This window comes from Halichoeres trimaculatus, unplaced genomic scaffold (genome assembly GCF_033239565.1).
Source record: "Halichoeres trimaculatus isolate MK-OKI-2021-1 unplaced genomic scaffold, fHalTri1.1 fHalTri1_scaffold_12, whole genome shotgun sequence".
Taxonomy (NCBI): Eukaryota; Metazoa; Chordata; class Actinopteri; order Labriformes; family Labridae; genus Halichoeres; species Halichoeres trimaculatus.
In genome coordinates, this window is record NW_027437190.1 from 16476621 (window position 1) to 16548132 (window position 71512).

The 71512-nt window shown below is 40.2% G+C and overlaps 4 protein-coding genes and 1 long non-coding RNA gene across 9 annotated transcripts in view; 3 read left to right on the forward strand and 2 right to left on the reverse strand.

The window, feature by feature from the left end:
- The window catches only part of sp8b (sp8 transcription factor b), a 5520-nt gene extending 1611 nt beyond the window's left edge, over nucleotides 1–3909 (forward strand). Inside the window, exons 1-2 of one of the 3 annotated variants that reach the window (XM_074683720.1) lie at nucleotides 720–832; nucleotides 1290–3908. In XM_074683720.1, coding sequence (XP_074539821.1) covers nucleotides 812–832; nucleotides 1290–2630 — 1362 coding nt within the window. In that variant the 5' untranslated portion in view covers nucleotides 720–811 and the 3' untranslated portion in view covers nucleotides 2631–3908. Of the gene's footprint in view, nucleotides 1–719; nucleotides 833–1000; nucleotides 1094–1289 lie in introns of those variants that run through there. The other 2 variants (XM_074683721.1, XM_074683722.1) reach the window with 2 other exon arrangements.
- Nucleotides 3910–9222: 5313 nt separating this feature from the next.
- Nucleotides 9223–14827, forward strand: macc1 (MET transcriptional regulator MACC1). Its single transcript, XM_074683765.1, has 5 exons — nucleotides 9223–9339; nucleotides 10899–11020; nucleotides 11112–13150; nucleotides 13561–13749; nucleotides 13831–14827. Exons 2-5 carry the CDS (start codon nucleotides 10906–10908, stop codon nucleotides 14032–14034), a joined length of 2547 nt encoding a protein of 848 aa, XP_074539866.1. The 5' UTR covers nucleotides 9223–9339; nucleotides 10899–10905; the 3' UTR covers nucleotides 14035–14827.
- Nucleotides 14828–33356: 18529 nt separating this feature from the next.
- Nucleotides 33357–34620, forward strand: twist1b (twist family bHLH transcription factor 1b). The gene is made up of 2 exons (XM_074683887.1): nucleotides 33357–34076; nucleotides 34236–34620. The coding sequence occupies exon 1, from the start codon at nucleotides 33544–33546 to the stop codon at nucleotides 34048–34050; it is 507 nt and encodes a 168-aa protein (XP_074539988.1). The 5' UTR covers nucleotides 33357–33543; the 3' UTR covers nucleotides 34051–34076; nucleotides 34236–34620.
- Nucleotides 34621–38215: 3595 nt separating this feature from the next.
- On the reverse strand, nucleotides 38216–53308 carry LOC141801140 (uncharacterized). Its single transcript, XR_012599376.1, has 4 exons — nucleotides 53153–53308; nucleotides 50935–51047; nucleotides 41815–41947; nucleotides 38216–39405 (listed from the first exon to the last, which is right to left on the reverse strand). It is a non-coding gene; the product is annotated as an uncharacterized LOC141801140 (long non-coding RNA).
- A 5674-nt stretch (nucleotides 53309–58982) lies between these two features.
- Nucleotides 58983–71512, reverse strand: part of hdac9b (histone deacetylase 9b) — a 21883-nt gene continuing 9353 nt past the window's right edge. The window contains exons 4-11 of one of the 3 annotated variants that reach the window (XM_074683795.1): nucleotides 71196–71319; nucleotides 70940–71061; nucleotides 66204–66335; nucleotides 65735–65850; nucleotides 64038–64160; nucleotides 63281–63458; nucleotides 62958–63172; nucleotides 58983–60883 (exon numbers count right to left, since the gene is read on the reverse strand). In XM_074683795.1, the coding sequence (XP_074539896.1) occupies nucleotides 60545–60883; nucleotides 62958–63172; nucleotides 63281–63458; nucleotides 64038–64160; nucleotides 65735–65850; nucleotides 66204–66335; nucleotides 70940–71061; nucleotides 71196–71319 (1349 nt within the window). In that variant the 3' untranslated portion in view covers nucleotides 58983–60544. Of the gene's footprint in view, nucleotides 60884–62957; nucleotides 63173–63280; nucleotides 63459–64037; nucleotides 64161–65734; nucleotides 65851–66203; nucleotides 66336–70939; nucleotides 71062–71195; nucleotides 71327–71512 lie in introns of all 3 variants that reach the window. The other 2 variants (XM_074683794.1, XM_074683796.1) reach the window with 2 other exon arrangements.

Genomic DNA, 71512 nt, shown 5'->3' on the forward strand with positions numbered 1-71512 from the left:
AAAAGGGAAAAAACACACGCGGGGGAATTCATGCCAGGGCCAGTGTGGGTTTGAAAAACCAGTAAGACAAAAAAAAAAGTCTTAAAATGACTGATAAAACGTCAAGTAGAAGCAGAACAGAATACCTTAACAGCTTTAAGTGTCATGCCAAAAATGTGAAATTGGGCTACAAAGAGTTGACCCACTTTAACATTTAAACAAGTTTATTTGTAGCCCATTATAAAAGTTTACCTCCAACTTTTCAGGGCGTAAAAACTAGCAGTAATCATTCAAAATAATTAAACATAAATTTACTTTGACTCAGTGGTACATACAGTGGCGTAATCTGCCTTTTTCTTTAGTCAATGTTGGTGACTTTTTCTTTTCTTTTTTTTGTGTGGCCAACTTCACCACAATCTAAAGACGTAAAGTACCCCAGCTCATAGTCTTGCTTCCTTCAGATTTATGGAACGTGATGTTCTGTAAAATTTCAATAAGTGGCCCCCTAATTCCTCCTTCCTAATTCACTCTCATTTAACTTTACCTTCCTTCCGCTGTCTTTTCTTATGGAGGGGGCGGTGGGGGTGGAGGAGGGTGGAGAGCTGTCTGAGGGCTCTCTATTGATGACCTCACGGTGGTTTGTGTGGCAGTGCGACGGGACGAGGCCGCTGATTGGTCGCCCGTGTCACAGCGGCACTTCAAAGCCCGGAGAGGAGCCTACAATTGTGGAAGAATGGGCGGAACACATCATTGTATTGCACACCTCTAAAAAAACAGTGCTCTGATTCATAAATATAAAAAGATCCTCTGAGGAGGGCACTGTTTTTGTGTGATGGCAACTTCACTTCTAGGGGTGAGTCGAAAGGACTTTCTTGCTGGTTTAATTAGTTCTTGTCATTGTCCGGCGGAGGGGGATTAAACTTACAGCAGGCAGCAGAGGCAGTGCGTTGGTTATATTTTGAAGAGGCGCTTGTGAGAAAGCTCAGGCTGTGTACGGGATAGAAGTTTGTGCTGGTGCTCGAAACAAATGCCTGTTTTTTGTGCTGTCCTGTTTGGCATGCATTTGTGAGCGCTGCTGTTTCGCGTTTCAGTTGTCTACTTTCTGTTCGTCCAGGTAGGAGGTTATCAGAAACATGGGTCATGTTTTTCAAACTTTTTTTAAACTACAGTCTTATCCATAATGCATTTGTAAACAATTTTCTTACTTATCTGTCTTGTTTGAGTGGAAATCCAGCGAGACATGTGTGCATGAACCTGTCTGACTTGTTAGACTGACCACTCAACTCACTCATCTTTTCTGTTCCCCTCAGGAGGAGCCGAGGTTAGGATCGACTCCTTTAGCCATGTTAGCAGCAACATGCAACAAAATAGGGAGTCCGAGCCCTTCACCGTCCACTCTTTCGGATAATTCTTCATCTTTTGGAAAAGGCTTCCACCCATGGAAGAGAGCAGCCGCCGCGAGCAGCTGCAGCCTCGGATCCGGCCTGTCCGGCTTCGGGGTGTCCCGTAACGGATCCGGCATCTCGGACTCTTTCGGCACCAACAGCTCTAATGGATCCAGCGCTTTTTCCCTCACGTCCGGGACCTCGACTGGTTCTCATTTTGGAAACGATTATTCAGTTTTCCAAGCGTCTGTTTCAAGCAGCTCTCAGGAGCCCAGCCACCAGCCGGTCTTCATCTCTAAGGTGCACACCTCAGTGGACAGTCTGCAGGGCATCTATCCGAGGATGAGCGTGGCGCATCCGTATGAATCCTGGTTCAAATCGTCTCATCCCGGGATCCCAACAGGAGAGGTCGGAACCACCGGTGCGTCCGCGTGGTGGGACGTGGGAGCGGGGTGGATTGACGTTCAGAACCCTAACGGAGCAGCACTACAGTCGTCCTTACACTCCGGTGGGCTACAGACCTCCCTGCACTCTCCTCTGGGCGGATATAATTCAGATTACTCCAGTTTAAGTCACTCTGCGTTCAGCACGAGCCCCTCTCCACACCTGTTGACAACCGGCCAGCACCTGATGGACGGTTTCAAACCGGTGTTATCCTCTTATCCGGACACGAGTCCCTCTCCGCTAGCCGGGGCAGGGGGGACTATGCTCTCTGGGGCCCCACCTGCGTCTTTGGCTGGGTCTCCGAGGTCATCTGCTCGGCGGTATTCGGGCAGAGCCACGTGCGACTGCCCGAACTGCCAAGAGGCTGAGAGACTTGGACCGGCGGGAGCAAGCCTCCGGAGGAAAGGTCTCCACAGCTGTCACATCCCGGGCTGTGGGAAGGTTTACGGTAAAACGTCGCATCTCAAGGCGCATTTGAGGTGGCACACCGGGGAGAGGCCGTTTGTGTGTAACTGGCTGTTTTGCGGGAAGAGGTTCACGCGCTCCGACGAGCTTCAGCGACATTTACGCACGCACACCGGCGAGAAAAGGTTCGCCTGTCCAGTGTGCAACAAGAGATTTATGCGGAGCGATCACCTGAGTAAACACGTAAAGACTCACAGCGCCGGAGGCTCCGCCGGCTCTGGCTCCGGGGGCAGTGGAGGAAAGAGGGGGAGTGATACCGACAGCGAGCACAGCGCACCGGGCAGCCCTCCGTGCCATTCTCCCGACCTGTTGCACCCACCTGAGTCCACCCAAGGAGTGGGCATGAACGGCCTCTGAAAGTCCCCTCTGTCAAGTGAAGAAACTGTACAACAACAAAATGTTGTGGTGACCTGAAAGTGGACATACTTTACTGTATGCAAAGTGTTTGAAGTCAGTCAGAACAGCCAATACTTCTGTCTTTTTCCCAAGAGTTTCAGACACATAACAGCAAAATTTCATAGCTGTACTATCACAAACTTCTCATAAAAACATCTAGAGGAGTAATCAACTTTTGTAGGCACACTGGGACAGGGCACAACTTCTGTGTTTTTGCAGTCTGATTTGATTTGGTCTTTTTATCTCCTCAAACACGCAAAACTAAAACACTGCTGTGGGGGAACACATAGGCCTGCAATGTAAGTTGTGCTACTGCTACCATACATAATGTTCCAAACCAAACTGTGGCACTTTATTATCGAGCAAGAGATATTGTTCATTTTTGACGGGCTGCTCGGTAGGAACAAACACCTGTAAGGTTGGGAGATTTGGGATGTGACTGGTTCGTTTATCTGTTGCTGTAAGTTTGGATAACATATTAATACTCACTCCACGACCTACAGTATGTGCGCAGTCTGAAAGTAACCAGCTGAGGTTACTTTGCTGCAAAATGTGTTGTATATACTGAGAAATGTAGGTTAGAATAATTACAGCCCCATGTAAAGGTAAGTAATGTATTTGTCCAGGAGACGATGATTTTGTATAGGTATTTCTAGTTGTATATGAACTCTAGTAAATATTTGAAATATACGAGAAAATGTACTTTGATTTTTTTGACATGATATGAAATGTATTGTGGGGAGTTCTATTTAACCACCTTTTTTCTTGTATTTAGGGGTCTATCATTAGGCGCACTTTGAATTTATTTGTAAAAGATTTTGAAATCATTTCTTGTTTACCCACCTGTTTAATTTAAGCAAGCATGTTGTAAAGTGATTTTAATTTTTCGATGATAATTTTTGTTTCTCCTCCGAGAATGGCTTTTTATGTGAGCCACTCAATAAAGTCAGTATGAATTCAGATCAGCCCATCGACTCAATTTGTCTCATTGTTGAGTCGATTAAATCTATTTTTATCTCTGAAATTATGAGATGGCCTGAAGTGTGTTTAAGAATTTAACAGAACAAGTTAATTAATGCGGAGAAAATAAAACAGGTGTTGTGTCCAGGACCTCCGCGCGCAGATCATGTTTTTAGGACCAGGGAGGGAAAAGGCCTGAAGGGGGAAAAAGGCCTTTCTTGGCAAAGCAATTACATTTCAATATCAAAATAAAACACGAAGCACAGTTTAACGAGCGGGAGTTAGGAAGCACCATAGTATATCGATTATTATTTTTTGTTTTTGTTTTTTTTTCAGGTTTATCTGTGTAATTCTGTTGAGCGTAAAAATGGCACTTCAAACTATCAAAGTCGCAGAGGTCACGCACGCTTCACAGTGTCAACCCACTTAACCAACATTTAAAATTAGTGTGATAAATGTCAAACTAATTAAGAATATTTCCATTTTAAACGGCGCAATTTATTTTTGGTGTTAATATTTTTTATGTATTTTCTCTCAAAATTTAGCGAATTACTTTTCAGATTTTTTTTTCTACCATGTGATTGAACCTTGATAGTAAACGGACCTCTTCCACAATTACGCACCTCATTTTCCTACAAAGATTTTGTGAATAAATGCGCATCTTTTAAAACATCACACTAAAATAAATTTATATATAAGAAGTGTTTTTTTTTTCTCGTTCAAATAGTGGGGGACATTTTTTAAAAATGCAATGTGACAAGTTTTTGTCCTCGTGAAGTTTTGCTTGACTTTGGGGTCAATTCTGACAAAACATTCTTAAAAAAAAAAAAAATCAGACCGTATAAAAACGCTTGGAGAAATTGTACAACTTGTTTTTCGTTATAACGGAGGAAATTATCTTTATTTTAAATTTATCTAATCTCTGGTAATAACGAAAAAAAAAACATGAACACTTGTAGACTTCTATTCCCTCTCAGTTACAGTTTGTGAACGAAAAAATTCTGGTTGTGTCATGAATATATATATATATTTAGCTATTTTATCATTCTTTTGTTCAATGTTACAAGTTTCTATTGAAGCATCACTTGTATAAAATTGTAGTCCTCGTGTTGCCTGCACACACATCTTGAAGATCTTGTTCTTAATTCAACGAATGAAAATGAAACGATCTTTTAGTTATTTACACTTTGTTGAGCTGCTTTTTTGTATCTTTGGCTGGCCGTGAGGTAAAACTAAGCCAGTGTCTAAAACTTCTCCTGTACTCTATATGCACAGCTTAATAGCACCATCTAGCGCCTCCACGTCAAATAGCATGTACTCTGAGCCCAAGTCTGAGGCTACAGCAGATTCCGGCGTTATTTTGTTTTGCTGCCTGAAACAGCTTTTTACACTTTAAATGTTTTTGCAAAACTCTGAGATGAAACCTCAAGGCTTTGATTTTAACTATAACATCCAACACTGTAGTGTTTCTATCATGGATTTCCTCATTGTGAGACGTAAACAGAGATATACACATATAAACAGAGAACCAACAGCCAGCTTCACAAACTATTTCTCAATACATACACCATCTGAAGACAGATGTGTCACTAAATATCTCTGTTTGTTTAATACAAAGGATGACCATTAGTGAAAGTGATGTTTGCTGAATTTTTCTGTTGTAAATCCTGGTATAAAATCCTTCAGCGTTGCAGTGAGGCTACAGGGAAAATGGTTACAGTTAAAACTGAGACTAATTTTTTTTTAACCTGTACATACTGTTTTCTTCACAGCATAGCTTCCCATGACAGTGTTAAAGCTTGAAATCTGTGTGCATTTTTATGGGAAAGTTTGTGCAGTTTCTATGGATACCCTAAAGCAACTCTTTTCCTTGTAAGGTTTACAGGAGAAAAAAACAACAAGCAGACAGGCTTTCAAGAACTTTTCCTTTGTTACATAATTTAAAAGCTTTTGCAGTTGGGTTTAAATAAACACTAAACAATACTAACGTAATGATTCAAGGTAGAAATTAAGCTAAAAGATATTCATAGTTGTTCAGTCAAGAAAGTAAACACACCTACATGACGATGCAATGTGGAAAGCTTTTCTCTGCTGCAAATGGTTCAACATAATAACAGGTTTACATATTTAAAAATAAACTAATCTAAATGTCTAAAGCCGGTGAAATCACACTTTCAACAGAGTAGCTGGTTGTGACAAATGTATAAATTAGTAATTTATAATTTTATTGTTTAAATTCTTATTAAGAAAGTTAAAGATGGGTACATTTATCGACGAGTCAAAGGATGACTTACAGATAAGTGAAAAATGTTTCTTTATAAATAAAAGCCAAATGTCATGTTTGCCTTTGGTCTCAGAATATTTAGCTCTGTGTTGTCATGGTCATAACACCTGCAGCATCACCTGGTCCCCACAGCAATGTCGTGAGGCTGCCTCAGAGAGGAAGTGCACACATGCCAGCATGAAGAGGATATGCTGCCAACTGTGAACGAAGCCACATTAACATCTATGGTTCCAAGCTCACAGCGTGTTGGCAGCCAAACCAGGTCTGAGATGGTCACCTAATCAACACGACACCAAAAAAAATTAAAAACTGACATTTCTCTCAATACCATTAAGGTTTGATGGAAACACAATCTGTTACTAATATAATTAGGCACATAATGAAATCTACTCTGGGTTTTTATACCCTACCAGCCAATCACAGATCTTGTGGTGACATCTCTCACCCATTATGCCTGTGGACAATTTTGTGGTTAAAACCAGTAACCACACTGTCATTGTCATCAAACCGAACAGGCTCCCAGCAAAGACAATTTGACGAGGTGAGTCAAACACTTACAGTAATTGCTGTGGCACTGACAGGGCCATTTTTACACAACGATTTCAGTGATTTGGATTCACTTATGTCACACTGGTGGTGTTTTACCTGTGTAGGACATCTGTTGACTGAATGTGGTAGAGAGAAGATTCGGTTAGTTTTTTAAAAATATCTAATAAATAACTCAATTGTTTTGTTATTATTAATTCACTTCAGGACCACGGTGCAGATTTTTGTACCTAAAAAAAACTCCTGAGGTAACAAACAGACTGATGTCAAAACATGTATTTTCTTTTGTCACTTGTTAGTGTTAAAACCTGACATGATCCTTTTATTACTCACTTCTGACAAACAAGATTTTGCTGTGCTACACTGAAGTTTCTGCAGGAGGTAATGCTGCAGCCAGAATATTTTGCTGCTTATTCTGCTTCCTTGATGCAGAAATAAAGGCGCCATAATACTAGTAATAGCTTCAAATTAAATCAGACTAGAGTGTCTTTTAAGAATCGTATGACTGACTAAAAATCTGCAGATAAATCAATAGTGTCAAATCTTCAGTTGCAGGTAAAAAAAAAAACATGTAAGAGTTGCTCTGTGACAATATTGCTGCATAATAAAAATAAAGTAGACTTATTAGGATGTGTTTTAGGGTATGATCAGTTATGTGCTGCTTTAAAATTCCTAGTATTTGCCAGCATACTTCTCCACACTTGCTGAATTGTGTCTGAACAAACAAACAATGGATAAATGGCTCCACCAAGTGGCAAAAACTGTGTAGCTTTTCAAAGTTCTCAAACATGAGTTTAGTTTCTGGGAAGTTTGAGATTGGCTGGCTTTGGTAAAATCAGATATTCAAAAATCATTGTTATCGTCACTGTCAGTGTTTTGTGTCACAAAATGGGTAATTTACAGGTTTTTTTTAATATTTGAAATATAAAAAAGAGCTCCACTTCTCTGAAAAATTACATGGCAATGGAGTAAGCTGCAGAAAAAGATAAAAATGTCATCACATAAGTTAAATGTGAGTAGCACTGTAAAAGAAAAATAACAGTTTCTTCTCACAATGCTTAAAAATGTATTAATGCTTTATCAGCCATGGGGTAGTGGAATTCAAGTTTTGCTATTGTTGCATCTATTTTACACATATAGTAATTTGAGAATGTGTTGATGTCAAATTGTATGAACAATGATGCATGATGATGGTGAAGTATCAAAAGCTATAAACTTGTCATAAGTGCAATATTTTTTGTCTTGGTTTCTATTATTTGGCTTTGATTTTTACATGGAATACAAAGGTATTGGGAAACAAACAATGAAGGTTATAAAGTTGATAGTACTTCAAGCTGAAAAAAAAGGTTAAACTGCTGCTCTCAATGTGGTCTTACATTAAATTTGTGATTCCCTCTATTACTCAGCCCTTCATTTATCTTTTGCAATGTGAACTACAGTCACAAAAAAAAACACTGGCATTAATCCTGAGATTATAAAGGATTAAACATGACAGATAATGGCAGTGTTAAGACTTTACTGATCATTAAATGCTTTTAGGACATTTTGCCAACAAAAGAAAAAGTATTCTAATCTACAATTTTTGACTTCTATTTTTAATAAAGACTCGGTTACTTCCTTAACGGCCTAAGGAATGTTGTGCGTTAAAGTCATTTTTGAAGAGAATTAATCCTTTCAGATCTGGGGAATGAGCAGCTCTCACAGACAGTGTTTGTTCTTGGAATTGATTTATTATTTTAAGGGATCTGCTGATCCAAATTGGAAATAAATAATAAAAAACAAACGTTTTAACAAGTGGCATTTTGATGTTCTCAAAATCGCCACTAGAGAGCAGGATTTGTTCACAAGCCTGTCCTCTCTATCTGACAGAGTGCTGAATTTATATTGGATACATTCAGTTGTAAGAAGGAGATACTTGGTTTTTCATGGGCACAATCATGACCTAAAATGAGTTATTAGACAAAAAAAAATACGTATGTCTTTAACACATCACGTTTCTTCTGTTGTTTGAGACTTTAATTGTTATTTTTTATTGTTTGTCATTATTATAAAGTCAAGGCGAGTGCATGTGGCTATATAAAGATTAAGATCCCTGATTTTTTTTCGTGCTTGATTAGCAAAGATATCAGCATTAACTCCAAGCTTCTACCAAATATTTCAGACACAAAGTTTATGTGGTGACTTCCGTAACATATTTAGAAACAGGTAGACAGTACTCATTTGGGGTTATGTGTCATATCTTTAAAGATCAAAAGGAATGCAACTATCTCAGATATCGATTTATTAAGGCGCTTAGCCTCCTACATATGATAACACGACTTTTTTTCTTGATGAGATCAGCTCCGTTCGCCTTTCAGTCCATTAAGCCTTTGATCTACGGTGATTCAAATCAGCTGAGAAGATGACACCGAATAACAGGCGGAGAAAAAAAAATAACATATAATCACCTCTTGTTGTCTGAATTTTACTTATGGTCTGACTGCACGTGTTTTTTTTATGTGACGTTTGATTTCGTGTTTTAATCTGTGTTGTTGGTGACAAAAAAAAAAGTAACCCTGCAGTCAGGGCGACAGCCTGCTTCGCCCGTCAGACTCCTGTCGATACTACAAGTGTCGTTCAGTTTCAGGTGTTGTAAGTCTCGTGCGTACACAGAGCGGTGCATTCTAGGTATTGTAGTTCCTAACTACAGGAAGCCACTCCTCCGCCGGGCTACCTCCACTAGTGTGAAACTCTCAGTCCCAAAATGCTCCGTGCTCGGGCGCAAACAGAGTAGAGCGCTGAAATGAGAGGAGCAGGTACGCCCTGGAAAACAAGTGTAAGTGATAGTGGAGTTTTCCTGCCAGCTCGCTCAGGTAAACATACAACCAGCTCGGGCGGACGGTAAGATCAAACTTTGATTACTTTTCTCGCACTGGGTGGATTTTGGTGTCGTGTTTACACAGACGGGAGTGTTAAAATGCCTCATTCCCTTTTTAAATGTGTAACGAGTCCATTGCTCACCTGTTAAGCAGCTATAGTTTCCGCTGTGCTCCGAGATTAGAGTGCTGAGATTTTTTTTGTACAATTTTTTTTTTAATTCTATTTACAGATGATATCTATTAATGTACGTTTTTTTTATTCGAGGTTGAAAGAAAAAAAAGAAGGCGTCACAGTTGAATTTGATTTGAATAAAAAAATGGTTGCAGTCGTAAAATATGGGAATTAAACTTACAGTGCCTAGTAATAAGCCTGTAATGCGGCATTTAATCAGAACCTATTTACTTTTCGCACTACAGTGGCACTGCACTTTGATCATAGCAAGACGCTCCGAGAGAAGTGACTAGTGTGTCATAGGCTTGACAAGACCAACCTGTTTTTGTGCACTGGTGTAGGAAACTACATTATTAATGACTGACTCACTGTGACAAGTCATGAATGGGTAGTGTCCTTTTACGCAAACAAGTGACAAGCTGAAGAGTTCAGGCTTTATTTTCTGTTTTGGAACTGTTTCCTGTGACAGACAGAAAGCCTGGGGCCCACAGTGCTAAAGAAACATAGTTGAGACTCAACAATGTTTTACTCTTGTGTCTTTTGTTGACTGGGTGTTGGATGTGGCCATGTGTCATAGCATTATGAAATATAACTGAGCTCAATAAGATGTTTATCTACCTATTAGCTTTGTATAATCTATGTTTTTTTATTCCATGTTAAATCTGTACAGACAATACTAAAAAAATAGAAGTAGAATCTCTGGTAAGGCCACACTCAAAAAGTGTGTCCGTTAAATCAAAAATGTTCATACTGTCAGTTCGCTACTACTGTCGTAGAAGGACATATTAATTAGGCATTAAATAATGTTAGATGTCTCATTACTACTATTGTGATAACAATATAAAGTGTGATAACCAGACATAACTCAAAAATGTATTAGCTTAAAAATACTTTGTCTCATTCATTGCAATAAATTCCTTTCCATGTGTTATTGTACCGGTAAATGCTTTTAAAAAAAATACTGAGATTTCTTTTCTAACGTTAAAATTTTATAACAGGGGTGTGTTCAATGCTAAAGGCTTCTAAAGTATGTAATCTATCTTTAGCCACATTACTTAACTCCACCATAACAATGTAAAGTAGAGCAGGAAGTAGTAAGCACATGCTGCTAGTGTTACTCAAAGATTTAAGCTTTAAAATCAGCTAACTGTATCGCTGTACTCAAAATGTCACTAAATAACACATTGCTTTGAATTTTGCTTAAAAGTCTGAGATTTAGTCTGGTTATGTCAAATTAATGAACATTTTGAAAAGAGTATTGTGTAGACTGGCACTTTGTGTAAAACATCTTGAGAAAAGATTGTGATAAATAAAGTAATGCTAATTTATGCCATAATTTAGACCCGGGGTCCTAAAACACTTAAAAGTTACAGGTTAAAGGAAAAACAATGACGTTTTTGTGTTTACAGATGAAACATGGCAGCTGGAAAAGCAAAGTCCATCCTACGTGTTGGGAGTCTGATGCGGAGTAAATCTGAAGGGACGCTGATTGATCTGAATGACATTACCTCATTTAGTAACAACCTGAATGGTAAACGCTCACTATTAACACAAGCATCCTTCTTTACAATTCTTTGATAATGCTCAAAGACACGCTAACCAAATCGTAATGTTTTTATCAGGTGGGTATGTGACACAGCTCCAAAAAAACCCAGAGTGGCCACCTTTACAGCCAGAAGTTGCACTTTCATCACAGACGAAAAACCCCTTTTGGAACAAACTGTCTGGATCAAATCCTTTCTTGGATGATATTGTACACAGCAGTGCCGACAAACAGACAGCCAACACGTCAATTGTAGAACAAGGCCCTGCAAAACAAGTAGACACAAATAATGATGATGCCATCAGCACATCTTCAGATGAAGGGAACGTGGGAAACTTTTTGGAGAACAAACACAAAGCAAGCAACAGATCTGGGAGATGGAGAAGCGCTTCAGACATCCTGGATGATCTGGAGAGAAAAGTGCCAAAACAAGAAAACTGCTTCACACCGCCTGGGCCGGTACTGAATCCAGATTTTGAGTGGCTAAAGAATGACAGAGAGGCATATAAGATGGCCTGGCTGAGCCACAGACAGCTCACCCGCTCATGTTTGGACTTAAGTCTGAGCCCAGGGTGGGCTCAAACCCAGGCATCAAACTTCCAGGTCATCTCCAAAATCAGCCATGCTGGAGGTACAGTGCAGTTACCAGACTCTGAAATCAGGATCCACATTCCAGAGGGCCATGTTCCTCCTGGAGAAATACAGGAAGTGACACTAAAAGCGATGCTAGATCCTCCACCAGGACTCAACAACAACTACGTGACCACCATGAGTCCACTTCTGGAGGTGGTGCTCAGCAATGTCAACACAAAGAGGTGCATCACTCTGGATATCAAAATGTCTGGAGAGGTCAAGAGTGATCCGCTAAGTCAAGTGATGACGACTGTAGTTGGGCTGGTGTCCAATAAAAGAGAGGGACCGTATCTTAAGGTGAACGACTGTTACATTCACAAGAACAAGATGCAGATGAAGCTGCAGGATTTGAAGACACATTTTTATGTGATTGCTGTGGCAGAGGCCTCGGCAATCCAAGCCCCTGCTACGTCAGTTTGGGATTACCTTGACCGACAAATCACAGTCGCAGTTTATGGCCCGAGGTACATCCATCCTTCATTCAAGGTTGTCGTTGTGGTTTGCTGTCATGAGGATGTTCCCCCCAAGCTCCCATTTTCAGCAATGAGCAGAGGGAACAAAAACCTCCCCCCACTAATCCTGCAGCTCTGGGGAAAGCACAGTTTTAAACCAGACAAACTGAACAACCTGAGTGTAGAAATCAGCCTCACAGACTCCATGTTTAAAATCCAACCTGAGGACAAACTGAAAGAAGTGAGACAAAGTCAGCTCAAAATAGGCACAGTCCTGCATCTGCCAGTGGCATTATCATGTTCCAGTAATACAGAAATGACTCCTTTCAAACTGGATCTAGAGGTGAAGGATTCCAGTGGGGCCACTGTTGCACATTTTCCAGTGCCTTCCCCTCCGGCAGCCCCCATCAGATCAGAAAAGCGAGTTCATAGACAGTCAGGCAAGCGGATTGAATTGGCAAAAACTGCACCTATTCCTGAGGAAAGTGTTCCAGATTTACCCAAATTTACAGACAGACCTGTGCATCTACAGTGGTATGGTGTTGCTCTGAAGTCAGTTCTCCGTCAGCCTCGTGTAGAGTACCTTCTGGAGTATTTCAAGGGGGACACAGTGGCTCTTTTGTCAAGAGAGACAGTCAGGTCTGTAGGTAACTCAAAAGTCAAGGAATGGTACATTGGTTTCCTCCGAGGCAGGACTGGTTTGGTGCACTGCAAAAATGTCAAGCTCATAACCAGAGACCAAGTGATTGACTTCACTGGGATCCAAATCACCACAGAGGTTCTCCTGGACAACATGACACTGCCCTTCAAGAAGCTTACGTACATGTACTCTGCCATCCAGACGCTGGTCACTGAACACATCCGCAGCTGGAGAGGATTTGCTGACGCAATGGGTTACAGAAATCTGTCTTTGGACTCCATAATGCGGAGATGTGCTGAGACCGAGGCTGATAAAGTGGCTTGTGTACTGGAAAGGCTGAAGGAAGACTGCCACGCTGAGAGGACCAGGAAGTTTCTGCATGAGCTCATGGTGGTAAGTCAAAGTGTTGTGGTGTCCACTTTTTGGCCAAAAAGTAAAGACCACTTGTATTTCTGGAGAAATTAGCTAGTAGGAAAACAGTCTGTGTGGAGAGCAGGATAAGAAGAAGGCAGTGATCATAAAGTAATACCCAAATCCACTGGAGGTCAACTGAGAACAATCAATCAGGCATTTTAGTGACAGATAGGCATTTGGATTTAACTACAGCCAACAATGTGGCCATAAATCTTGTCACTTGATCCTGGAATTTTTTTATTCCTGAACTGAGAGATCATTGGCTACACTGAAGCCCTGAAAAAATTATTCAAGTCAAAAACCACAGGGTTCCAAATTTGCAGCATTTCCTCCACAGCCCACATGTTAAGACATCTTTGTTGACAGTTTCTCTGTGTCCACCAAACCAGGGTCTTCTGAGGATGGATTCGGTTAATCTGGCAGCTGAGCTGATTCAAAACACTGTCATTCTGTCCACGGCTGTGGAGCTGGGAATTCGATGGCGGGAACTTGCTGAGAAGATGGGAAAACTGTCCAGTGCTCAGATAGCTGGCTATGAAGCACCGCACAGGGGCAAGAGTGGAGACGTCGGTTCTCAGGTCAGTGTAACGGCATACATTAAAACAGACAGTCATGGGCACAGCTTGCTATACTAATTTTCATTTCATGGTCTGTTTCAGTCAATGTGGAAGCCTGCCTATGACTTCCTGTATTCCTGGAGTCTACGCTATGGAAACAGTTACAGGGACATGATCCAGGATCTGCACCTGGTCCTAGACAAAATGAAAAACCCTGCCACAAGGCAGTGGAGGCAGCTGACTGGTGCCCTCATCACAGTAAACTGTCTTGATATCTTTAGAACGTCTGCATACCCAAATTCCTAAACCGTAATGTAAAGGCACTCCAGAGAGAACATCAGTATCCACACACTTGAGTCAAAAAGACAGATAGCTTTTGTTTATAGACTACACATAAGACGTGGATGTCTAGATCTTGGTATGGAATTTAAGCAAATGAGGAAGCAACTTGAAGCAAGAATGGAGAAACTGCACTGATCTCAGTTAAGGTTTTAGATTCATCACTGCAGTAGACATTTTCCTATCAAGTTTCTTGCCTCTTAAGTCTGGCTGTGGGAGCATCACTAATTATTCAGGGCTTTGATGTAGCTACGTAAACATAAAAGGAAATCCAAGGCCAAGTCACTCTTTATTTTCTATGCTGCTTATTGTCACTCCCCACCTAGAATCTTGAGAAAGGAGAATGGAGTCTGAGTTAGCAGACAACATCTATGGTCAGATTGTCAGCTGCACTTGTGAAAAGTCTGGATCCAGGATGGTTTTGGGGCTAATGTGCTGTGCTTGTTGACCACTGTCTTGCAAATACCGCCAATGCCAGGGGAGAAAAAACTTTTGTTACAGTAACAATGTTGCCAATAAGAATACAATTTGTAATAAAGCAGGATGCCTCTTGAGGCAGTGGCTACAGTGCTAATCTTCAGCCCCGACAGAGTCCGAAGCGTAACAAAACCGGAAATGTAACAAAGATCCAAAATTTAATTTAAAAAAAATCTATTAAAACACAAAATGTAATAACTGACCCAAATGTAACCAAAGTGCTGAGCCTAAAATTCATTAAAAATATGTTGTAAAACCCAAAATGTAACAACTTTTAGCAAAAAAAAATGTAACAACTTGTTACATATTGGGAGAGTTATTACATTTTGGGTTTGATAACATTTTATTTATTACATTTCAGGCTCAGCACTTTTGTTACATTAACGGCCAATTGTTACATTTCAGGTTTTATATACGTTTTTTTTATTGCATTATGGGTCATTGTTATGTTTTGGGCTTGTACAAGCCCCAAAAATATGAGTTTGTGAACCTGTGGGTGACATTAAAGTGGGTACATCCAATTTTGTATTCAGTCAATGGTTTGTTACACATAAATAATGTTTTAATGTTGCATGTAATGTCTCTTGACTCTTTGTGTTATTAAGTTTTTCTTGCTTTGATTTATACTCCTCTATACTCCAAGCACAAGAGGCAACCTAACTGAAATTCACCTGGTACTTGCACTATACTTTTGGATCCCACTTGGTGAGTTTGAAATATGTTGACACAAATTTTGAGCTGTGAAGAATTTGTTTTGTTTCGGGAACAGAAAAACACTGAAGTGTAGTTTTACACTTTATTTTATATACATATATATGAGCAAATGTGATGAAGTGTTGAAGAACAATATAACTTTGGTGCATTACTTACAGTCAAGCGGGGAACAGTCAGCTATTCAGCCTTTACTGTCGATGGTCTTTTGATAGCTTAGCCAATTAATTCACTGCACTACAAATCTACAGTACGTTGAATATAGGTTTTAAAATTATTATATTAATATGCTTCTAAAGCTGCATTGCCTAAATCATCAGTATCGGGCCAACATGTTAGGTCAGAAACCAATAAATGTGAACGCTTGCCAGCACTGTTGATGATTGCAGTACCAATCTTGATCTTAAGTAAGGTTTGTGAGAATGTTTTACCAAAGTGAAAGTTTCTCGATGCCAGTAATGAAACGGTGGAGATTCTGCTGTATAAGTGTCATAACCTTTTGTTGTCTTAATTATTGTATTTTATATTTTTGTCCCAAACTGTCGTGTCATAGATGTGTATGAAGCAGATTTATACATATATATCACTCAGTGTAAGTTACCATTTAACTGTGTTGACATGTGTTTGATGTTTTTTATGACCATAATGAAATCTCGTTATGTAAAGTTGTGCCACATGCAGTGCACAGTGTCTTCAGGAGCTGAGGTTGACACAATATTTTTATAACTGAACGCAGATGTGTTGCTGAAGATTCAAAGAATAAATATTAACCACAGAAAACTACACCATTGGTTTACCTGTTGTTACATTTAATAGACTTGATTAGGAGAATACTTTAATGCTTAATGACATCTGTTACTTTTTCAGCTCTTCAGCTGAATGACAGAAAAAAAATCACAGACTTCCCCTGAAGTGTTTTTCACAGATTTTCTGTTTGCTTTTCTTCACACTGTTTGTTTAAGCTAGTTTCAGCAGAGGGCATTGTGTGTTAGTTCTCTGTCGATCAGAGAGTGCAGCATGACAAACTCAGACACACAGCAGGAAAAAACAATCAATAAACTGTATCAGGCAGCAGACTGAACTGATTCAAGCCAAAACAACGAAAAGGACTTGGACTTTTTTTTTTGTTCAACTGTTAGCTTTTTGGGGGAGAGGACTGATGATCGGTGGTCCCTTTTTCTGTTTTCTACCATTTAGAAAAAAAACTGGATGTCTGTTAGCTCTTGCCACTGGCTAAGAAATGATTGGAGCATTATTTCTGTATTTTTTTACTCAGGAGTAATAAAATAATAATCTTTATTAATCCAATCCATGATTAAGTCGTACCCCCCATAACATATTTACATCTCCTTTCCCTCATGTCAGCCAGAATTATTTCACTCCTCAAAAGAAAGATCTGTAAACAAAGTCAGAGAACACACCTCATCGTTTCATAATTATCTTAATGCTTTTGTAATTTTCTGATCATGGCAGAAACTCTCAGACTGAGTTAACATTTCCCCTGAGACAAAAATGTGTCTTACAGTTACTGTAGTGCAGAGTTGCTAATCTAACTCTTCCAGTGCGTACAAAGCATAACATATTTAGGTCAAATTCAACACACATCCAAACATGAGTCATGAAAAGAGACTGATGTGCTCAAGTTTGAAAACCATCTGCAAATTTAATCTCGATGTTTTTTTGTGGAGTCCCTCTGGTAGTGACACACTGTGGTCTGTGAGCCCGGCTCTCACTGCATCCTTTATGAGGGAGGACAATGGTCCACTGTTGGGAAGAGAGCTGACCTTGAGTGAGGGCCAGATCAGAGCAAAGATTCTCTGTCTGTTTATCTACCTGACAGTCTACTCAAACATTAGACTCATCAGTGATAAGCAGTTAACAATGAGTAATAGAGCCAAACTGTAATGATTAGTTATAAACACTGATCATTGTTGCTGTTGCTTTGAAAATCTAAGTTTTTTGTACAAATCAGTGTATCAGGAGTGAGTAAAATGTGAGGGAGCTTTGGTTTCTTAATAAATAAATAAACAGTATACTGCAAACATTTGAGTGCAGAGTTTACTTGTGCGTGATAATGTGCAAATAAAGCTCCAGCTTACTTTTATCTACAGTCATTGTTGTGGTACTGTGGAATAGTAACGTGTTCAAATATGCTTATAATGTTAAGGACAGAGCCACAAGGCAGAGGCTGGGGCACTGATTCTGTGGCTGGGAATAAAAAGAGACAAATGAAAAACACTTGAAGCTTCCCATTTTTAGGATGCAGTGAGGCGTTAAACTTTGTGACTAATGAAATGTGACCACCTTTGTTTTGGGAGCTTTTAATAGCTGCAGTCTGAGTGCAGAAAACAGCTTATTAGGGTGAATGAAACTGTCTGTACAAGGAATCAAATGTGTGCAAAACAGACAGTATTTCACTTAGCTGATTTGAGAAACAAATAATGTGAATAAGTGTATCACTATAAAACAATGAGCATGAAAACTGATTACAACTGATTACACTGTGTGTTTTCAAAAAGGAGCCGTACATTTATATATGTTGTCCAATATAGCAGAAAAACAGCCAATATCTAAATAGGACATGAAAGTTGATGCATTTAAGCTATGAAGGAGTTTTCAGTCTTTTGGCAACGCAGATATACCTATTTTGCTGAAGAGTAATTTATTAATCATTTATGGATGTATTTTTATTTTAAGGATTTTAAGGTTAGATGTAAATTACTTAATTCTAAAATCACATTCTTTCTCCTGGTATTTCAGTAGAGTGTGTCTTCTGCTTGCGTCAAGACAACCAAATATCACTGAGTTATTCAGATTTAAGATCATACAATGATAGACAAAGTATGGAAATACATGTCAACATAAAAACCTCTGTAAATGTTTTCAGTGAATTTTTAAACAAACAAGCAAGCGAGTCAAGTCTGGGTTGAATGTCACGATGATTGCAGTTTGACCTTAAAGTTGGCTGATTAGTAGTGTAATTATAATTAACTGAGGTATGAGTACAGATCTTTTCCACTCAAAGTGAAAAACTGTCAAACAAATATTTTGAATAACACCAATAGTGTAAAACCAAACTTTGATTAAAATCAAAATGCTTCATATGATTATGATGGAATAAATTACTAAAGGAAAACATTTCTGTCATTTAAGAGTATTAAAATGTAAATGTGTATGCTGAGCATGTTCATGAAATCTAACACCTTTTTTATACTAACAGTTTTCAGAGTGAGCAAACTCTTATCTCATTCAACTTTATGAATCTTTCTAGATTTGACCATTCAAATTTAAAACTGGTTAATCAGATGTAACGTGTGACTATCAGTAAGCTGACATTTAAATCAAGACCATAAGACAAGTAATAGTGTCCTGTGCTGGCAGCATATATTGACACAGATCATTTTGAAGTACCGCCCTCTTGTGGCCATTTAAACAACAGCAGCTTTTGCCAAACTGATTTATTCATGTACTTCTGCTCTTTTACTGTGTCTCTTTGGCCTTGTTAAATCTCATCTGACTTTTTGTTCTTACTCTCAAACTGACCCGTTGGAATGCAGAAAATCAGCCTACTTTGACTTCTTGGTTTTTGTTTTATTTATTTATTTTTTTTTCAAGTCAAGTGCATTTGAAATTAACAAGCTCACTTAAAACAACTTCTTCTGCTTCAAAAATAGCTTTTGTCATACATCTTTAAAGAAGCACCAAGGCCTTTGTTCGTTGCAGCTAAGGGCATAATTATTCTGAATGACTCATTTCCTTTGAGAAGAAGGCTATTTTTGGTTCTCTTTTAGTTTTCTGGCTTTCACACAGTCGGTCCAGGAAAATAAAGTTGACTGCAGCAGAGAGACCGCAAAACTTTAACTTAAGCAACTGCTTTTTTTGACACACCACACTGACTCAACTTCTTGTGGAGTAGGCTGCAGTTAGACTCATCTTTTATGCACTTCAATGACCACTGTCTGTCTTATTTTCAAAGTTTCTCTCAAAAAATACCATTTTAACTATTATAAGAGATGACAATATTGTCTGGTTAAACTTTGCTTTATGACTTAAAACTACAATTTAGATATTCCATTCATCACAGACTGTGTGTCTGTGTCTTCAGCTTCTCCAGAGCTGCTCACCACACATGAGAACATTAACATATCCTTATTACTGTCACTCTTCTTGACTTCTAGCATGACTATTTCACTGTTTTAAAGAGATTACAATCAGAAATATATTTGGTTGCCTGTAAATTATTTGGAGAAAAATATGTTCCGAATATTCTTACTTCACAATATGAAGAGCATCCTGCAGCGGTGAAATTTTAGAAATGTGCTGAGTTATAGGTACACATTAAAGACACTCAGGTTTTCTCTGGCATTTTAAAACAGGTCTTGTTTTGTATGTTCCAGTTTCTTCTTGCTGGGCAAATTTTAACCACAGATCACATTTTAAGATCATAATCTTAAAAGGGACAGTTGGCACGGTGAAACGCTACAGTAGAGCCCGTTTCTGCTGCTTGATCCAAGAGGAGTTAGGGAGAGATTGGCCGGATTTCTTTTCTTTAGGAGAAAAAGTGCTGACATTGCTGTTTGGCCTGGCTTTTATCCAGGCTAACAGCCAAGAAACACTTATTATACCATACATTTATTACAGTGAAATATGGATGTTGTACCAAACAATGTTATGTAGACGTTTTTCATACTATGGTGATACCAACTGTGGGATCAGTCTTCTTGAAATGTTTAATGACATAAACAAAGATAAACTTTTAAAGTTAACTTGTTTGGTTACCTAGTCATCATTTTGGCTTTATTCATTTTTAAATTAATTTCGAAGTAATACTGGTAAGTATCAAAGATAATCATTACTACACACAATGCTTTAAAATGTTTTAAAGGCAATACATCAAAAAACTTTTAAAAGCAGAAGAGCTAGTTCCAATCCAGTGGATGGCGCTATTGTATTGATGTTGAGTGAGTTTAAGTGCTTGCCACAGTTTTGAGTTCAGCCTTGTGCGCTTTTGTTAACATTATATTAAAATGTACAATAATGAAAAAAAAAAAGTAAAGATCAAGTGCTTGATAAAAGAAGGGATTGCTTTTATGGAGATTTTCTGAACTTTTTAGCAGAATGACAAATAAAATTAATACAAAACGAATTGGAGACATCCCTAGTTGCTTTATAATACTTTTAGAAAACTGTAGGAAAAAGATACAGTTGAGACAAAGGGGTTTGTTTATCTTTTACATGTTTTAAAATGAGAACTGAGAGAGAGATGTTTTATTTCAGGCTTTTTGAGGGGTTTGTATTATCCTAGTCATCTCCTTTTTATGTACTTCTACATTCACACACGTACATGGATGAGAACAGTCTGAGTCCAAACAGTTTAGCTGTGATTCCTGCAGCCAGCAGCCAGGGGAGCAATCCACAAATCACTGTTATGAACAGAAGCATTCCTCTGTCCTCTGGGGTATATAAGGCTTCATTTGGTTTGCCTCCATGATATATGTTGAGGGCAAGAAGTCATTTAGCTTTCAATTTATTAGCCTGGTGATTTATGCACACTGCAAAGGTGCTGCTGGTGTCTCCTACACCCACCCACCAACCCACCCTCCCTCCACCTTTTTTCTCATTGCACCTTAATAATGTGGTAATAAATGATGTGAAAGCCGAGAAAGTTCAGCAATTAGAACAGTCAGAAAAAAAGGTTTACAGTTTCTCTGGCTCATCCATCTTTGGTGCTTTATTCACTCAGTAGAATATCCACTTGCTTTCTTCACTAAAACAGCTTCATAAAATGGGAAATTTTAATGGAAGTTTTTGCAAACACAAACACGTAATGTTCCTGCAAAGTGTTAAAAGGATGCCAAACCAGAGGTTTTGTTTGTTCGTGCGGCAAAGAGTCAGACTCTGTTGTAGTTTTATGGATTTGGTAGTAGATTCTGTCTTTCCATTTTTAGCAGAAAATGTTTGTGGTGTTTGTTACAAGGTGTCGATTGTTGCCCAGAGTTCGATGCCTTTGTGCTGACTAACAGCCTGCTTGGAGCCTCCTCTCATGACCACCGCTGGGAAGGAGGAAGCTCTGTTACTAAATGACTCACAGAGAGAAAGAAAAAAAAACAACAACCTGGAGTGTTTGGCAGCGCTCACTGTGACTTTGTAAGTAATCATCATCCACATCCTCACTGTGCTCTCACTCTCACTTTTTCCATCAACCAACCAACCACAGACAGGCAGACAGACAGGCAAACAGACAGACAGAGGAGGGTTTTGTCATTACAAGAAAATCAAGATAAAGATTGACGACACCAAGGAGATGCTAACAAGCTTGGAAACAGTCCAGGTAAACATCCGAGAAAGCATCTCCACCTTAACTTGGTCTGGTGGGCTTGCTTTTCAGGCAGTGGGGTGATAGCAAAGTCCTTCCTATGCTATTAGCAGAAGGTTTATTTGTGTTAATGTGATCACTTCCTATGTTGCAGTAAGGGGTTTTGTCAGGTGTACCATGATGGTGTGGGGGAGCTGTTCAGAGGGTGTTTGCTGACAGGTCTGATGTACCAAGCGTGACATTCCCAGTCTGTCAATAATCTAAAAAACAGATGTTAGAGGGCTGGGAATCAGAGTGGGGAATGTTAAGGATTTCAGCACGTTGTGATAATGAGCTCCTCACTATGGGGTTAATCATTTCTTCTTACCCATTCACAGATTCTGTCCCATCTTCGAACCTTTGGTCTGTTTACCATGAGAATACAGATAAAAGCTGAAGGCCTCTGTTTAAAGTGTGACTCTGGACACTGTCAGGAGCCTCTTACAGAAGCTTTCTTGCTGTCCTCTCCAAAAACTTCAAAGCTGGTCCTTTACGCATGTCCCTCATAGCATGACGTTTTCCCAGATGGACAAGGGGAGCAGTGGGCTGGATGAGTCTCTGGAGACAGGACACGACATCTGAAGGACACTGTGAGAGCCACAATATAATGTTTACATGATGGCCAACGATGCAACAAACTCTCACACGATTATAACAGTGCAGACATCCTGATACATGTCCCTCTTTGGGGTTCCACTGGATAAATGTCATCATCCACACCTGCTTGATCACTTTCCCAAGAATTATCTGCTCACACCAGCTTGCCTCAACTTCACACAAAAGTTTTCTCCAGCAACACTGAGATTAAAATCGAAGATGGCATCCCCTGCATCAACAGCAACAAAAACTGTACTTTTAATCGTGTTTATTTGCAAATAAGTTTTGTCCTGTGAAATCAAATCAAGTTCTAACTGTGGATATGCTGTTGTGTTGCTCTCATCCACAAATGATCACGTAGTTTATTTTATTTATTTAACCTTTATTTAGTCAGGTTGGTCCCATTGAGATCAAAAAACTTTTTCAAGAGAGACCTGGCCAAAACAGGCAGCAGTAAAAACACAAAGTTAGGGCGCGGTCACACTGGCCCTCTCTGGCCCACCTCTCCGAAGCGTGCCAAGGCAGAGAAGTGAATTGTGCTCAAGCACTGCACGGTTGGGGTCACACTGGCCATTCGAAACGTGCGTTAGGGCTAAAGTGTGCTTAGGCACGGCACGGTTTGCCAGTGTGACCACGTCCTTACAGACAGGAAGCACAAAGAGACAAAGCACAGACAACAAAACACAATATTATGGATTAAAATCACGTTCTAGGAATCAATTGTTCAAACAACTGAGCTAAAACACTGACATCTTTTAGAACCTGCCTCCGTGTCTTTCATTTTAAAACATTTGAAGACACCAGCTCCTTGAGCTTTAAGTCGTTCTGCAACTGCTTCCAAGCTGTGGATGCAGAGGGCTCAAATGCCCCCTTCACAATTTCTGTCCAAAGGTTTGGGACTGAGAGAGTAATGAGGTCTTGAAAAAGCAGAGTACCATCCGGTACTTTTCTGCGTGATAGAAACACATGAATGGTGGCCGAGGCCAGGAACTGCCTTATAGATGAAAGTAGGGATGTCCCGATCACGTTTTTTTTGCTCCCGATCCGATTACGATTTTTTTATTTTGAGTATCTGCCGATCCCGATATTTCACGATCCGATCTTTCAGCAATGCATTAAGAAAAAAGGAAAGAAAAAAAACTCCTACAAGTTGTCCTTCTAGTTTTTTTTATTTTATTTAAATGAAGGTATCATTCTCGCCAACATGGATATAGCTTTTTTCTCCACTTAGTGCGGTATTAAATCAATAAAATAAAATAAAGCTTCTCAGTGGTGCACCACAAGATTACCTTATATGTGTGTAACAATAAGGTTGCAATTTCTGTGCGCGATTCCGTTGTACTTGTTATAATGACAAATAAAGTTCTATTCTAAAATGAATGATGATGAGCTATTATACACATTTTAATTAAAAACATGAACTAATTCTGATTCCCTCTCCCCCGATTATAAAAAAATGCCCCAATCAGCCCCGATTCCGATCACGTGATCGGATCGGGACATCCCTAGATGAAAGTGTACCAATGTGTGAGCCTCCAGTCGCCAAAGCAGGCCATCAAACTTGTGAGTACAACTCACAATGATGAGTCAGAACTTTACAGTTTGTTATGCTAGGCAGTATAAACCATATAGAGACACTGCGCAGAGGCATGCATGCATAAAAGTATGTTGTCATTGGCTGGAATTGGCAAACAACAACTGGAGCTAATGGCTGAGCAACATTCTGGGTTGTTTCAGAGGGTTACTGGAATGCAGTCCAGTCAGATCTGACGAGTTTGCTGCTCTGACATCTGACTCCTCTGCTAAATGGAACAGGTCATTACAACAGAGCTTGCAGGAAAAAAAATCACAGCTGTTAGTATTCACACATGCAGCTCATCACTTAAATTTCTGAAAGTTTTGTGCATGTGTGAATACAGCTACAATGATAGTGCTGGTTAAAGCATGTTGCATTCAGCTTCGATACCAGATAAAAGAACTAAGACAAAAAAAGTCTTTATGTTTCAAGCTGTGTAATGGCCAGATCTATCAAGAACACAGTATATAGGTGTATTTTAATCTACATCCTGTCACTGCTGTTGAATATATGCCTACGGGGACTTAAATAATATTATGAGTTTGGATTACTCACACATTATCTCTAGATAAATCTTTAAATTTAATCTTTAGTCATGTTATCAATATAGTGCAGCTTTAAATTGGAGAATATTCTTTTAATCTATAGGCAAAAAAGGGATAAAAGTAACTTTATTTGGTTTCCCTAACCTGAGAGTACCAAAAGTAAGAGTTCAAATCACTGCAGCCTCTTTGTGAAGTCTAAAATTCTCTGTTACCTGCACTTACTTAAAGAATGTCCAGCAGATGGTGAGAATAGCTGTAAGCTGCAGGTGTCTTCACTTCAGAGCAAAGAGTAATGTCTTTGACAGATGAGTCCACAGAAACTGAATCAAGTCCAGAAAATTCACCTTCACTCTGTACAGGTGGCATCAGAGGTCGCCCTGGCATAAAAAATTATGTTGATGAAAGAAAGAGATCGCTAACTGTGAAACTCAAAGAAAAGCTCAACTTCAGTTCATGGTTAGAGGAAATATGACATCTTGAGGAGATTCCCAGCTGGGATGGGATAATCACCCAATGTCCACATTGATGAGTCAAAGTAAACAAACTATGAGCAAACGAAAAAAAGAGCACTACACTCAGCTGTGAGTGATGAGATAAATCCCTCACACTAGAGTGTCTTTTGGGCTAATTTCTGTCAACCCAAAGAGGGGAGAACAAGCAGGACTGAAGGGTTCCCATTCCAAAAACAACAGAGCTGGAGAGGTAGCCTATTGTGTCCTGACAGATCACTCTGACTGAAGGCGGAGGAGGAGGTCGCCTCTGACTGACACACAGGGAGGAGCAGAGGTGAGTAGAAATCTGGGGGAGACGGGAACACAGCTGCAGTTCAGAAGAGAGTTAGTGCCGTTACTTCACATTATTTAGGACTGCTTGCTAAGGTTGTGTGAGTGTCTTTGAATTTATGTGCTGCAAATGTTTAGGGCTGGAAGTTACTTAAATAGACTCTGAGGGGGGATATGGAATTTATCTATCTAGCCAACTTTTAGCTAGCTAGCTACTCAGTTAGCTACATTTGAATCACTTTCTTTCCAGAGACATTTTTATCTTTTAAGGTTTATTTTTGTTTATTTTGACAGCTACTCCTTTACTTACATTTATTTCCATCTACTGTACATAACAAACTCCTAAATCCCTTATCTGTCAGCATTATTCACTTAGAGCACAAAAAGTATCCTCTATGAATACAAAAATAAGGTACACAAAAAACTAAAAACAAGCAGGTACTTGGAAAAAAAAAAACTAATAAAAATGACTTAGAAATTCATCCCATAATGTAGTTATCAAACTATCTTAAAAAACAGTGGTTACACAAGAGAGTTGTATCATAAACACAAGTGGGCCTGGGTTTGAGGGAAAATGTAATACTGCAACCTATCCATCAATCAACTAACCCATCCATCTATCCATCCATATGTCTATTTATCTGCACGGATGATCTTTCACGTTCTTCTTGTTTTTGACAGATGACAGCAAACCCTTCCTCTGTTCTCTAATAACTTCCCTGGTCTGCGTCGACCCCTCCCCCCACACACCTCTGCCCATCATTCCCCTGTACACTCTTCATCCTCTTGCAGCTGGAGCACTCTGTTTGACCTCCCCCTCTCCTCACAGAGCCCTTATTAACTGGAACTGTGGCAGAAGTCCTGCAGCACTTGCGGTCTAAAATGAAGAATCACATGGGACCACTGACATTATGCAGCTCATCACTAACATAAGTCAATGTGACAAGCACGTTGCGTAGTTTTCCAACTGGGCAATAAGCCACAGCTAGAGACGCTGCTGTTAAATTCCTGAAAGTTACTCCTCATTTTATTATTTCATATCTGAAGCATGCGAGAGGACATTCCAGCCTGGTGGTCTTTGCCAAGTCAAGAACACTGGATAGATGACACAATGAAATAAAAGCTAGATCATCGGAGCGTAACAGCAGTATATAAAAGTAATTTATTTACCTGCAACATATTTCACCTGGAGATCTTTTTTGCATGTGGGCATGCAATTACAAAAAGCCTTTCTGTCCCAAACGATTGTTTAATTTGTTGTCAGATTTTTGCACTGCACTACTTACAGTTGTTTTTTGGATGCTTTTGCTGCAGTGTGACTGTTATACTGTTTCCCCTTCACATATTTAATTTAAAGGTCAGTTCATCCTCTGTACAGTGCAGTCATAAAGAACAGGGACACATTTATTGCTGTGTTGGCTCACTTATGTGGCATGTTTGATCTGTGATGGAAGGATTTTTACCATGAGGTCAGAGAGCTGAAATTCAGCTTTAACTTGTGGGCATTGAAGTTCACTTCAGATGGACTGTGTAGGATTAGGGAGTCACTGGAGATTTTTTTCTGAAAAATGTCACGGAAACCACACAAATACATCATGAAAAAAAATTCTATTCATAAAATAAGTGGTAAGATGGCTGAGTGAATAAAGTAAATAAATACTCTGCCATAAATGTTTTGTTTATCCGTATAGACTGTGCGTTGTGTGAATACATGCTGCAGTTCTTACAAAAAGCCAATTCAACTTTTGCTTGTCAATTTTGTCAGAGAGACTCTGCTAGGACACACAGCATAAGATAAATCAATGGCTACCACCAAACATAGCCAACATTAAGCATTTAAGGTTTTATATAAAATGATGCTGGTGAGACACAACAAAAAATATGTAAAACACCAATTCAAATATATCAATGCCCAATTTAAAAAAAGTTGCTCAGCGCCGCCCTGTTGGCTATGGCTGCCTTTTGCAGCAGCTCTCTTTTCTTTGTCCGTTTCTTGTATTTTTTTTCGTCTCTTTTTCGTAATCTTTGTATTGGGAGTGGATCATTACTTTATATGGCTCATATGTTGGTCATGGACACCAAACATTTTGTTGCTTCAGTGATATTTTTACTACTTTTTCTCCTGTGTTTGTCTGGAGATCCTACATGTTAACCATGGCTGCATTGTTCACATGTTAACTCAGCTGTTAGCAGCCTGTAGCATGTCAATGCTAAATGGTGAAAGGCCTGATGTCTTCCCACAAGGTGAGGAGAAGGAGGTGAGGATGACGTGCTGGTTCTCAGGTGTGAGCTAATAAGTGATGACATCGACCATCCATCTCTCGTTATTGGGATTTTAAGATCTATCTCCAATAAGATGGACGAGCTAGCTGTGCTAACCCAGCAACAGAGGGAATACCAGAGGGCAGAGTAGCATCATGCTATTCACAAACATGACTAACGGGGCTAACACCAGGCACCAACGCCACATTGGAAGAGCTTCACCTGCTGTGAGCAGACAGGATCCAGGAGACAGAGATGGAGCATGACTGAAGAAGCTCAGTCCTGGACCCTGTGGAGGTGGAGGCTGGCTGAACTGGAGAATGATGGACAAGCTGTCATCTTCTATTTTTTTATGGACCTTTTTGCACTTTCTATACACTTTCTTACTTTTGTTTTCTTGATTGCTGCTGTGACTTCAATTTCGTTGTACTTGTTACAATGACAATAAACTTCTATTCTAAAAGCAGCTTTAAAGCATAAATAAATGTGTTTACATCCTAACTAAGCTCGCCTGTCTGTTTATACACACTGCCCAGAAAGTGAATTTTATATGATTATGAGATTTGAAAAATAAGGCATATTTAGAGTAACTTGACTAACACAAAGGCACATTTTATCAAGGTTAGGGTTAGCTATCTCCTGTTTACTACTGCATAGTGTTGTTAGCAGGCTAACAGAAGATATAGCAAATGTGTTAGCAACTTTATAAAATTCAAGGCTAGCTAATGAAAATGTTAGAACAGAACATGAAGTAGAATTCTGCCAGGACATTGGGTCATAAATTTTGTGAAAACAAAATTTTAATTAATCATTCGCTAATGAGAATGTTTGCTAGCTAAATGTAATAGTAGCAAGGATTTGCATTAATTCTAGCATTAGCCATGATAGCGTACCTTTCTTTCTTCATATTTATTGTTTTAAGCCAAGTTTTGCCTCACACTTGTTTTTAAGGGTTATGGATAAGGGTTAACTTTGTATTAGACTCTACCATTTCAGCTAGCTGTTTTAAAGAAAAGAGAGAAAAAGAAATGAAAAAAACACCAAAACCATTATCAAACAAGAATATTCAAAACAACCCTGTTTTTTATGAGAAACACAGCATCTTTAAACCCCTAGTCACATCTGTAGCAGTCGTATCGTCTAGCCAAAGTATGGTTAACCTACTGTAACGCTATGAGCAGATATTTGCACTGTACGGGTCAGTGCACTGGTCTCAGTGCTGCAGACAAGGTGAAAGAGTGTGTGGTCCATGGGTGGAAGCTGCCTTAAAGACAGCAAAAGGCATGACTACAAAGTAGTGAGGCGTGAGTTTTAGATGCAGTAAGGGGAAAGAAAGTAAAAGAACTGATGTTCATTTTGCAGCCCGCATGGTGAGGCAGTGAGGGTCACATACAGAATTCAGTGGTGTTTTTAATCTTGCTTCACAGTATTGTGGTGTTGTTGTTTTGTGAGTGAAGTTGGACTAGTGAAAGGTTTTCTCAATCCCTTGGAGGAAGCCCTGTGTTTATTTTGTGTGTGTGTGTGTGTGTGTGTGTGTGTGTGTGTGTGTGTGTGTGTGTGTGTGTGTGTGTGTGTGTGTGCGTGTGTGCGTGTGTGTGTGTGTGTGTGTGTATGTGTGTGTGTGTGTGTGTGTGTGTGTGTGTGTGTGTGTGTGTGTGTGTGTGTGTGTGTTTAAAACAGAGATTATACTACTGGGATGCCAGGTCTTCCACAAACCCCACATCACCCTGTGCTTCCAAGCTGTGAAAACATGCTGGAGGTTTGTTGCCTCTTTGTGGCTAATAAGGTGTCATTGTGCAGTAGAGCTTACTGATATCCCACAGAGTCATTAGGAGGACATGAACAGATTTAACAGAACACCCATCACACAAAACTGCACATGTGCGTCTCTTGCTCCAAAAAAAACTCATTTTTTTCTACAAATATTCAGTTTTTTTAAGAGATAAGGTTCCAGGAATGGGCTGGCTTTACTCTCAGACAAAGTCAAATTGTGCTCTGCTTCAGGAATACTGACGTGAAACCACGATTAGAACCTGCAACTTCAAAGCGCTCTGCTTTCAAAGGCTTTCTTTTACAGCTAGCTTCAGGAGCCCTGGCTCCTATGTGTCCAGACAGCTTATAAAGGGGCTGTTTTCATCCTCACCTCCCAATTCAACACCCCAGATCTGCGCTCCCCACCACTCCACTGCTATTATCAAAAATCCCCTGATATGGAGTCTGGATTTCTCCACAGAACAGGACATTTTGAGATGAGGGAAAAAGTGCTGTCATCTGCCTCTGCTGTTTGACCTTGTTAGTCCTCAGGGTTGATTAGGGGCTATCTGGGACTTCTCTTTGAAGAACACACTCCCTGTCTTTTCTCATCCCAAGCAGTTGATCCATCTTGGCGAGCTGGCACTGCGCTCATTGCGGTTCAACTTTTAATGGAGTGAACATGAATATCACTGTCAAATGTGGGAGCCTCATACATGTGGAGGACTGCGGTTTGTTATTTCAATAGATATGAGTAGGCTGATAGAGAAACACTGCCTTGCAGGGCTCAAGCAGAGAAAATAGACAGGTCTCTGTGGATCTGGATCTGGCCCAGGACTTAGTAAGTGAGAGCCTGAGTTGTGTCTGCCTTGATGTGACCTCGGGGAGGGTTTTGTTAATGACGCTCTGGGGTCACTTATGACTGGTGTGTCAAGTTGCATGAGTCAGTAATGTACACTTGACTTTATCACAACACCTACTCACTGCTCATCGATAAGCACAAAAGCTTTCTCTATCAGTTGTAAACTGAGCAGACACAAGTGTACGGTGAATGAAGCACACTCAGAAACAAGCAGGCAACAATCTGTTTATCTCCTCTGCTTGTTCTCGTGATTGTTAGGCCATGACAGCCTGAAAGTGACTGATGAAGGTTTCGTCTTTATTAAAGATCAACACTAGAGGAGTTGTCCTGTGATGACATCATATTCCCGAGAAGCAGCTGTGTTTTCTCAGAGTCACTTCAGCAGCAAAGAGCTGAACTCTGCAAGAGCAATCTGCCAAGAAATGTAAATGTAGAGTGGGTGTCAGTACGAGCTTTAGCATTAATATTTTTCTAAAATAGGGGACTAAGGAGTGTCCTTATTGCCTATAGGGTGGTTACAGAGAATCCCAAGATCCCTGCTACTAAAACAAGTTTTGTTGTTCTAATTTGCTTAATTAAAATGTAATGAATAAGATCTCTGCTGATATGAGCAGAAGAGGAAGAAACCCTAAAGTATCAAAACTAACTTCCAAAAAGTGGGATCTTTAAAGTCAGTACCCATGAAAGAAACAAAAAATAAAAAAAACTAAACCAGAGCTAGAGATGCATTAAAAGTAAACTCATCAAGTCATCCTCTTTTTTCTAACTTCTAAGCACTAAGACAAGGGAAGAGCTATTAACTTCATTATATTCAAAAAAGTTACAACCCAACACTCCTTTAAAATCCTGCATGGAACTGAAGTAAATCAAGTCAGCACCCAAGAACTCTGCTTGAGTACCTCGTAGCTACTTAGTTATCTTTGTGTTACAAAAATATACAACACAAAAAGTATTTTAATTTATCTTATATTAAACAGCAGGTGTTCATCTTCGCCTTACACTGCATGAAGTCACATAATAGTGTTTATTCTGAAGACAAGTTTGAATTTAAGTATTAAAACTATCCTGGTGCAACGCCACGGAATTTAAAGGCGCTCGCCGCTTAGTGTATCAGTCCGCGCGCACGGCGTGCCAGATATAAACAAACGCAGGTAGTCTGCCAGGACGAAGAGACACGATGAGAACTAGAGCCTTATTTAGTGGTGTTTTTGTGTGAAAGTAACGCGCTGAAAATTCTCTAAATAAAGCGTGAATGCAGACCGATATCAGATTTTTTCAGTGGGAGTCCGTTTATTTGTGTTTTTGGTCAAGTAAAAATTGGTCCCGTCTGAGTGCAGAGGAAACCAGCAGAGGAGCAGGGAGGGGGTGTTTGGTGTGAGCGCTCTGGGCTTCTGCTGCACAAAAACACTGCTGTAGGGGTAATTTCTGCCCTAAACCTTGTGATAGGACCCAACTTGTTCCATCCCAGAGTATCACTTCAATGCCCGAACAGTGGCAAAAAGCTTTAATTTTGTATTTACATTTTGTAAATTTGATTTGCACTAAATATGTGATTTAACTATTACTGTATAACAAGTACTGATTTAGTGTTTGCGTGACAGATGTTATGGCACTTTCGTTCATATGGCAGAACGTTCCAATAAAAGTGCACTATACACTGCTTTTGAATTCATTATTAAATTTTGAGTTTACAATGCAATTAATTATGATTAATCTGGGAAATCATGCGATTAATTACAATTAAAAGTTTTAATCATTGCCAAGCCCTAAGTAAAACCTACATGTAGTACTGTGCTGTTATATTTGGGATTTGTGGCAACCATGGCAAGTCAGGCTGTAGGTGGTATGAGATTTGTCTGCTCCCCCACAAGGTACAGCAGGTAGAGTGCTGAGATCAGCACCACGGACAGATCCACGAGGCAGGTACTCTCACCTTGAAGAGGCCTGAGCTTCTCTTTTGTTGTGTCATTTTAGAAAGCATCAACATCTCTGGGACAAGACATGAACCTAACATGTAAGCTTGAAAGCTCAGATTTGACCTGAATAAATAGGTACACTAATTCAAGTCAGAAATATTACAATGACCAGCATCATCTTGACAAAATTTTAAAAAATCAACCTGAAAACAACTACTTAACCAAGCCTGTGTCTCTGACACAATACTTCACTTTCAGGCCTCCTGGAGGATGTAAATGAATGTTCACTGGTGTTGTGACCTCTGACCCTGACCGCCCCCCTGTTTCCTGAACCAGATGCTGCTCCTGTGGACCACAGGCTTCTCAACCTAAACAAAGTAATCCTCCACTAAACAAGATGGATATTGTATCACCAACCCAGTAAATACCAGAGGCTCTCTCACACAGAGATGTCCTCTCCTCATCTCAGGCAAGAAGGGAAAGATCAAGTCTTGCATTGTTTTATGGTTGAACAAAGAAACTTTATGTTACCATTTCACATAAATGTTGTGGTATACTACAGTATACAAACACATGCCTCTTTTGGGGGACATAATTAGAGCATGCAGGAGTTCTCAGAGGAAAGTTTGAATATCTGCTGTACTGGCTGCATGACAAAAATCTAAGATTGGGATCATATGTTGCCTATATGACAGTCCTTTGATCTCACTTGATTTAAGCAAGAGGAGATGGAAACAGAGATCCAAAAAGAATTCATGCGGGTTAGGTCCTCAGGGATGTGCCAAAGTTGCACAATATTTGATTTAAAAAAGAAATGTTGACTCACAGAATGACTTGATATTAAAGTTGGCATTAGGCAGCATTACGAAGACTGTGGCTGCCAAAAGGTGAATGAAAGATAGAAATAACATACTTGCTTTGCAAAATGTGTTTAAATGAGTTTAATTTAAGTTGTTTTTTAAACAACAACAAGAAGATTAATTGGTTCCTGATTATTTATGTGAACATGAGTGAAATAAAATTAAAGGATTTGACTTTGCTCTCCCCTTTTATTGAATATGGCACTCATAACGTAAGTTCAGGGTTCATTAACATAAACAGTGGCTCTTGATCACAAAAGGTCGCTTCAAACTTTTCTACACACATGATGTCCTCACTGTAAAAATATAAAATAGATGTTTATTTTTTGTTCATGATGACCTTTTTGTTGGTATATGTCTCTATTTAAAAAAGTATTTAAAAAAAAAAATCCTCCTTAATTTTCATTTGAACAATATTGTAAACCGTTTCTGCGTTAGAGAGTTTAATGTCACATTTCAGTTATCTTGTCAAATTCTCAATGTCTTGAGCCTGTGATAGTTCCTCAGATGTTCCCACCCATCTCTACACGTAATTCCTCATGTCAGCCAATCATATCACTCTCCTTAAAAGTTTACGCCATGCAGCCTATAAGAGGAGCCTAAGAAGTTTCTCAAGAATCGGAAAAGACTTGTCCTCCCAGGATCCCATCCATGGATACTTTGGTGTCTTCACAGAAAGACAGAGGACCTACAGGTGGAGTATAACGCTGCCTGACTTCATGAGAGGAAAGTCATTTTGGGGGGTGGACACATAAGTGGGCGCCGTCTACCCAGAGTGGAGATGTCTGAGGAAAACCTGGGGGAAGAGTCGAGCAGCTCGCCTGTATCTCCAGTGGACAGCCTAAGCAACAGCGAGGGGGAGCTGGACAGACCGCCGAAGAGATGTGGGAGGAAGAGGAGACCGAGTAGGAAAAACGGGGAGGACTCAGATAGCCCGACCCCTGGGAAAAGAGGGAAGAAGTCCAGCAGCAGCAGCCCCCAGTCTTTCGAGGAGCTTCAGTCGCAGCGGGTCATGGCCAACGTGCGCGAGCGCCAGAGGACCCAGTCCCTGAATGAGGCGTTCGCGGCACTGCGGAAAATTATCCCCACTTTACCCTCGGACAAACTGAGCAAAATACAGACGCTAAAACTCGCAGCCAGATATATCGACTTTCTGTACCAGGTGCTGCAGAGCGACGAGCTGGACTCCAAAATGGCAAGTTGTAGTTATGTTGCTCATGAGAGGCTGAGCTACGCCTTCTCTGTGTGGAGGATGGAGGGCGCTTGGTCTATGTCAACATCTCACTAGTATCTGGAGAAATTGTGCCCTAAATGGTACGCATGATTTTCGACTAAAAACTGCATGATCCAAGCTTTAGAAATAACGGGGGAACAGCCCACTGGAACTATTTTATTACGCCTCCACTGTGGTGTAATGAAGCCTGATCGTTTACTGCACACTTTAGTGAAAATGATGCATTCTGTAACCCACAGGTGACTGCTGATTCTACTTATCACCTTCTGACGGGATAAACCTGGAGTCCAATGCTGGATACATGGGATCACTCTATTTAAACCAACAACGTCTGAAGCTTTTATTTTGAAGAGGCCCGATAGATACTTGCAGCCGTTTTACACCATAAACCCCCATTTTGATGTGTTTTCATGCTGTTGACGACGAATGTTAAAAATGTCATGTGTGTTTTTTTAATGCATGCCTTTGGACTTATTTCTGTGGAGGTCAAAGTGCATTGTTGCAGCAGTTTTCTCAGCTTTTTAGTGTGAGACTGTCTACTGGTGGTGAAGCTCACATTACAGGCTGACTGTGTGGATCTAACCTGTGCAAAAATATTTTCTGAAAATATTTATTTATTGGTGAAACGTGTTACAATCAGGAACAGTTCCTGTGTCGGAAATATACAAAGACATTCCTATTTTTTAATAACGTTTTTGTAAATGTTTGTACATTTTTTGCATTAAAGAAAATAACGATAAAAGTGCTTCTTTTGTTTATTTTTGTGTGTCGACCTAATGTTATAGTGGAAGATTAAATTACGCAAAAAATTACAGCAATACAAAACAAACAGCTTTCTTGCATTAATCACGTGGTCTGACTATAACTGATTTCATTTCAAAAACGTCAGTGGCTAGGGAAAACGTCGTTTTTTGGCTCATGTAAATGCGCAGGAGAAACATAAAGCCATTATTTGTGTGATCCGTCAAAGTGAGGGAAAACGGGGGTTTGATACAAGTTGCACTTCAAATATAACTAGACTGATAGGAAAAGGCCGCGTTTAACGTTTAAAAAGGGATGGGTCTTGTGTCCAAAAAAAAGAAAAAAAAAGGCAGTCAGAAAAAAAATGTTATAACTCTTTTTTTTTTTAATTAAAGATTGTGTCTCTTGTTTCTCTCCTTGTGTCTCTTGTTTCTCTCCTTCATTCTATCCTTTCCTGAATTTGTTTACTGTTGGATTAAGGGTTAGAACTTAGACTCACAATTATAAGTAAAACAGTTACATTGAGGTCAAGTCAACCTGCTATTAAGGTCGGAGCCACGGTGTTTATTCTTTTTGGCAATGAATAAAAATATCAATTTCTAACGTCCTTTTAGATATTTTTAAGACTCTCACTGATCTAATTACAACCATATTTTATTAATCAAAAAACGTCTCAAGAACAACAACAAAAATCTAATCCTTACATTTTCATTTTTTTCATATTTTATAAATAAAATAGTTCCACGTAGTTTGCAGAGCGCAACACAGTGTTTGCAAGATAAGTCTTCGTGCGTCTTTACGCATGCCAAATAGCCCAGGAGGATAACCTCGATTATTGTCACTAAATAAATCCTTCGCAGTGTTATCGTGCTGTGATTGATCTGTGATCTGGGAAAGTGTTTCTCACTGTCCAAATCAAAGTGTGTGTCCGTTTGAAGGTGTGTAATTGGCTTGCGAGGCATGTATGGAATTCCCAGATGTCTATGAAATTTAAGGAGGCCGTGAAGGTAGCTTATGGGCTGCAGGTCTGCGCGCGCACGCACACACACACCCACCCACACACACACACACACACACACACACACACACACACACACACACACACACACACACACACACACACACACACACACACACACACACACACACACAAAGTTTTTCAAGTCTTTCATACGCAGTCTGAAGCTTTTCTCGAACTTCATTTTACGTTTTTCACTTCCTCCCAGAAAATTCAACAGGCCCCAGAAAAAAGTAAAAGTCGTAACTTTTTCGTGCATGCACCAAAAGTATGTTTTTTTAGTCCTTATGCAATGCAACAGGCTTAAATAAGTTTCCTCTCTCCTTCTGCAGCACAGAGGAGTTGGCAACTGACACGATGCAGAGGCACAGAATGAAACCTATTTAGAACAGATGTTAGTATTTTTTAAAAAGTCACGTGAAATGAGCAGATGTTCAGAGGGAGCAGCCGTGCAGCGCGTTAGTGCTCTGCAGAGAGGGAGAGCTGCGAGGAGCTCCGCGTCCATATCCAGAGCGACTCTGCTGCTTTACTCTCATTTATCCTGTAAGTTTGATTGAAATGGATATTTAGAAGAGACACCGGCGAGGAATTACAATACGTGGACCTCACGTAGACAAAGGTAAGCTAAGAGACCAAGAGAAATGGACTAGAACACTTCTCAAGAGTTCAAAGTTGCATCGTTGATCGTTTCTGAGAGACTTGAGGTCAAGTTCAGGATGTTTTTTTAAGTTCAATTCAAACGGGCCTACTGCCGTCAAAGTATTAGACCTGGTGTGTGTGTGTGTGTGTGTGTGTGTGTGTGTGTGTGTGTGTGTGTGTGTGTGTGTGTGCGTGTGTGTGTGTGTGTGTGTGTGTGTGTGTGTGTGTGTGTGTGTGTGAAGGGAGGAGGCTCAGTGGAGGGGAGTTACTGTAAAAAGCCAACGAGACTTTATCATCCAGCTATAGGGAGGGGGAAAAAAAAGAAAGGCATGACACATTTTTTCCTCTGAGCCTGAGCTGTTGAGTCAAACATTAACAATGAGTCAAACAAAAAACGGTGACTAAAAGAAATGCACTATCAAATTACATTTCTCTTTTTTTCCTCTCAATTTTTGTAACTGTCCTAGATGTTTATATAACTCTAATGATTTTATCTACAATAAAATTCTATGACTTTTGTCATATTACACGTGGCTTAGCTCGAGTTTTGTGAGTGGTAGTACATTCTTTTAAATAGCATTTCTTATTCATTTAACAACTTGTTATTGTAATACACATGAATTACAATTGTATTTTATTTTGCTGTTAAAAATGCTCATTTTTTTACTCAGGTGCACCAGCAGCTGACAGGTGATACATTAAGCTCCACAGGCGTACCATGATGTATAGAACAAAAACATTTCGACTTTTCCATCATTAATTAGGCCTCCAGAATTTGCCTCTTTTATTCTCAAGTTTCATCTCACAGCCTTTCACATTTTTCCCCTTATTTTAAATCCATAAGCTCAATCATTGATGTTTTGCATACCAGTTTAGTTTTTTAAAATGTGTTTTATTGTTAAATAATAAAAGTCCTTTAAATAATTTTAAATGCATACACCAAAGGCAACTAAAATTTGAAATAACGTTGTCTTTGAGCATTTAAATTTATCTGCAGCACAGAGCAGGTGCAGACTTCACTGCCCGCTCCACAATAAGTGAATTTCCAGATGATCCTCAGTGAGAAATAAAAGCTCTCTAGTTGGTAATCAGACTTTTTTCAAGCCCACACACAGTTTGATCAGTCTCTCATCAGAACAGAAACATCCAGCTGAAGAGAAGCTGAGCTGCATCCAATCAGAGAATCAGAGAGTAGATCTGCAGGCTAGGAAACTGTAGAAAAAGAGACTAAATACAAACAGACAGATTCAGTGCATCGCTGCCGCAGGCTGCAGTCTGACTGTTGAATACATTTACATCTCTAATGTTGTTCTTTGGGTCCGGGGCATTCTGTGCAACAATACACATAAAAAGCCTCTTCTGTTCTAGTCCACAACAATAATGTTTACAAAACAAAAAAATGTCACTTGTGTTATTGCTGCCTGTAACAAGGCTGCATTAGCAGAAGTTCTAGAGAAAAATAAAATATTAGATTTGAAGCATCATAAATAAATGTGTGGATTGGGATCGAAAATCTTTTTTTAAAAAATATCTATAAGCAGACAGCAGCTGTTTTTACCTGTTGGGTCCACTGGTCTTAAGCACAGAACCTGCTGTTGTGTTATATCTATACAACAGCACTACAAGGTTAAACTTATAAGGAACAAACAGCAAAATGTTTCAGAATGGGCAAAACAAGCAATAACTTCATGGCCTTTTATCTTTTTTCTTTTGGCGTGATCATGTTAGGAACATTTCACACAATCATGTTAGAGTAATAAGCCATTTTATTATGAATATTTAAAAATGCGAAATAAAATCTTAAAAAGTTAATGTTGTCAGAATATTTTCATTTTTTGTGCTCTAAAGTCTAAATGTAGCCACAGGTGTACGCTAAACGCTTGAAATGAAAATGGTCTATTAAATCATGTGCCTGAAACTGTCGACACATTTAATTTATGCCATATAGAGGAGCAGGTGTGTTTCTGTTGATCCGTGCAGAGCTGGAGACCTAATTTTGTGGAAAAAAGCAGTGAGACTAAATGTATTATTTCTGCCACGACTTGATGATTTACAAAGCTTGAACAACTTTTTAAGGAGGGTTTTCGGTGGATGGATATTTTTTTGCTCAAAATAAAGTCAATTGAAAAACATGTCCAGAAAAAAACTACGGATTCCACTGATAAATGATTTTCTTTTACATGAATCAAGACATGCTCTATCACTGTACGTGTCACCTTTAGAGTGGAGGTGTATACTTCTTAATCCAAAACTGCTTTGCAGGTTCAGCTGCATTCATGCATGAATTGTGCAAAAAGCGTACGTGAGAACAAAGACTGTTAGGGGCTGATTTTGCGTTCTGCTTCTCAGAATGAAAGTTGTTGTTGCAGTAATTTCTGCATTCAGGCTTTACTATAAAGAGAAGACCATATTTTGACTCCTACCTTTGAAGAAACATTGATTCATAAGCTTTAGAAATTTTCATCGTTCAGCAGAGCTCCTGTCTAACACGTGAAATAAAAGTTGAGGCAAATGATGTGAACTGAACTTAAAGAGTTGAATCATTACTTTTTCAGGTATTTTAGTAAAAGAGGACACAAACAGATGTAATTGTAGTCGTTAGCTGTTTGAGAAAATGTTAACTAGACACTTAAATAAACCTGGTTGAAAGCTTGTGGACACACACTGTGTTTAAGCTGGCAAATTATAGATCCCAGCTGTAAATGTGAAGCCATGACAGGTGGGTGTTTCATCACACTGAGATATACACTGGTACACTGGTCCTTCAGAAAGACTCCCTGACTGAGGCATGTGATCTGGATGTGTCCAGAAATGTCCTCTGATACTTCAGTCAAAACAAATACACCTCATGTTTAAACTGCTGTGTGTGATGTGTGCCACCCAGGCTGCAGACAAGACACGCATCAGTGTGTTTTAGAGGAATACACAATGATGTCACGCACAGGAAAAGGTCTGGAGAAGGCTTGGCACCTTTCAAAACTGGCCCCATCCCCATTGGCTCAGCAGAAACGCTGTAATAATAAACAGGCAATCAGAAGGCAGCGTGAGCATACACAAAGGCATCGCAAAAGTTTGCAGATAATAAAAGCAGATTTTTCACCCGAGGGGGATGATTATTTGTGTTCTTCAGTTGTCCATAAATAGAGGGCCTCTCACAGGAAGTATAAACACACAGACAGAGTGGAGGGCGGTTGTATAGTCCAACGCAGTGATTTCAAACATTCCTGTTTATGTTCAATCAAGATGGAGTGTGTGTATAAAAGTGTAGCCCCAGTTTGAGCATGAAATACAAAGGATTATTTTCTGAGGAAGAGGGGAAAAAGAATACCTCAACACAGTCTGTAAACTGTGTGATGAGTGTGGACCACATGTTGGTAAAGCTTAGAACACACTCTCTAGTCTCAAAACGTTCAAATTTTATATATTTAGGAATATATTCTTGCTTTTGGAATTTCAGGAGGGGCTCACCAAAAGTGACCTCTACCTGGTGGCAAATAGAATTAGAGCACAATTTGTCCCTTATTGGGGCACACCGAGAAACATGCAGTCATTGTGTGTGACTGGGGGTGGGGTTAATCAGGCTCTAATGATGCAGCATCCCTGCGTCTGTCCCTGAGGGCAGTCCACTCCTCCCCTGGTATTAATCCTATTCCCTTCATTAACCTGTAGCCCCACAATCCCACCAACATTGAATGCCAGGACTCTAATGTCACACTGATAATTGATGTGTTGTTACCTTGTGTTACAGTGGCTTCTTTGTCCTCTTTGAGGGTCATACAGACACTTTATTATGATCCAGTTTGGTGGATTCTGGGTTAAGAAGCAGCAGCAGTTGCAAATATGACTAAAAGGAAGACCAATGATCTAATACAGGCTGTAGGTGTTAAGCAGTCAGGATTGTAGAGTGAAAAGGATGTAAAAAAAAAATAATAATCCATCCATCTAGTAAAGATATATATATATATATATATATATATATATATATATATATATATATATATATATATATATATATATATATTAGTGCTGGGCAAGTTAACACGTTATTTTCGCGTTTACCCGTCAATCTATTAACGCCGTTGAATATTTTATCGCACATTAGTGCATGTTGCTCACATGCTTTTATTTTGTAAATGTCTGTTGCTGACCGCGGTGGAACCGAAGTGAAATTGGAAAAGAAACATGATGGGTAACCAAAACAAGCATGGAGAAGAGGGGCAACGCCACGGAACTTAAAGGCGCTGCGCTTAGTGCATCAGTCCGCGCGCGCGGCGTGCCAGATATGAACAAATGCAGGTAGTCTGCCAGGACGAAGAGACACGACGAGAACTAGAGCCTTATTTAGTGGTGTTTTTGTGTGACAGCAACGTGCTGAAAGTTCTCTAAATAAAGCGTGAATGCAGACCGTTATCAGATTTTTTTCGGTGGGAGTCCCTTTTTTGTGTTTTTGGTCAAGTAAAATTTGGCCCTGTCTGAGTGTAGAGGAAACCAGCAGAGGAGCAGGGAGGGGGTGTTTGGTGCGAGCGCTCTGGGCTTCTGCTGCACAAAAACACTGCTGTAGGGGTAATTTCTGCCCTAAACCTTGTGATAGGACCCAACTTGTTCCATCCCGGAGTATCACTTTAATGCCCTGACAGTGGCAATAAGCTTTAATTTTCTATTTACATTTTGTAAATTTGATTTGCACTAAATATGTGATTTAACTATAACTGTATAACAAGTACTGATTTAGTGTTTGCATGACAGATGTTATGGCACTTTCACAATGTGATTAATTATGATTAATCAGGGAAATCATGCGATTAATTACAATTAAAAGTTTTAATCGTTGCCCTGTCCTAATATATATATATAAATATATATAAATATATATATATATATATATATATATATATATATATATATATATATATATATATATATATATATATATATATATATATATATATATATATATATATATATATAAGCTATTTGTGCTGTCAGGAAACCTTTAAAAGCCCTCCCCTCCTTCTTGTCTGTGAAACTAAAGAGGTAATTTATTTCTTCAGTTCTGTAACTAACATCCAGAAAATTGTTTTCACTCTTTAAAACGCTGCATTAAAACAGAAACATTCTCTCATCAAATACTGCTCCAGCCCACTGATTTATAGAGCTGTCAAATATTATGAGTGAAACCTCCCACTTAGTTTAATCTTTGGAAAAAGAAAGTTTGTGGTAGAATTTCTTATGAAGATAAAAAAAGCAAATTGATTTTGGTGATTCTAGACAACTCGCCCTGACGTACGGAGTAAAGAATGAGTTTAACTTTCTAATCGAAGAGTTTGTTTCATCACCTCTTCAGCTGTTCTCCAGCATAAGTCACTGAGCGGTAAACTGGATCAGTTGTAGTGTGTGTTTGTCTTTAGGCAAGCTCTCACCTGGCTTTAATGTTCTTTATGAGTTCTGACTCATCCCGTGTTTCCTCTTATCCCAGCAGGAGCGTCGGTGCAGGATGCTGACTCCTAACACGTCAGGCGTCGGGATCCTTCATTTCACTGACGGAGGAGACACCTGGTCGGGTGAGGGACACCAGGATATGAGGAACAAGAGTAACAATTAAAAAGTACTTTCTTTGTGTGCAGATACAAAAGTAGCTTGAGCAAAGGTATCATTTTTTGCAAAGTATTATTGCATTTATTAGACTGATGTATTTCTAGGCCTTTATGTGATTAATCTATTACTGTGCAGCACAAACAATGACAATGCCAATAAAAGTGTTTTGGCATCGTCTTTGCAAGGTTGTCTTGACCGCAAAGATACTTTACAATGTGTTGGTGATAAAAACCAAACTGTAACCTCAGTATAGCCGCGTTTCCACCAAGCAGTCCAGGTCGGTTCGTCTCGGTACGGTGCGCTTTTAGCAGCGTTTCCACAGACTCATCCCGGGACGGATCCCTAAAAACCGAGACGAGCCGTCCCACTTTTTTGGGACCCTTTCGTATGGGTGCCAGACTGAACCGATCCGCTCTCGGGAGGTGGAGCAACACACTGCAGACGGTTGATTGGTCAAAAGAATCGTCACTCACCCCGACAGCGGCTGCATTTCTCCTGGCGGCTCACAGACTTCTCTGAAACGAAGCTTGATTGCACTTTGTAACAGAGAGTTACATGAAAATCACAGAGAGGACGAAATGCTGCATGTCTTCCATCCGTGCTCTTTGTTTACTGTGTCGCGTTTTCTTCTTTGTTGGATTTAATCGCGGGGTAAGCTGCTACGGCGTCGCACTATTGTTTACCAGCTGTGGCTTCCGGCATGCGGCTTACACGCCGCCCACCACGAGAGGGCACAGTTTGCTGTGGAAACGCAAACGGGATGAGACTTAACTGTCCCAAACCGTCCCAAACCGTACTGAACCGACCCGTACTGCTTGGTGGAAACGCAGCTTATATGTCAAATTGTACCTGAGACCCCATTGGGAAGCCTCCTGATAATCTGAGCGTCAGCACAAAGCTCATCTTATCTCCTTCATCTGCATGACATCAGGGTGCTGACTCATCCTCTGCAGCAGACCACCAGCTTTTTGTGCCCTCAGAGCCAAATCAAGTTCAAAGAGGACCAGTGTTGTTTGGAGGATAGTTTTACACCAGGGCAAAGGGAGAGCAGAGTGTTTGGTCAACCTCTGTGTGTTTGGTCGCTCCCTCCTTTGATTCCCAGATCCTTGTGACCCCCAGGCTGAGCAGAGCGACATCAGATCAACTTTGTTCAGTCACATCGCTCAGCCTGTTAAAACCTAAGATAAGTCACTCAGCTGTAGGTTTCTGGTTACTGAACAAATCTATACAACAACCATCCTTTAGTTTTCCAGCTGAAGTTTTTTTTTCTAAAACCTGTAGCATCACTCTCACATCACTGTGTGAAATGCTTCTTGAAGTGGGTGTTATGCGATTCTGGTGTGTGACATTTGTTCTTAGCTCAGGAATATAAAGGTGGGAATAAAATTTCATCACTTTTAAACAGAATCAGGTCACTGTTGTTTGTTTGTCTGACTTACTCAAGAGCTGATAGCTCCAGTTGTTTGCTTTCCCCTTTTTTCAAATGATGATTAAGATTTAATTCAAAAATTTACCGCGTAAAAGCAGCAGCTTAATTTTCTGATTTTGTTTCATGTGTACCAGATCGTCTGGTTGGACTGTAAAGTGTTATCCTGGAGCAGATACATCTTCCCATGGATGATGTCTGGACACAAATGGAAATCATCAGGGAAAACAGCACCATGTTCAAAAAATTCTAATTTCAAGCATGGTGACGGCTGATTATTCAACATCAGATGCCTTTTTTGTGTTTTCTATTTGAGAGATATTTTGTAGAGTTCTGCAGAGTTTGTATGTTTAAAAGAAAGTAGCCTGAATACTGCTGTGCGAAATTGGCAAGAGACTCCAAATACAACAGTAATGGGGCAATGAGGCACTTTACTGGAACCTTGACAAACTTCACCAGAAGTAGAGTTTTGTTTCTGACCTTGTGAACATGTTTTCGTGAGTAATCCAAGAAATGTTTCACAACATCAACGCACGCATAGGTTGACTCGCATTATGTGGTATTTTGGTTCATTTCCCTGACCTTTAACACTTGCCCCAGAGAAATGCAAATGCCCAAAGAACATAATGGTTCCCTTCCTGTGTAAAAACACGGCCATAAAGGAAGAAAATTAGAGTTGTCATGACAACGTGGTCCAGCAGGCCCACGGTGCCGTGTTCACTCACAGAACTTCAAACAGTATCAAAGCTCCGCCAGGGCCGGTACACGAGCTCTGGTTTGAATTAAGGAGCAAACTTCTACAGGCACTCTCTCTCCAAATTCAAGATCAATATGGAGCACCCCCTCCAAAAACGAAAAAAAAGGTAAACAGACCCAGCTACTCCTGGTCCAGACAGACGTGGAGATCTGGATTTCATTAGAGACAATTATCTTATCTGTTTCATCTCAGCTCTGCCCCAAAGCGTTGGCAGGCAGAGCAGTGGGCTCTTTGCAGTTTGAGAAAGCCTGCAGCCAGCCAGAGGCCTGTGGATCAGGTCATTAAAACACTCCTTCCCCCGCTGCTCCTGATCAAATATTTTCATGCTTTTGTAAATAGATTTTCTTCTTTCAACCCCACAGGACACAAAAAACACAACTTTTCCTCTCTTGATATCCCAACAAAAGGATGTAGGAGGTTTTGAGAGGAGTCAGACGAAACTGTCACTTTTTCTCTTGGTGAAGCTGCATGAGCATGTCTCAAACTTCAGTCATTTCTCTCTGCCTAACTGTGGATGCCCCTCATCTTCATCTTCATCTTCATCGTTATCATGTTCTGGTTGCTCTGGTGCTCGAGTCAGGAGTCACAGGACCTGGCACCTGTTAAAGCAGCATATACAGGGCAGTCATAGCCTCATTGTTTTTCAGGTATTGAGGCAATAAAATCAGCACAGTTTGGCCTGACTATACTTCTCTGTGCAATAGAGCTGAAACGATTCCTCGAATGATTCGAGGTACTCGATTACAAAAATTACTCGAGTAATTTTCTCCGCCTCGAGGTATCGTTTAATTTTAAAAAAGATCAAAGAGTGGTATTTCAAATAGAGCTGAGGCCATATTAAGAGAGTTTTAAGACCCTCCAGCTACCTCTTATACAAAATAGCAACTAGCAACAAATCTAGCTTCTTTTCTGGAGTTTGAAGACTAATGGGTCATTCTACGAAACGGGTGCCATTTGGGTCCGCAACATTTGATGAGATGTACAAGGCACAAAAATGTGTCTAAGTGTGTTTACAAATTTTGGAGCTACCAAAGCAAGTGCTCTTATTGACATGCTGTATCAGAAAATTCGATTTCTAAAGAGAAAAAATTTCATTTGAAATATAACTGCTCTTTAACTGAACAAAAATGTGTTTTATCCGATTACTCGATTAATCGATTGGATTTTCTGTAGAATACTCGAATACTAAATTATTCGATAGCTGCCCTACTGTGCAAAGCATTCTGGGACACCTGGCAGCACCGACCTGGCCAGCAATGCCACTTTTTAACAATTTTTCTCCCTCATTTGGTCAAAGTCATGCATTTAATGTAATTAGCAGTGTACAGTCAAGTTTAAAAAAGAGTGGAGTGATGGTTTTATTGGGAAGACTTCACAGTTTAAGAGAAGAAGCAGAGTCAGTGAATCTCCTCTTTGAGACAGGAGGCCTTCACTCTGCTGCTGTCCCTCCTGCTACGTTGGCGAAACGCTGAATAGGATTAATATTTACATCACAGAAACTACTGCCTTTAAACTTCAGCAGCTAATGGGTAGTGTTTCTAGGATCGTTTGTTCTTTTTTCAGTCTATGCTCTGGACAGAGCTCCTAAAATAATTTCCTAACTTCTCCCATCTTCTGTTCTGCCAGAGTTGCCAGAGAAGACGTCTCTGAAAATACAGCTTTTTCAGACAGGATGCCCTTTGCGGTGAGTTGTGGAGGTGGGGGTGGAGGTGGTGGTGATGGCAAAGAAGCAGAGAGGGATATGAGGCCCAGGCAGGACCTGGAGCTGAAACTGAGAAGCCTCCTCATCAGGGGTTAGGGATCATAGGCAGGGACTTCCCTTCATCACAGCCAGGTTTGAAAATGCAGAGGACAGCGTGGGTCAGCCGAGACGGCCCGCTGTGTGCCGTTACCTCGGCAAACATCCCAAGGGCCAGAGAAAATGGATGACAAGAACAATAATATGAGGTGTAATCACGAAGGTCAGTTGCCTGCAATGTGCTGCCTCTGCTCCCAAGGCCCCATATTCTGTAGAGGAGAAAAAAAGTTGCTGTACTTTAAGGGAAAATGGCTCAGTAATGTGGTCATTTTTCCTTCATGCCTCTAGAAATCAGGAAACCTTGAGGGACATGCTCTAGAGACTCTCCATGAGCCGCCACTGAGAGATTCCAGTCCACTTCCATCGCCTGATATTTACTTTCCGGTTCTTTGTACGGGGTGCCTGCTGATGGAATCTAGCGTCCTTTTTAAGGGGAAATTTTATGACTTATTAACTGTCAACAGTTCATAACCTCTGAGGAGCTATTAAACTTCCTCCTGTGGTCACGCCAGAAATGCCCGTGTTTGATTTGGACTGCAGAGATATTTGAATGTGTTTGCTCTCCTGCACCCTGCAAGCAAGTGCAACAAAACAAAACAATCAGCTTCAACATCAGAGCACTGTGTCAAGATAAGGATAATAATGTGTGTTTTATTTTGAAATTACAGAAAGCACAGTGTGGGTTTATCGCCTAAGAACACAGTTAATCACAAAAAGAGTCAACAGTGAGGAGAAAAATCAAGAAACAGAGGCTTAGCGATGACACAATCCTGCAAATATTTAATAAGCAATAAGCCGTAAAATCCTGAAAAATAACACATTAAATAATACATACATGCAATAATAAATTGAGCCATATCATAGATATATTTGGACTTGTGCAATGGTGTCAGCAATGTGACTAAATCATTTATCACCAGCCAAAAACAACCAGAATGAATAATTGAGTCCAGATGTGGCTGATTCAAGCCTGATAGCAGGGTTCATTTCCTGTCTGTGCTTTGTAAGACAACCTATTACACCTCCCAGGCAGCTGCCGGGTGAACAGGCCCCGCCTGAGTATCAACACTCCTCAGGTGTCAGTGTAAGAATCACACAACACAGAAAAAACACCATAAAGTCCTGTTTTTACATCACACACTGACAAACACGGAGGGACGACATAGCAGTTCGATTTTTAATCATCCTCAGGTACTTTTCTGTTCTGAGTGTATGTGCTCAGTCAAATGGGATATTTGACCGTGAGTCTTTCCATTCTGTGCCTTTATCCTCACTATTCAAAGTTTACACTAGGGCTGCAGCTATCCAACATTTTAGTATTCGAGTATTCTACTGAAAATTCCATCGATTAATCGAGTAATCGGATAAAACACATTTTTGTTAAGTTAAAGAGCAGTTATTTTTCAAATTAAAATTTGTTTCAAGCAAGTGTAAAATCAAGTGACTTTGGGTGATAAATTCCAAGTTCCGTGCAATCTGATGAGTTATGAGATACAGGCAGCTGATGCAGATCAATACATGCTTTCATATCAGCCTCCAAACTCCAGAAAAGAAGCTAGATTTGTTGCTAGTCGCTATTTTGACAAAGAAGTGGCTTGAGAGGCGGAAAACTCTCTAAATATGGTGTCAGCTCTGTTTGAAATGCCATTCTTTGATCTTTTTTTTTTTAATTAAACGATTCCTCAAGGCGGAGAAAATTCCTCGGTTATTTTTTTTTAAATCGAGTACCTCGAATTATTCGAGGAATCGTTTCAGCTGTAGTTTACACACACAGTTAGCTGCAAAAAAGTGATGTGTTGATCCAAATTTAAACAGTAGAACTCACTTTAGTTTAGCCAGGCACCTCAATGCACAAGTGACACAATGGTAATCTGTTATCTTTTAGTTTTAAAAAAGTGCAATTATCAATTAAGCAGGATTTTTGTAAGTTCATGTCGAGACTTTTAATTTTTACTGTGGCCACTGAAATTAACTTTGTTTGTCAAAAAAGTCTACTGCATTAGTCCATTAAGTGCATCATGTGAGGTCAGGCGTGGTCATCAAAATAAGAATCTAAAAAGGTTGAAACAGTGACACCGGCTCACTTGCGGGCAGTAGCAGTTTCCTTGTTTATTTTAAATGCCGAAGGATCTAGGAGGCCATAACTCTCGGGCTGCCTTTAAAGCACCCTCTTCCGGCCCTTTGGCTCCATGTGGTAGTAATTACGTCGTCCAGCTCGGTCGTGCAGGTGACTGACACTGAGTGACCACTCCTCAGCTCCCATGGATGTGCTAATGAAGCACAGTTTCCTGGTTTGTCTGAGTTTGATACTCGGGTGCCTCCCTTGAGTGTTGGCTCACTTTGAGGTGCTGGTTACATGTAATGTAGTTTATCTGCTGAATGTGTCAGCAACTTGAACACTGGTGTCTTCTCTCCTTCTGTGCAAGCTGGTTGTCCTCAGTTTAGCAGCAGTTGACAGGTGGTAAAGACTCTTCTGTCTCTTTTCTCTAAAGTTTGAATCCATCCACTCCAGCATGAATTGCATGCAACTTTTGAAACAAATAAACACCTGCAGAGGCGGCCACGGTGGAGAAAATCAATCAGCAGAAGGTTGTCAGGATTGTTAGGAAGAAAGGGTAAATAGTAGAGTAGCCTGCAGACTTTAATGTAGTGTTTACACTGTAATTAGTCTTTGCAGAATGAGATTCCTGACAGAGGCTACGGCTCGGTGTGGCATGATAAAATAAACTCCAAACAGAGCTGCTTCAAGACATCCTCTTTGGACCATAAACCAAGTCCGCTGCCACAGACGTCAACCACCCCCCTCTAATTTTCTAAATGGGTGGTCGTATATTTCTCCATCTCACTTCTTTTTAGCTTAGATTGCTTTGTTTATTCCAACCATTCTCTTCTTCACTTTGGCATTTTCCCTCCAGTTTTGTTTCCCTCCTCCAAGTGTTTGCCCCCTCACTTCCTACTCCCTCCCCTCCAGAGAAAACCTGGGTTGGAACTCCAACTTCCAGCTCTCTGCAGGCCCCTCCGGACCCTGACTTGATGACACAGTCTACTTCCATGATGTCGAAAAAAAAAAGAGGGGGAGGCAACTGGGGCTCATTGAAAACTGTGTCACTGTCCACCTGAGCAAACAGAGTCCCGAGGAAGCAGAGAGAGACGGGGAGATACTGGTAGGGAGACTGGGATCCAGTGGTTGAGGGAGAATTGGCAGAGCGACAGCTAATGTACAATAACATTAGTCTTCCGCTCTGGCCTGAGTGAGCGCTCCTTCTGGACACAACTCTGCTTTAACGTTTCTTTTTCATCCTTTTTTTTCCTCTCTTCTCTCCTCCAATGGAAACAAATTCCTGTCATGCCTCGCTGCTGCTCCCTGTTTAGATTTCTCATTACAAACAGCATTACACGCATGGGCTAGAGCTGGACTGAGACCGGCAGAGGCCGAGGACCTCGGTCCTCCACAGCCTCCAGGAGAGAGATAAAGGAGCCGGGTCTATCACGAAATCCCAAATCCTAGATATTAACTTTTACCTCCATTAGCTCAGAGGATAAAAGAAATAAAGCAGTAATATACGTCCAGCATAAGAGGACTTTTTTTTTTAAGTTGAACTTGCGTTGAACCTCAACCACTGCTTCTCTTGCAAAACTTCAAATAAAAGTGAACAGAAACTTTGGGAAATTTCAAAACTTTTCCTTTGATATTAAACTGTCAAGAGAACCGCCGGTCCATCTTTTGATTTTAAAAAAAATCCCTGTTATGTTGGGAAACGACGAACCCCCAATTTCCATCCAGACGATTTATGATTATGAAGTGGAGCTGCCTCTCAGGATAGAAGAACGTTATGGAAAGCAGGCCTCCTTTTCTTTCTCCCCACACTCTCTCATCTGTGTCCAAGCTCAGCGCCAGAGGACCAACGCTGCCACGACTCCCCAGGCAGTCTGGGTAATGTTGACTGACACCTGACTTTGTCTATTAGTTTGAAAAACTGGGGTTGCAACATACTACCTGAGGAAAAAAACTGATGCTGGAGTGAAAGAGAGAGAAAAAGCAGAGGCTCAGGAGGGCTTGCTTTCAAAAACACCAATGTGTTTCAGCAGCGAAAGATTTTCAGCCCACGATCCCCAAAATAGCACTTCTGGAGACCGGCAACCTCCTGCCATGTGAGCACACTCAAAGGCCAATCTAAAATAAGACCACCTTAAAGAGCTGCAACACTAAACTTAGCTGATTGGTTGAGAATTAGACTATCTTTGTGCACATTTCCTGAATTTAACTGCATCCACTGATACTAACATTATCCTGATTTAGTCACCTTGGGGGTCTCATGGCAACAAAGAAATGTGGAAAACAGATAAAACGCGTTCTACTTGTACAGTTGAAAATAAACTTTAACCAATATATTTCTTTATATTTTCTTCTCTTTAGTAACGCACTGAAAATTCTCTAAATAAAGCGTGAATGCAGACCGTTATCAGATTTTTTCGGTGAGAGTCCGTTTATTTGTGTTTTTGATCAAGTAAAAAATGGCCCCGTCTGAGTGCAGAGGAAACCGGCAGAGGAGCAGGGAGGGGGTGTTTGGTACGAGCGCTCTGGGCTTCTGCTGCACAAAAACACTGCTGTAGGGGTAATTTCTGCCCTAAACCTTGTGATAGGACCCAACTTGTTCCATCCCGAAGTATCACTTTGAGGTGGAACTCATTTTGTGCTTCATTCAATGCATGAGAACTTTGTCCCAAAGCAATACAAAACAGCCCCAACAAGAGGCGCTGCCCAAGTGGCTGCCTGTTGCAGCAACTCTCTCCTTGTTGTTCTTTCTTATTCTTTATCTTTGTATTTTAAGCCTGTCTTTTTTTGGCACATTTGTTGGTTAACACCAAACTGGTTGCATCTGCATTTTTTTAGAACTTTTTTTTTGCTGCTGTGAGTGTCCAGAGATCCTACATGTAACTATGCTTGCATTGTTAGATTTTACCTGTTAGCAGCCTGTAGCATGTCCATGCTAACGGGTGCTGGGGCTTGTGTTCTCTGCAAGCTGAGGAGAGGGTGGCGAGGACGATGTGCAGGTGCTGGACAGGATTTGACCTGCTGTTAGAGGATAGGATACAGAAGAGTGGGACTGAACAAACTGGTCAGCAAAAAGGTTAGCTTAGTCCTAGACCCTGTGGAGGTGGAGGCTGACTGGACAATGGTGGCCAAGCTGTCGTCTCAGACGGACATTTTTTTCTAATTGACACTTACATTACTTTGTTTCTATATTCTTGAATGTTTTCCACAATAGACTTGCTTATATTGCTGCTGTGTTCTGATTTCCCATTTGGGGATTGATAAAGTACATCCTATTCTATCTTTTTCAATTTTATTCTAGTCTATTCTATTTTACAACCAACTTCCCTGAGGAAGAGTCTAAGAGTCAGACTGACATCATTTTTTTTGAACCCTCTAAATTATTCTCAGTGCTGTAGCCAAGATATAACTGATAAGAGTGGATATAGTCTTTCAGGTTATGATGAGGACATTCCTTCATGGGAGACTGCTTGCTGTCTTATGTGTAGATCAAGATACTTATACTCAACAATATTAATGTTCTCTTTTTATCTTATGTGTAACAATAGAAGTTTGATTGATGGAGCTGTTGAAGATACGGGCAGGTGTCTGGGGAGATCAAGCAACTCACTTCATAAAGACTTAGTTTTCATTTCAATGCATGCAGAAATCACTGCTCTGTCATGAGAATCTCATACTTTTAGAAAGCATACAATAGGGTATGTTATTGCAACACAAGTATGAGGAAAAGGGGAAACCAAGACACAGTGAACCTAAAGTGAATAAACCACAACCTCTGAATAGTTTAGAAGCCAGCCCTGTGAGCTGTCAATAATAAGATGGTTGCATCACAGTTTTTAACGCAGTGATTGGTCTAAATATTATTTTAAACAGCTGAGTTGCTGAGGAAAATCACCAGCTCTAAAGTCCAGGTGTGTTTCACACTCAAGGCTGAAAACAAAAAGAGTGCCTGCACTTTTTTTAAAGCAGGCCCTGCTTTAATAACAGCACAGTACGTGGAAACATGTGAATGAAAGGTACGGTGGACGCCTCCTGCTAGCTAGCAAGCTCCATGTTTAGTAAATACAGACGCAGGAGTGACATCAACCTCTGCACATAACTCTTTAAAGTAAGAATTATGGTAAATAATAACTCTAAGCCCATTCACGAAATTTGAAAACTATGCCTTGCACAAACCCACACATGTAAACACTTGAGTAATATTTGAGGTTTATTTTCACTCACTAATGAAGTGGTTTGGAAGGAAATTCCCCCAAAGAAATGCAAGCTGTATAAGTTTGTGTCCAGAAGCCAGTGCTCAGACCAGGAACGAGAGAAAGTGGAGGCCACCTGTTTCCCACTCACTTGTCCAACTCTCTGGCATAATGCAGGCCTGTTCACGGCAGATTAACACCCGCCTGTATAAGGTGGCAGTGCCAGCTGAGTTTCAAAACATGAGCAGAACTGACATTAACTCCAGCCCGCTACAATTTGCGGCATCCTATGCATTTAAATCATATGATCCCCTCATGTAGATGGTGGTTTCCCACTCTGTCAAAAGAAATGCTCTGTCACGACTCTTAGCACCAGCATGGGCACACATTACTGTCTGGTCTGGTAACACATTCTTGTTCACTGTATGTGCTACTATGTTGAAACAGTGATGGAGCAGCATGGATCTGTCACAGTGCTGGTTACATGATCCAGATTAGGCTGTAACTCATTTTTAAATACATGATCAAGAAACACAAAAGGTAAAACACACACAGTGTGTTTTGTACTTCAGGGCCACCGTACTGAAGAGATCTCAACTCGTGGTTTTGTGAAAGTAACAGGGAGGGCTGAGAAGGACTAGATCATGAGCAGACAGTTGACTATATTGTGATTCTTCTTGAACAATGAATCCAACAGTTTGGTTTTAGAAGAATAACGTTTTCTTTTTCTTTTTTATCTCTTTAAGGGTAAAAGTAGGCTAGCCGCTACATTGTATTACATTACAATATTAAGTTTAACTACATGCTTTGTAATGCAACAAAGACTTAAGTTATGACCCAAGCTAGTAGCGCTGAATATGTGACTACAACTGAACACAGGTACATCTACTAAGAGGCTTCTAGTTCATTATGTGGACTTTAACACAGGCCTACCTGTCCAGGAAGACTTGACTTGGGTAGAGTTGATTGTTGAACCAAAGACCTGTCGTATTTTTCGTCAGTTATCTCCTTTTGCTTCTAATCTTCAGGCAGCTCCAAACTTTTCAATCATCTGATAAACATCCGCGGCGCGTACGTGCAGTACTCTACGTCCTGCATCGTCATAACGTACGACTCACGGTATGTTTCGGCGGGAAAACGTAAAGGAAGGCTCCCTTCCGGTCTCTTCTGGTTTAATTTGTGGTGACACAACCAACTCAGATTCACACACCCTTATTTAATATGAAATCATTACGGACAAAGGGTGCAACATTACATTTGTGACAAAAGTATTTGGATAAAACAAAGTCTGGAGCACGACTTAAGAAACCAATCAATCAACAACAATCATTCCAACTTTAAGACACAGTTTTAAAAACTCTAGTGTTGTAATTTATCAACTTCAGATTTTGAAAAAGTCTCAATTTTGTGAAATATATATATATATATATATATATATATATATATATATATATATATATATATATATATATATATATATATATATATATATATATTTTTTTTTTTTTTTTTTTTTTTTTTTTTTTTAAACCCTAAACACTAGTTTTGCTGACAGAGGTTTTTTTTTTTTTTTAATGTATAATTTGTCTTGTGAAAAGATTCTCACAATATAATTTATTTTTTACACTTTTAGTGTATATCTTCTGAAAAGTTTTTTTTTTTCACAGTTAACCGTTATAAATCAATTAAACACAATCATTTCATGAGAAGAGATAGAAAATATGTTATTCAAACTTTATGGGTAATGCTGTAGTTTCTTTGCTAATGTCACTACATATAATTTGAGGGGGGGAAACCCTGTAATTTCAGGAAAACCAACATCAGTTGACAAAAAAAAAAAAAGAAGAAGAAGAAGAAGGGAAGAAATAAAATGTACTTCCATAATGATATTACCACTATCTTTTTTGACATCAGTTTTCTTGCAATCTCAATAAACCAGCAGGTAAATGATGGAGACTTTTGAGGAGCTTTCGTTTTATTCTCCCACTATGAATTGTGATGTGGAATAGTAATGTACTGAGGTATACACTTAAAAAGTGCATTTATGTTAAATAGTGTGGATTTTATTTTATATTTTATTTTTTATTTTTTGCCAATAATCACGTAGAGTTTATTTTCTTGATATTTAGAAGATGGAATTTGAGGGAAATCTTAGTGTTTATGTTCAAGTGAACTTTTCTTTGGAGTTGTTGCTTTTGTTGATTTTGAGTTGTTGAGTTGCAAATTGAATTATTGCAAATATCACTCCAAGGAAACAATTTTGCGCCTTTGTCTCTGAGCTGTACAGAGTGATGAAATTTACGTTTTTTGTTACCATAGTAAATCAATCAATTAAATATTGTTTAATAGGAATTTTATACAAAAAGATGTAACACAAAGTGCTTGTATGAAGTTAAACACCAATATTATAGGTTTTTTTTTAGAATCCTTTATTATTGTGTGTTGTTTAAACACTTGCCATAGAGTATGACACAAACCTTAACGCTACATAGTCACAAGCCACAAACAGTAAAATCTTAAAAGAACTGAGCTGGAACACAATATGGTTTCTTGGCACAAGCTCAGAGAAGAAATCACAAGTCCTGTGAGTTTTTAGGGTGCTGTCTGACCTGGCGGTGCATTCAGGCAACACTTCAGGTATATCCTGTCCAACAAGCTTGATAGAGGCTGGCCTGCTCAGGATAGGATGCTGTGAGGGAAGCAAGGACATAAAACCAGTTACAAGAATCAAATACAGGAGACAACATCCCAGGGATGCCAGAGCCCCTGTGTTCATTCCTCTCAGACAGCAGAGGCCAAGTTTGCAGGTCCCCATCTCATGAGTGCAGGGGCCACTTCCCGGGTCGCTGTGGTTCCTCAGTATCACCTATCAGCCAGGTCAATCAGAGGCTGAGATAAAGCAGCTCCTCTGGCTGGATGGTCTTTGAACACAGCAGGAGGAGAACTCCCCCTGGTCGCTCAGCTCATTAAACTTGAAAAGGTTCATTAATCCTTGAAAGGCTGAGATAACAATATGGATGACACCAGTCAGGGAGAGTGACAGTGAAACAAACACTATCTATGTTGGTCATAAACAGAGACAAGAGGCCAAGCCGTTTCCTTTTTTCCTTTGCTTTATTTTTTCTCTCTCTCTCTTAAAAAGCTGTGTCCTGAGGGTCCAGTAAATTCAAAGGGAAATAAATTAAGACAAACAACAAATTTCCTTCATAAAATAGATATTTGTTGTACACTTCGGAGAAAAAAAATATAAATGACTTTTTTTAATTCAAGAGTTGCAGATTAATTGCTGCATTTCCATCAAGTTACTGATGTGAAGATATATGCACACAGGCTTTTCCAGAAGACATCCTTAGCTTTACAGGCCAAAGAAACTAATACACACAAGAAATGTGCGTACCCGTCTCAAGACAGTCCCCCTATCTCTCCAAGGAAACTATTTAAACTTTTAAAACTAAACTTTTATTTGGAAAGCATTTTATACAAAAAGATGTAACACAAAGTGCTTTACAGTCCAGCAGGTTTGAGAAACCGATGTTGTTTTAATAGTGTTGATTTTGGAGGATGAAGCTGGTTCTCCAGAATTCTTCAAACGCAGATGTCTGCAGGACACGTAGCCATGAGAATAATTGCCAGTTTGTCTTGTTGAAATAAAACTACCTTAAGTATGGCAATGAAGAAACTTAACTTAACTTTGATTTTTATTTGAAATGAATTATTAGAACCCCAAAACATGGCTAAATGATTTTCAGCTGCTAAAGTAGGACCAGGGATAACTTAATCACACAGCTTATATCAAATCCATCCATGGAAAGGACTCATATTTCACCCTTGCCTGTTGACACTGCGGTAAAATGTTGTCGTTGCAGTCTACATTTGATATGGTCAAACACTGTGGCAAAAATTGTAATTTTTTTTTCAATAAGTACTCTTACATGTAGCTTCAGAAATCAGGCTATGAGCTTGGCTATTAAAATGCATGTAACCAGCTTAGCCAAACAGAAATTGGACAAAGCATAACTCATTTGACACACCTTGATAATGCGATTGCTATATCAGACAATAGTGGGATTCAATTACGATATGTGAATAATGACCATTATTTGATACAAGTATGAGAATAGCCAGAAGTGCCAAACTCTATTTCAAGGTCTTGCTCACACTGTCAGGAACACAATTTACATAACCACTCCCTTCTCAAACCTAACCTTAAAAATAAAAAACAACAACAATGCCAGTCCATCGGTTAGTTTTGATTAGGTAGAACCAAATCACAACAAGTTAGTTGTGGATATTTTACACGGAGAAAGGTCTAGACTGCTATCTTCATATCATAAGAAAAGACACAGCATCAGTATAGAATTGAGCTGGAACTTGGCAGAGGAAAAACTTCCTGTCAGGCAAAAACCTTGGGTTGAATCACACCCGGTGGAGGACAGCCATGCACTATGTCTGAACAGCTCATCCTGCGGTGTACATACATCACATTCAATCTTTAATGGGGGACATGTAAACTTAGGCTCTATTACTTCAGTTTTTTACGATGCCATTTTTTTCACACCAGCAAACAAAACAGTGTCCTCCATTTGCTGCCAGTTCTGCTCAGTGCTAGACTTCAAGCATGGTTAAGAACATGGAAAGAAAAACACCACTCTGTACTACTTGATGCCAGATTCATACAAAGCTTGACATGCACACAAAAAGGCTGGAAAATGCCTTTGATGTTGTGTTTTAGCGTGCTGTCATCGCCAGCGTTGGTGGGCAGAGTTTGAAATAGTAGAAGTTTATCCAGCAAATGACTTCCTCCTTTACTTCAAATGATGCAAAGCCTTTTATACATCATGCCATCCTTTACACGAGAAGAATAATTCAAGTTTAGGCTGATCAGATTTGAATCATTAAACCTATTCCTGTGGTAGTTTAGTGCAGTGATTTGTATTTAGTTTTCTCCATAGTACCAACAACAGATACCTGATACATTAAGCATGACTTATGCTTGTTTCTCTGTATGAGTCATTATAGCAATATGATCACATACAACTCAGATTTTTCTTGGTTTTCATCACAAACTTCTGTCTGTCTTTAAAACTATCAGTGAGTGAATGAATCTGTTTTAAAAACAACCTCACATGTCTCTGATGTGTTTTATTTTGGCTCGTAAACCTGTGCTTGTAGGGGTTGTGAAGCTCTCTGAAGTGAGCTGAGAAGAACATGCAGCAGAGAATGCAGGTGTAGATCATCCCAGTTTCCCCTTTCTGCAGCTGAGAAGTGCTATTACCTAAGATGTTTGCACTGAACTGTGAGCCAAATCCAGAGGGCAGTGACATGTTTTTAGTGGCATGCACTAACCTGGGAGCAGCATCAGCTGACACATTGATTAGAGACTGCAGAAAGTAACATAGTAACATAGTAACAGCTGCTCTGTGTTGATTAGGAAACTTTGGCTTTGTGTGATCAGGTGAACCTCTGATCTAACAAGTAATTCTTAAAAGCTAAGCTCATTTGAGAGCAAACTTTTTTTTTCACTTACTTGTTTTGTTAAATTGTAAAGAATCTTGAAAGGTCATGATGCATTGCTTTAGACCAGAAATACAACCTGGTGCAGCATTAGGTCTGCTTGATATGCATGTAGACTGCTTTCACTCTGTTTTTCAAGGTTTGTGCTTTTTGGTCTGGCTATGCTTCAAACAATGATTTTTTTATTATTATTTTGCCAAAGCTGCCTTGTCATCACCTGTCAAACATTCCTTAATATTACCACTGGATTCAAATGTTCTGTTTGATAGCGCAGAAGGTGCTAAAAACTTAGGCCTTATGAGAGTCTGCACTTAAAGGTGATACGTTGGCTGATGTCGTCCTTCCGTCCTTTCACCTTTAAAAAATGCTTGTTTGCTTTTACAACTGGCTCTGTGGGCAGGCAGGGAGGGGCAGCACAGACAGATTTGGGCTTCATTATTTTTTCAGCCTTTGTAACAGCTCATTTAAAATCACAAGAGCCTGAAGCACGACACAGATGGACTCTCCCTGAAAAAAGTGTCTACTTAAAAAACTTTCTAATGTATAACTACACCTTTTAAAAATAGTTTATCAGAGCTTATGAAAGTTTCACAAAAGTTTTTCCTTCCTCCTAACATAACTTTTAAGGTCTCACTTTAACATTTAGTGCAACGTTTAGTTGTTCTGGAGGTATTCTCACAGTGCTGTTTTGCAGATAGCAACGTTAGACTACGGGTGAAATTTTCCAGTCTCATCATTGCGTGTATTACATATCAGACCGTTCCCATGGACTAAGCTTGCTGTGAAATTGCTTAAGCTTGGTTTGAAAGGACCTGCACTCGTAATATATCACTCTCTCGCAGCTCACCTTATCTTGACTGCTCTGCTCCTGCCACAAGAAGCCTTTCCCGCACACATCAAAGAAATGTTTTGAAAGCCTCTTAAGCTCCCTTTAAAGGGTTACAAAGATCCCCTGAAAATAAAGAGCAAAGTTAAAGGACTGACTGTGGGAAAAGCAGCCCCGATAATGATTTAGGCAGTCCATCTGAAATGATGATCAAATTTAGGATGTTTTATGTTATTCAAAAATCTAACCACACATTTGAGAAAGGTTTTTATAAAGCTGAGTGTTTGGATTTCTGTTTTTCAGTTGCCGCTCAATAAGATGAATGTTAGTAGAAGTAACCAACAAATGCTGAAAAAGTCAGAGGTAAATGAACTTTATTTTAGAAAAAAACAAAAGTTTTTCACACAAGGCAAAAAAAGAGAAAATATGCAAACTGCTATGAACAGACCACAGGACCCCGACCCCCTCTGCCCCCCACTGCCAGCAAAGGGGTTCTTATTACAACCAAATCAAAGGAGCAAGACAACAAGACTCACATTGTTCCGATTGTGTTTACTTACACTAGAAACATTAAAACCCGACAATCTGAATGTACATTATAAGACAGACAGTTTTGATTTTCACATGAATCCAAACACAGAACCTGATACTAGAATATTTTTTTACATTTAGCTGACGGTACAAATGAAACAGGAAGGTTTACTGCTATGCCATACATTTGATTGATCACTTTAAGACAGACTATACATGTCGCAATGGGCACTTTCAGGGGAAAACAGGCTTGAAAAAAAAAAACAAGAAAAGAAAAGGAGCAAGGTCCCATCCAGGTTTTTTTTTTCCACTGAAGTAACATCAAACCTGCCTGTTGAGGTAAGCATGCCACCAGGGAAAATGAAGGAAGCGATTCCCCTTAGAAGGGACTCCCTTAACCATATCCCCACTCACTTTGTAATTCGCCTTGACAGTAAATCAATTCTCAAGCCTGGCCCCTTGGACTCCTCCAACCCTAGGTCCTCCTCTCTCAACATTCCTGCACACATGAATCACTCCAAGTCCTGGCTTCTTAGAAGGCATTTCCTGCCCAGCCCTCTCTCTTTCTCTCCGTCTGACTCCTCCGCTGAAAGCCGGGCAAGAACCCACCGAGCTTTGATTTGGACCCGGAGGGAGAAAGGGAGGAGAGCCCAGCTTAGCACGGAGCCATGGGCTCTGGGACTGTTTCGAGTGAGAGGGAGAGGAGGACAGAGACTCTGAGTCTCAGGGTGTGTTGGGAGAAGCCTGCACACCGAGGCAGAGGTTTAGAGCTTCATCCTTCAAATTGCAATATGAGCAGCGGACCATGTTCCAATGGCAATATCACTCCTGGCGCAAAACAGTGTGCCCTGAGGGAGCGTCCTCTGTCAGGATTTAAGTATACATTCTCTCTAAGACGGATATTCATTATTATTTCAGCTCTGACACCACTCATCATGGAGTGTGTAGTGTTTTCAAGTCTTTAACACACTGTGAGGACTTTGTGGTAACTTTGAAAGTGGGTAAAATAGCATTCAAACAATTTATGGCAAAAATGTACACAACAGGAACATAATTTTTCTTCTCAAAGCTGTACACCTGTTTGACCATCACTCTAGAAGTCATCTTTGATGCTTAATGGACAGTATATGTACAAAGGACTTTCTGTCGTTTGAACAGATTGCAGACAACCAAAGCAGCTTTACAACAACGGTCGAAACTGTCTTTATAGTATATACACAGAGAGGAAACATACATATTTTACAGAGATCACTACACAAACATCACAAACAGAGAGTCTTAGAGTAAAAACCCAGTTGAGAGCTGTAACAGGGAGAGCTGGCCTACTGTGCATGTGTGCCTGGTTGTGTGTGTGCGTGTGTGCGTGCGTGTGTGCGTAAACTGCAGGGATGTAGATGCTCGTATAAACCTGTTTATCTGCGAATGTTGTGAGTGTGTGATCTCATCCTCCTCTTTCATATCATGGCTCTTATCACTAGTCTTCCTTTGACCTGGTGCAGATAGGTGCTCTGCTCAGACACTAAGCTCTGATTGGTCAGGGCTTCATCCTCGCTATCAACCGGCTCCTCCTTCACCTTGATGACCCCACAGTGGGCGTCTGGGAGCTCTGCGCTTGAGCCACTGCTGCTGCTGCTGCTCAGCGTGTGCTTCCGGATGACTCCTCCAGGGGGCAGCCTGTCCTCCTGCATGCTCTCTGTGTGCTCTCTGTCCTGCTGCTGCTCATCCTGCTCCTCCTCTGACTCCTGCAGGTGTGCGTTGGGCTGACGTAACTGCTCGATGGACTTGGACAACAGCTGTAAAACATATCAGCTCCACATTAATGGTGATATCTTAGCGCCACTAATCCAAAACAAACTTCAATCTGAACAAAGAAAAAGAAAAATCCATCTCAAGTTTGTGAAATTCATCTGAAAGAAAGGATTTGCCTGACACTTCCAGAACAAATGAAAAGTCCGTGGCTTGGTCAGAGACATTTGGTTAGGCTTTGTATGTTTTTAAAACAGGTTAAAAACACCAAACAAGCACAAAAGCCCTTTTTTTCAAATTCGTATTTCTTAGTTTCTATTCAAGTAAAACTTAGTACAGAATCTAAAACTATACAAATAACACAATATTTAATTCAACAGCCACAGAAGCCTTACTGTGTTGATAAATCCAGTCTGAACAAATCTTTTCACAAGATATGGTTTTTGTTTTCAAAAGGAACAAGAAACAGAGATTTGAGTTTTGTACTCAATCCTAAGGGTGCACAACAAATCAGCTTCAACCTTAAAAACGTTACGAAAAGGAAATATCAAACTAATGCCAGAGACTTTGTTCAACTGCATTTTAAGCTTAGCAGCAGATTAGCCTTTGTTCCTCCCAATCACATGAGTTGACAAAATTAAATAATGGTTGGTGTTATAAAAAGTAGATTAGAGTTAATCTACCTTTAAAGAACATTTAAAACTTGGATTTTTATGAATTAGTGTGCTAATAAATGTTCAACATTTATTAAAGAAAGTGAGGAATGACGGATAAAATTGAACCCATCAGAAAGGTTATTCAGTGTCTCACAGCTTGGCTGCACCAGACATGCTGTAATGGTGCCAGGATTTGATTGCTCTGCCACAAGAGGGCATCAAGAGCAGGTCTGACAAGCACGGTTTCAAGCACGTAACCAACCACATTTAGGTCCACAGAATTTAGGTCTTATATAAATATCCCTCCAACTATTAGAATTAGCCTCTTTAGCTTAGTATTAGTAAACACCGTTCATATCTCTTCTTAAAATCCTTAAGCTCTTGTAAATTTCCATGAGCTCCCCCTGCTGTCACAGGCACTAAAGGACGTTTAAAAACAACCGCAGACAAGCCTCTGCTAGGAAATTAATTAGGGCAATGTTTCAGAGATCCCTCTCAATAAACACTGAGGGCTCATCCCCGATTAGAGGCCATTTATAACCTCCACTTAAAGAGGCTTTACTCGCGATCTCATTGGCCCCTGTGATTAGAACATGGCCTGTTCACATGTTTCTGGACAAGATGTTGCAATTATTCCAAAGCTCTTTTCAAATCAAATCAAACCAGCTTCACACAGTCCTTTTCAGTAATTAAATCTGATACTAAAACTAATTTTAGCTGCTTGGCAGTGATCCATGCTGGTTATTTCAAATGCAAAAGGGGAATTAAGACTAAACTTTTGGTTACAGCTTCAGCTGGACATCCACACTGTACAACTCACCAAGTGCTTGTAGTGCTTTGTGCTTTTTATTACTTCTAGGTATGAGCTGTTCAATGGTTCCCATGGCCCTTTCAGGGCCCAGCGTTGGGACACATCAGTATGTGAGCTCACACAATGCGGCCTTTCACAGGGTCTGCCACCTCACACACGTCCCTCAGCAGAATAATTACACTCTGTGTATGGAGGGGTCACCTCGGCCAACTAACAGAAACATAAATATTGCCACAGAGGAACAAAATGTATTCTGGGCACTTTTTGCCTTCATTTGAACATAGCTGAATTGAATTTCACAGAGTTTGCATGTGAGCAGCACAGATGCCTTAAGCTATGATAACAGAATTAGTGCAGGGGAAGCATTTCTTTCCCATTTGAAGTCAGGCAGAAGTCCTTTGCTCGGCAGAAATAACATCAGGATTCCAGGGAAGAACAGACAACGGCTCAGGTCTGTAAACCTGAGCTACCACAGATGCTTTTACAAAAGGCTAAAAATAGAGCAGCATTTGTGTGCTTGAAATGATTAAATCAGACTCCCTGCAGTAAAACCAGTCCTCACGAGACCTAAGAGGAATAGAGGAGGTTGCGAAACAGACTCTAAAAGTCCAAGTCCTCTCCTGTGATTTGAGTATTACTAGAAAAACACAATACCTTATTTATATGGATCTGCTGCTGGTATTGTTTCTGTTTCTCCAGGAAGTGCTGGTGTTGCTGCTGGATGACAAGCTGGGCCAGTGTGTTCTGAGGCAGCGGAGCAGACTGGGTTCTGTTCAAGGGCCGGTGCTTTGGTAGTTTAGGGCGACTGGTGGAGGGTCGATCTTTCATGGCTAAAGGGGACTGAGGGTGGGAGGACATGGAGCCTTGGCCTTATAAATGAAATAAAACAAAAGCACAGTTAGCTTTTAGTCACTCACTTTATGGAACACGTGTTTATATAGCTCAATACGAGGTGATGCAATGTAGGGCTGTCTTACCAGAGGAAAGGATCTTCTGCTGCCTCATCTGCTCTTTCTGGAGGAGATGTTGGAGGAGGGCCTGGTGACTGGGGCTCACTTTGGACTCAAGGCCTGTCTGAAGGGGAACGGGGCCCAGCAGGTGCCCGGGCAGCCCGTGTTTGACTTCTGTGGACCTGTCCTTCATCCCAATGGCAGCCTAAAAGCAGAGACAGACAGGGACAATGAAGCAGTGCTTATTTTTCAAATTACCCCTAAAATTCTTGCTCAAGGGTTGGCAACACTTTGTTTGTAGGAAACATTTTATGGCATTATAATTTTAAAAAAGTTTTCAATAAAAAAGGGTTTAGAACTTAAAAATCGGTTTAGTTTGTAGTCGGCACAGCTGATGAACAGGCCTCTAAGGAATGTGCCAGAGAGCTAAAAGGTGATTTATCATGTGCTGTGTTATCAGAAGTTGCACTTGAGTGGACTTGGCCTTTTTTAAAGTTGTGATAAATGAGGTAACAGGGAAGATAAGAGCCTGCCTGACACAAGACACTGCAGAACAATATTTATCTAAGGGCGATAAAATCATTTGGGGCTGCAGGTCAGTGACCTGTGGTCTTACAGAGGTCCCAAGCAGCCACTGATAGCAGGTATTTTACTCATAAACTGCACAGGAAAAGTTGTCATCACTGAAAACAAAACCTGGTGTAGCCTTCAAAGATTTACTAAAGTTTAAAAGACAGCAGTTTATTTCAGAATATCTGAAAATTAAAAAAGAGAAAGTACTCACACTCATGGGTGAGGATGCAGTGGAAAGCCCCAAGGAGATGTTAGGTAAAGATGGAGACGTGTACAAGCTCAGCATGGACACAGAGCCCTCAGGTCGGAATAATCTGGGCTGTGAAGGCCATCTCTTCATGAAAAACACAGTAAACACAGAGAGATTTAGGAGGAGGTGACAGATTTAGAAATCCCACTACAAGTTTAAAAGGCAACATGAACAGTGGCGTAAACATTAGTGCTCCAAAACACATAGCAGAACTCCCAATGCAAAGGAAAGGTATGAGGTTTTATGATCAACAGAATAAAGAAGTGACGCAGCAAAAGTTTCCTGGAGATTCACAGAATGGCCCCGGTGAGGAGGATACGCTATTACGGAACAATTCAAACCAATAAATCTACCACTACAGCCTCAGATCTTCAGTCGCTAACCGGCCTGCTGCCTGTTCTTCCTCCCCGGTCCCCACCCTCGGGCCACTCTCTCAGAGAACATCAGCACTGGGGCATACTTCCTGTACCCTGCAGAGCAGCGGACCAGCATGTGGTTTTGGAACAGCCATGTTTATCCTTCCAACCCCTACCAGTACTCAGTGACCTGTATGTGGATATCCGGCCCATATTTGACCCAAGGGACCCGTTCCCTCTGAAAAAGGATACCTAATGTAACGGTGCACAAACATGCCTTGCTTTTGCAATAGGCATGAGGTCTTCAGGCAGTCCTGCTGTCCACCACTTTCATGAGAGCCTCAGTTTGGCTCGGTACAATAGCAATCCTGTGTGTTTATGTTGTTAGCATGTGGATGTCTTTGGCTACCAGCGCCTGGGATATCAATTAAACCGAGCCCCAACCTTTCAGCCAACTGTCAGGGCGTCTCTCCTCTCTCCGTGTCGCTGGAGGTCCCAGCGAGAGTAAACAGCCACAGTTAAGGAAAACACAGCTGTTCAGTTAAGATTGTTCAGAGATGTGTCATATCTGCCACCCTATATAATGGTCTGCTTTGTGCACTGGGTCCAAGGGGAGCTCAGGTCGGTAACTCAGCCATGAATCTATTTGGAAACGCCTCAGAACATTTCAGTACAGGCATGCTGCCAAGCCAATGACAGAAGTACAATGACAAGCCAACAGCAACCTTACAGCCAAACGAAAGATGTTTTTTTTTTTTTTTCAGGAAAAACATAAAACTGATTGGACTGCACATTTGAAAGAAAGTGGAGAAAAATGTGCAGCACTTAATTTTTACTTTAAGATTTGTGTTCAGATTTTTAACACTGACTGCTCTATTTAACACGTTAAAAAAAAAAAACTTTTGTTACTTTTTTCTTGTATTTTACATTAAAAGCTACTGAGAGGCAGGACACGCTAGGGGTGGACAGCCCAGGTTGAGTTTCTTTAAAACTGAAGTCTATTTATTTTCTTTTGAATGTGTCTTTACACAGATAAACCTGAGGTAATGAGACCTGGGTCAAGCTGTGCCTCTTTAACGTCAGTTTGGGGAGTCATTTACACTTGAGCGTAACAGACAACAGAGGAAAACTTGCTGTTTTTATAGCTGTGAGCAGAAGGACAGACAGGAATTAAAAGCCCTTACATAAAATTTTACTCCAAATACCCAAACGAATGACATGAGGAAAAGCAACTGCAGCATGACTTTTTTTTTTTCATTTTTTGGGTGAATCAATAGCGGTGAAAATTATTTATAGACATACCTCAGTTTTTGTGGTGGTAGGAAGAGAGGAGGGTCCATTTTCAGCCCCCAAGGCACTGGAGGCCCCGATGGGAGAGCTGGGGCCGGAGCCAGGGGCACTGTTAGTGGGTGTCGAGTCTACAAAAAAACATCAAGGAGTTAAGATGCAGTATGCCTGCTCACGCTCTACACACAACACACATGCAGGCTTGGCATAACAGCTGCAGCCACACAACAGTTTAATGTGTATGGTCACGGCTTCCTGATTACAATGGACTTTCTAACATGAAAGCCTGCTGCCCCGTGATATGTTACTGCATGCAGAATGGCTGATCATTATGCCGCTGTGAATTAATGGCACATCAAGCTAAGGGCTTAATGTCGTTAGAGAAAATCTGAAATATCAATATCAGTTAAAGAGATATCAAGGATTTACCACACATGTTGTAACAGCATTAAGGAAACAAGAAACATGTAGCAGTGTTACATACCCATTAGCTCCAGGGCCCTCTTCTTGTAAGGAGTCATTATGTTTCCATCCTTTCTCTTTAACATAGGGCTACTCCTCCGCTCTGCTACCTTCTGCTTCAGCCTGGATCGTACCTTCAGGTTTGGCTCAGACGCTAAAGAAGGAGACATTTTTTAGTCAATCTCAAGTCACACCGTTTGAACCACAAAGAAGCTCAAGCATGAGGTGCTCCAGGATCATGTGATAGTGGTTTTGTAGCAGTTTTTGAACCAAAATATTTTGCTGTAATACAGCCTAAATGTTGTAAATTACCAAAGAAAATAACGTCATAAACTGAGAGGAAACTGAAAGAGAAATAAAAAGGCTATGGATCAGTTTTAAAAGAGAATAAAAAGATGTTGTCACGCTATGTAACAATTTCATTTTCAGGGAAATTCAGAGCAGCTTTCAGATAAATGAATTGAGTAAGGACTGGGCCCATTTCCACCTCATCTGGACCGAATTAGGTTGAGCAACACACAGGCTCTAAGTGAAATAGTCCGCTACCTGCCGCCCTGGTGACCACAGTCTGATACAGTAGCAACAGTTAAACTAACACAAAAACATGGCAGATGTTTCAGGCTTTCCCCACGCCCCCTACTCCTAATGCAAAACAGAGATACCCTAATACACACGCTGGACACACGCCTCAGTCACACACTTATAGTCAGCTTGGCCCCAGACTGATCCAGACCTACAAATCCAGTACATCAGTGTTGATGGAAATGCAGACTTAAGATTTTCATGATTTAAAAATTCCAGCTTTTATTTATAGGAGTATTTGTCAACAAATGACATTTTGTTTCCCTGTAGATTATTTCATAATTTTTAAACCCTTATTTAGCACAGGTAGGTTTACTGAGCATGGCTGCTCTTTTCCAGGAACACCTTAATCCACACTAACTCTGTTACACACAGCTCATTATAGACATCCCTGAGGTACCAGAATAAAGACACTGAATTTAAAGGGTAAACAAGTGAGAAAGGAAGTTATTGCACAATAATGTTTGGCTTTATATTATTTTAAAGGACCAACAGTTTAAGCTGTCATGGCAAAAAATTTCTAAATGTTGAGTTCAAGAGACACTAATAGGTTTATTATTACTTTCTACATTTAGGATTAGGTTTTAGAATTATGAGATTAAAAGTGAAACATTTCAGATTAAGCTGTGCGCAATGAAAGGTCCCTTTGGAATGAATTTACTAAAAAGAAATGATTGAGGGCATAGCCTTTGAGTCCTTAACGGTTAAGCAAAGCCCTGCCAACTCCTGACCTTACAGAAGGATGACACGAATGGTTAACCAGACCGAAATGTGTGTTACAGTGTGAACAGATTATATAATCCAAAAACTAAGAAATGCACTGAATGGGGAATATAAATGGAGAATAAAAAGTAGGAATGCATTCATGTTCCTGTCTTGTCCCACTGGGGGAGACGCAGTAGGTCAGCAGGTCTGGGGTAGACTCCTCATCAACCCTTCAGACAGAGAATCCCACAGACAGCCAAACACACCAAAGTAAACAAGCAGAACTGATAAGCAGGTCTTTAGACTGAAAGCCAGAGCACACTGCATTAAAGTTATGTAAACTGTTACACAATAGCCAACCTGCTTCAATTATTTAGTTCCGATCAATAATTAAAGAGGTCTTTTGCAGTGTGTACAACATACAGCTACACATGACAAAGTGGGGCTATGACGTGGGAGCACTGCAGGGAGGAGGAGGAGGGGGAGTGCTGAAGGGGGCACAGCTAGGAGAGTGGGCCAGATGCTGCTATTTCTGGCTTTTGTCAAAAGCAGCAAAACCCTTTTTCCCTAATACGTGGCACAGACCTCTAATCCTGTGGGTGTGAGGTAGAATGAAAGAGAGCGAGGGAGGAAGAAAGGAGGCAGGAGAGATAAGTGAAGAGAAAACGCTGTTGGGAGTCGTTATGAATCTGCTTCACGCCCTGCTGCCTTGATTGCTTTCTATTTTTACACACTGCTGCCACCAAGCTACGCATCCCAATTGGTCGCCACGGGAACGCCAGACAGCAGCACGGGAACAAACACTTTCTTGCTGGTCTCTACGGATCAAAACGCCCTGGCGCACTGTGCAACAGGAGGCAATGATGGCTGAGGCAAAGTGCATACACTGAACACCTGGGTCACTTAAAGAAGGCATACAGTAATGGGTGCTATAAACATGAATCAGTCACCTTGTTTCATCTGAAAGTGAGCGTGTTGTACTCCTGTTTTGTATCTCCAGTGGGTGTCGGTGCCCATTAAAACCTGGACCTGGACAGATGGCTGTGTGGAAAGCTAAGGTGTGTGTTCTGTACTCAAGGGGACCTGCTTTGCATTTTCCTGACACTTCTGTGTAAACTGATGCTAGCGCAAATGAATAAGTACTCACTTTTCTTTTAAACGCATACTTTTTAAAGCATGTGTCTACTTTCAGTTCCTTGAGAGTTCAGATATTTATACAGCTCATAAAATTAGCAAGCTAAATTCTTTAACACCAGTAAAGAACAGGCAGTATTCTCAAGGTAAAGACTCAACACACAAACTTTACTTGCTCCAGCTTCAGTTCTACCTTTGTAGGATTATTTTTGAAAACCTTTCCCGCACCTGCTGAATGCACTCATTTGGTAACTGGGTCAAGACCAGAGAGGCTGTTGCACTTCTTACTGCTAAGCTGCGACTATTCTTGCCACAGACTATCGCGTGCTCTCAGTCCACTCTATTCTAGTCCCTGGAAGTGAAACAAAGAGGATGTATACCCAGTAAACACGCCAATTATGTGAAAAACCTTATAAACCTCTCAGTAAAATAAAATTAAGCACAGTATAACTATTCTTGATTTAGAGAGAGATTTGTAGAAATCAAGGCACAGATGATTTCTTTTGTGGGCTACTTTTGTATGGACTTTGTGATGTCATCTGAGCACTTAATAGTTTCTTTGTATTAGATTAAAGCAATTGCTTTGTTGTTGAAATGTACTGTGTTTAAATTATTTAAAGAAGTTTTAGAAGAGATTTATTGTCTACCTAGAATATCGTCACCCTATCATGAACTGAAACCTCAACCAGAGAGAGATGTCTCTCCACCCTCTGGCCAGATGAAGCAGTGGGGAGTCTCACTCGGAGCATTTGAGTCATCTCCACTTTGTTTTGAGAGAGCTATCTTTGCTTAAACAAACAGTCTTGTCAGGGTTCATCCAGCCAGGGCCCGCCTTAACTCCACAACACCTGCCAATCAGCTATTAGTGACAGCCAGTGGCTCGAGGAACAACACTACCTTTGTGTGTTCCCCTCTGGTGCAAAGCTCTCAGAGGACCTTAATGAAGACAGACAGGAAGTGGGGGAGGAAGAGCTTAGCAGGAAATGACCACATATAGATTCAGGAATCCGAAGAGCAAAAGAGCTTTATCGTGTCAGAGAGACAGGGCGATGATTTAACCCTGAACTCAAAGTTAAATGAAAAGGCTTGAGCAGATTGGTTGAAATTGTACCCATCATGGTATTTATTTAAACGTGCATTTTGTATTCCCAGAAAAGAGTAAACACTGCTACCATGCTAAAGGTTCTCTGTGATTTGAGAAAACTGCCTCTAACTAGCTATTACACTTGTGAGGTACTGCTTTACCTAATAGATCCAAACGCATGACCCCAGGATGTAAATATATATTTACAAGAGGCTATTCTCTGCTCTGAAGACAATACAATTTAAAGAGATTACAATAAATAAAGTCACCCAGAGCTTTCATTGGCTTTTCTAATATTTATCTTTGCCATGCAGAGACTTTATTTTACAAGAAAACATTCCTTTGCTTGATCTCTAAACTATGTATACATGCAAAATGACAGGCCAGCAGTTAAAAACTCAACAAGTATAATTGCTTTCTGATGTAATTAAAAGAGACACAGGGGGAAAAGAACATAATGTAATTTGCTGACCTCATTGCCAAATTATGAAGTTTTAAGTTTGGCGACGACTTGTGCTCGTACAAAGTGAGGAGGAGGAATTTATTCTTATTTACACAGCCATCCCAAAAGGGCTCACCAAACTTTAAACCAACAAACCTGAGCTGCCTTTTGGTGGGAGCCTGTGTCTTTTCAAAGCTGTTTTTGAAGCAAATAACTCGTGTAATTAATCCGCCTTAATTCGTCCATTTGCCACTAAACTAAAGTGGCCATGGAGCTCTGTTTATTACATAGGAGCAAATGACGTCCCTTTTCAATAAAAGGCAACAGAAATTCAATGAATGTCACTGTTAATTAAAATGAAAACTTTTTAAAACTGTGTTGTCCTCCATGTTCCGCTGCTGTGTTTTATTATAATCTAAAGAGGAGAAGGTTTGTGGTTTTATTCTGCTGTGCGTTGATTCTTATACATGTTTTGTGTTGAGCCCTGGAGGGATGTGGGGAAGTCGGGATGAGGGGGGCTGTGTGTCATAATGAGCCTAACTGATGTTATTAGCAGGTCATCAGCAACCTCAGGAAATACTCAACGGGTACACTGACCTTATGACCAACAAGGGTCAAAAAGACATTCTCTGTATTTCTAACCCAAAGAAGAAAACGGGGAAAAAAAAAAAACATACAACAGAATAATACAAGGAAGCATTTAAACACTAGCTATGCACAAACCTTGATTATGTAGGCATTTCAGACAGTGTAAGCTGATATTTTTGTGGCTGTGCAGTGTGTGTGTGGGTGTGTGTGTAAATTAGCATACCTGTCTTTCTCAAGGGGAAGTCGTCCTTGCTCTCAATGGGTGATGGCAGAGTGTACTGGCAGGTGGGGGATGTGCCGCCCAGAGGTGGAGAGGTTTGGTCCAGAGATGTGTGGTGAGAGGACCTGATCATACAAAAATAAACCACATACAAGAGGGAGCAGTATTAGGATTAAGATAGCGTGTATGTGAGTTAAAAATACGGCATCTGTATTTGTATCACATTCTCTCGGAGGGGAAAACAACAGGAAATACTCACGTGTACCAGAGTTTTGGGTGGTGGAGGAAAGAATGATTAACTCCATTGCTGGCGGGGTCCTTTGCTGATTTGCTTAGCAGAAACTCTTGGAGTTTCTGCTTCACCTCAGTACTGGCCACCGCACCTGTGAGACCAAAAGGCAGAAACAGAGAGATTGGGGTTACCCTAAGGTGAATCAAAACCAAACAGATCATGTTTTAACCCTGAAATATTTAAATTCTATGTTTCTTTTTTAACAATCAGATCTTGCAAAGTATCTTTTACTGCAGAAACAACTCATGCAGGCACATCTCCCTCTAGTGGTCTGAAAGCACTGT

Coding starts and splice junctions, on each gene's coding strand:
- macc1 (XM_074683765.1), top strand. CDS start 10,906: ATGGCAGCTGGAAAAGCAAAGTCCATCCTACGTGTTGGGAGTCTGATG. Junction 13,151..13,560: donor TTCTGCATGAGCTCATGGTG/GTAAGTCAAAGT, acceptor CCACCAAACCAG/GGTCTTCTGAGGATGGATTC. Junction 13,750..13,830: donor GTGGAGACGTCGGTTCTCAG/GTCAGTGTAACG, acceptor GGTCTGTTTCAG/TCAATGTGGAAGCCTGCCTA.
- twist1b (XM_074683887.1), top strand. CDS start 33,544: ATGTCTGAGGAAAACCTGGGGGAAGAGTCGAGCAGCTCGCCTGTATCT.